The following is a 60948-nucleotide window of genomic DNA, read 5'->3' on the forward strand; positions in this document are numbered from 1 at the left end:
AGCGTGTGAGCAGCTTCAAGTTCCTGGGAGTCCACATCTCCGAGGATCTCACCTGGATGACCAACTGCTCCAAGCTGGTCAAGAAGGCTCACCAGCGCCTCTTCTTCTTGAGGACTCTGAGGAAGAACCACCTGTCCTCAGACATCCTGGTGAACTTCTATCGTTGCACCATCGAGAGCATCCTGACCAACTGTATAACAGTCTGGTACGGGAACTGCTCTGCCTCGGACCGGAAGGCGTTGCAGAGGGTCGTGAAAACTGCCCAGCGCATCGCCGGAGCACCACTTCCTGCCATAAAAGACATCTACAGGAAGCGGTGTCTGAAAAGGGCTGGGAAAATCATCAAAGACCCCAGTCACCCATCACATGGACTCTTCACCCTCCTGCCCTCTGGGAGGCGCCACAGGAGCCTCCGGACTAAGACCACCAGGTACCGGAACAGCTTCTTCCCCACAGCTGTCAGACTCCTGAACTCTGCCTCCTGACATCTGACCCACGTTAAACTCATGGACTGAACATACACACACACAATGGACAACTGTACCCTCAAACACACAATAATAACATGGAGTGAACCACCACTCACAACCACTAGCACTTTATATAGCCTCTGTAGAAACTATCTACACCCTCACTTATCTTAACTGCACTACTGTATAGCTCTGTGTAAATAATCATTCTGTACATTCAATAATCTTTAATCCTACAACTGTTTACAACTTGCATAGTTCCCATTTCTGTATAGCTGTATATCTCAGATTTCTGTAAAGTTATTTATTTCATATTCTGTATAGTTTTTCATATTTATATCCTGTTCATAGCTTGTACTCACTACAGCCTGTACATACTTAGTTATAGAATATTCACAACATACTTCATACCGTGTACATTATAACATACCATAATAGACCCATTTCTGTAATATACTTACATATCTATACTATTGCTAATATATATTGTAATATACCTATATCACTAAAGCACTTCTGGATGGATGCAAACTGCATTTCGTTGCCCTGTACCTGTGCATGTGCAATGACAATAAAGTTGAATTCTATTCTATTCTATTCTATTCCCAATCTGACCCACTTAGACTTTTATCTTTGGGGTCATCTGAAGGGAATTGTCTATGGTCTGAAGATACGAGATGTGCAGCACCTGAAACTACGGATACTGGATGCCTGTGCTGGCATTTCTCCTGCGTTGTTGCTATCAGTGTGTGAAGAGTGAGAGAAGAGGGTTGCATTGACAATCCAATACAGTGGGCAGCACATTGAACACATTTTATAAGTGGTCAGAAACTTGTAAATAACTCATGAAAGAATAAAGTTACATTGGAACCAAGCACACCATTGTTTTTCTTGTGACATTACCAATAAGTTTGATGTGTCACATGGCCCTCTTCCTATTGAAAAAACAAAAGTTGTATCCAAGATGGCCGACTTCTAAATGGCCACCATGGTCACCACCCATCTTGAGGAGTTTGCCCCCTCACATATACTAATGTGCCACAAACAGGACTTTGATATCACCAACCATTCCCATTTTATTATGGTGTATCCATATAAATGGCCCACCCTGTACATCCAGTGTTCACAGAAAACAATCATAACATTTTGAAATAGATTAATGTGAATTCCCCAGAAAAATTATACCCAAAAAAGGTAAGAATGACCAGGTTAGCAAGTTGGGTAGTGTCCTAATGAAACGTTTTGACTAGATGGGAAATTCACTTTACTGAAAAATTGTTGGAGTTGATTTAGTTTCTTGGTGGGTGGCCATGAACTGCTCTTTTATATTGATAGATTTTTAGAGTCAGAACCTCCTAATTAGTGGAGGTGTTGGTCAAGTTACTTAAAAATAGTAATTAGTTACAAATGATTTTATTACTTCTCCAAGAATGTAATCCCGTTACTTTACTAAAGACATATTTTCAAAAGTAATTAGTGCCTTCATTACTAGTTACTTTTAAAAAATATGAAACACAACCTGAATACGTTAGGAAGCAATAGACCTTTCAGCCCAATTCTATTTTTTCTGCATAATCCATCATATAAAATTGAATCACGTGAAAAAGTCTCTTTTTAAAAATTGTTTAATCTTTTAATTTTATGCTCATTGCATCAAACAAAAATGTAATTATACGCAACACTCTCTGACTGGAAGAAATTTGTTTAACATTTAAACCCATTTTCTGCATATTCCAGCATATAAAATAAAATATTTTTTGTGTTGACACTCAGTCTTTCAAATAGATACAAGTAAAACTCGGCAATAAATACAATCAAAGATTCAGCGGTACTAAGTCCTGTCGCTTTTAAATCTATTTTCACCTTTTTAGCAGGAGTGGGACAGGTAGAGGATTGTCTCATGTCAGTGGGGGGATCCGGGGGTTTCTCTGTGAATATCATATTCCTGTGCCGGCTTGCTAGGCACTTGCTCACATTTGAAGTTTAATTTTTCGCTGCAGAAAGAAGTTGTTTTACCAGGTAGAGTGTACAGTGGACGCTGATGTTTTTGTCACTTTTTACAGACTCAAACTCAAAGTAATGTCAGTACTTCCACGCTCTAAACCCTGCATACTCTGCGTACTCTCTCCCGTGCTCCATATCATCCAATAGTGATCTACACATGAGGGCACGGTGGTTAGCACTGTTGCCGCACAGCAAGAAGGTCCTGAGTTCAATTCCACCATAAGGCTGGGGTCTTTCTGTCTGGAGTTTGCATGTTCTCCCCGTGTTTGCGTGGGTTCTCCCCGGGTACTCCGGCTTCTTCCCACAGTCCAAAAACATGCAGTAGTGGGGATAGGTTAATTGGTCAATCTAAATTGCCCATAGGTGTGAATATGTGAGTGCGAATGGTTGTCTGTGTCTCTGTGTGTTAGCCCTGTGACAGACTGGCGACCTGTCCAGGGTGTACCCCGCCTCTTGCCCTATGACAGCTGGGATAGGCTCCAGCACCCCCTGCGACCCTGGAAAGGATAAGCGGAAGCGAATGGATGGATGATCTACACACGTCTTTTGCTGCCACGAACGTCATGTGTTCGTACGTCATTGTCATGAGACACTCCCACAAACAGTAGTAATGCAGTGTGCTTACGGGCAAGTAACAGTAATCTAATTACTTTTTTGCAATAGTAATCCCTCGTTACTTGAAAAAAAAGTAATCGGATTACAGCAAAGCGTTACTTTTAACCAGTACTGCCCATCTCTGGTGGAGAGCGACCTTTGCTTTGGGGAAAACTGAACCCTGACATCAAGTTTTCTGGTGAGGCTAAAATGGAGTTAGATGGACAAGCAGATCATTACACCGCTGTATCAGACTGAGACAACCTGAGAGAGAACTGGAAGGCAAGACTTCCAGTTCTCTGCTAAAGGAGGATCTAATTAGAATGAGTCTTGGGCACCTTCCTTTGCAGGTTTTCAGAGTTTTGAAAAAAAAAAAACCCCGAAAAAACAACAACAACTGGAAAAACCTTCTTAGTCTGCTACTACTGTAGTCTAACATTGTCTAATTGGATGGATGGATTTTTGGATATGGGCCACTCAAGGAAGTCAACTTCCTACTGTTAAGCCAGTGTTTGCCTTTTTCTCTTTCCCCATACAGTTTTGATTCTAGATTTGATTTGTCAGCTATTATTGTCAGGCTAAAATACCCAAAAAGTTCAGCCTTGTAAGAGTTTTACATATAATGGACAAGAGAACCAGTTTGGATCTGTCATTCCAGGCTTTTGTTGTCAAGGCAATAGTGGTCTAATGTGAGTATCCAAGGTTATTCATTTTTGTTATCTCTAATACAACAAAACAAACAAACATGGTACTACTTAACAGATTGCTTAAGAAGGTTTCACTTAATAGGCGAACGTTTCCGCATGCTCCTTATAGTAATGAAAAACTACAGATAGCAGTCCAAACAGAGATAAACGAGCCATTGAAAGAGTTGTTGAGAATGTGCTACTACATGTCTTATAACTTTTACCTGTGGGACTTAAAGGATCTGCTGCTAAAATCTGGGTGCCAGATTCTGCAGGCAGCTTCAGAGATCTGAACACACTGTTTTGGTTCTCCAGTGCAATCTAACTGTAGGAAAATTACTGCCAGAATGTTTGGGTTACACAAATGTAAGATGGAAAACTCATCTTCAGTTTTTCTCATACCTAAACCAAATATTCAGAAATCACAAAAATCCATATTCTGTGTCAGCATTCTTCACTCGTCAGCATCTCAGGCAATATTAGCCTCATTCAGGCATCGGGGGGAAAACAAGTAAACTTGTCCATCACCCTTCTGTCGATCATTTGAGGTTACGACTGATGTATTTCCATCTGATGAACTGTGTGTTAAATGGGATCCAGCTGTGATGTCTTGAGTTTATGATATTGAATGTCAATGCTTTATAAATTAGCACATGTTGCGCATGGTGTTAATACCAGGATTTTTTTTTTTTTTTTAGCTGTGTGTAGATGTTCTTCTCAAGAAGTTAAACAAATCTGAGAATGTGAAAATGAGGGAATCATTTACGGCTGTATTTTCAGACATGGTACAACAGTGGGATTTAGCTTTAGTTAATTAACTTAAAAAATTATGCCATTATAACACTTTACATTTCTATAGTTGCACTGGGGAAATTGGCTTCATTGAGTGATAACGGCAGACTTGCACTTGGGCAGGTTGCAGCCAAGTGTAAAGGAGCTGGGATGAGAATTAACACCTCCAAGACTGACGTCATAGTTTTCAGCCGAAAAAGGGTGCAGAGTCTAAGTGCCCACGCTGAGTTTGGTGATCAGTTTCTGACTTCATCAAGGGGCTAAACAACACACAGGTGCATACACTTTTTGATCGTGTATATAAAAATAGATGGGAAAATATATAATATAAAAAAATAATAATAGTTATAATAAAATTATGATAATTTTTGAAATTGCCACAGACGAATTGATATATTTGGCAAAACATTTGTTTCCAGACACTGTTGCGATGGCCAGTTTTACCACTAATCTTGACACAATCATACATTTTTTAGAAATTATTTTCTGTTCAACAAATTGTCATTGAAGAGGAAAAGGAAGTGTTGCAAACCACTGGTGAGCAGTTCTTTTGGTTGCTTGCTTTGTCGCTAACAATCCAACAAATTCACATGGTTTATTCAAAACATATACAGTATGTGAGCTGCTGAGTCCAGTAAATAATTCCTTCTTTGCTGAATAAGGCTAGAGGAAGTTAGATGAATGTAAATGCAGCTATTGAGCCGACACTATTTCTTTAGATTCTCCTTGCTCTCATAGTGATTTCAGTTCATTATTTTGGATTTCAGTTCCTCCCAGTGAAGCATAATGTTATGGTTTCTGTTTATGATTCTCTTTGTTTATTGCAGACATTGCTTACACTGAGTTGTATTATGCATGTTTATTTTTTTTCTTACATTTTTCAAAAATTTGCACATATATTTAAATCAGGATCAGCGTAAATTGTACAAATGCTTTACCACTTCATTCTCTCTCAAAGCCATTTTAGCTCATCTTAATTTGCTGCCCCTCACAAATAAAAGGTTTGAAAGTAAGTGGGTGGGGCTTCCTTGCTCAGTCAGAGCTGTGTGCCTGAGATGACTATGATCATGATTATTAATACATCCACTCTCACTGACATCAGGAAGGGCAAAAACTCTGCCAAATCAGCCAGGCGGCGCTACCTGCTGTAGTGATGTTTTGAATAAGGGAGCTGCTTCTTCTTCTTACTGACATCATATAGAACCGAGAGTAAACAAAATGCATTAAGTGGTGAACTATGTGTACGTGGTTTATTGCTCACAGGGATCACTTCCTTAAAGTATACTGACGTTCCATCCATCCATCCATTCGCTTCCGCTTATCCTTTTCAGGGTCGCGGGGGGCGCTGGAGCCTATCCCAGCTGTCATAGGGCGAGAGGCGGGGTACACCCTGGACAGGTCGCCAGTCTGTCGCAGGGCCAACACACAGAGATGGACAACCAGTCGCACTCACTTTCACTCACACATTCACACCTAGTGGCAATTTGGATTATCCAATTAACTTATCCCCACAAGTTGCATGTCTTTGGACGGTGGGAGGAAGCCGGAGTACCCGGAGGGAACCCACGCTCATGACGTTCATACTTGAAAAATTGTCCGTGTTTGATCTCCATTGCATTGGCATATATTTGACAGAAAATAAGCAAAAAACACAACAAAAAGCTTGTTTGTTTTTTTCCAGACCACAACAACAAAGTTGGTGAAGAAACTCAAAATGAAAGAATGCCCATTTCTTAGTTTATGGGTCAAGCACACTCTGATTGTAGCTACAAGGTAAAATACTGGAAAAAAAAAAAGCAATCCATATTTTGGCAATGTGGCGAGGTGTTGTAAACCTGCCAATCCAGCCTGCAAGCATCCGTTTTTAAGCGCTGATAGCCTTTGTAATTTCCAGCCCAGTAAAACTACCCAGACACACATTTCACAGAAACCTTTAAAATTAATCAGAGCGTGTATTGATTCTTCTATTTATCACGCCACAAAAATACTGACTTTTACAGTAAGTTGTGGGTGGTCTATTAACCAGTAAAGAATCACAGAAGCATGGTGAAAAACATCATGTTGCCCCAGATAGGAACATACCTGTGGTCCTCTGGTACACCCCTCTGCTCATCTGAAATAAGGATCCCATGCAGTGTTCAGAGATATGATAAGAAGGGCAGTGATGTAACTCTCAACTCCACTACTGACTTTCATTTTCCTCTGGGACAGCTCATCTATGACCTCTGATTGGTGTAGCCTGTTGGTTGAAACATACACAGAATTTGTTTCTCATGTGACATATATGTTGCTTTGGCCTGATTAGGGGGCAGCATGGTGGCGTGGTGATTGGCACTGTTCCCTGACAGCAAGGGCCTGAGTTCGATTCCATCACCTGGCCACATGATAACTGTGTGGAGCTTGCATGATCTTCCCGCGTTCCGGCTTCCTCTCAAAGAAATGTAATTAGTGGGGTTAGGTTAATTGGCGAAGCTAAATTGCCCATAGGTGTGAATGTGAGTGTGCCACTGGTGCCTCCACATGTCCACCACATTAGAAACACCTCTGATTTGTTGTCAAAATATAATATTGTTTGTTGTTGTTTAAGTTTTTAAAAAATATATTTTAATATAACTTTACAGTTAATGGGATCATTTGAAAGAACTAACAAACCTTATTTCACAACTGTCAAATTAATTACAACTTTATTTTTTTACAACTGTCAAAGTTATGCTGTATGCAGTTTGGTTAAACATGCAGAAAGTGTTTGTACCAATGACTTTGTGTGAATTGCACGTTTTAGCACAGATCAGTTAGATTACTCTAAAAAGCTTAAAATGTTTAGGATATCTGCCTGAGAGCACATGATAACATGCCTCTTTAGCAGTGCTGTTGCTCATGAATCTGTTCACATCTCACAAAAAGCTCTACAAGGCAAGACTGTTCCACTCCACTGCACAGCAAAAATCAGTCTCTCTCATAATAGCTCTGGGCAATTTCAGACCACACAGAATGACAAGGGAATCAATTTCCCTGGTTAGGTTATAGATGGATTTTCTCTCTCTCTCTCTCTCTCTCTTGCTCTTTTTTCATAAGAAATAACTGCAATACGTTATATGAATTATTAAGAAGTCTTTTGCAGTGTTACATAAAGAAGGCTACACCACCACCACTACCCTCTGAAATATAATGAATATTGTTATGGGTTCAGAAATAATTTTTAGAAATTTGCATTCGCTGATCTTGCTTCACAATTTTGACCAAAGATTGGGTACTTTGAATATTCTTGCAACATGTTCATGGGCTTTGAATATTAAATAGTCACTATACGTCCTGTAATATATCACAAGAATTCAGCTAACTTTGTTCCATTACATAATGAAAAGCTAGTTGATTTGTGGAACTAGCCTGACATCATGTGGAGGATACTGCACAAAGCAGTTTCTAACACACTCTCTTGAAGAGAGTAATGACTACTTTTTGGATTATGTGAAGTTGCTAGGACCTTACTTACTCTTTCATCTACACTCTTTGATTATATGTAATTAAAAATGCACTTAACTCTATCATGCTTAAAGAATTGCTGTATTACATCCATTACACTTTGACTGGACACAAAGACACGCTAAGGCAAAGATGATCAGTCTGATCTGATCCATCTGATGGAATAAACATAAGTAGCTAAAGGCACTAATTAGATTAATGAGCGCACTGCTTATCAAATATGTCAACAGGCATGATGTAATAGAAAACATGAATGGGGCAAAAGCATGTACCTTAAATGATTAATCACAGATTATTCCACAGGCATAAGCAGTTGATGAATGCTCAGAGCTACAAGGTAGCTTCCAAATTGCTTTTTTCAAAACACTTTTTCCCTGCTTTTTTTTTTTTTCCAATTGAAAGCCTGTTATTGACAGGCCGCATAACTTTGTTAGACTGGACTCAGGGTTTCCCTCAAGCAAGTACTTGCGCAATAGTAACTACTAGGAGCTAAGGCAGAGCTGAGACCAGTAATCTGGATGAATAAATACCAATGTGCACTATTGAACAAAGTTTAAATAAAGCTAAACTTGTGTAATATGTTTGATGCCTTTGTGAAATATGAATTAGGGCTGTAAATCTTTATCGGTAACTAATCTAATAATCACAGTGACTATTAATGTAAATGAAATATCACATAATGAATTACAAAAGTAAAGAAGTAAAGCTTTAAAGAAAATGCTAAGCCCCTGGGCTCAAATGGATGACTTTCAATTGCCAAAATTTGAGTCTTAGGAATTTTTAAAAAATCTTTAACATATACTTTTATAAATGTCAAAAAACATTAAAAACAATGATCAAGATCCACAATCCAACTTTAATTAAAAGGCACTATAATATCTATCTATCTATCTATCTATCTATCTATCTATAAATAAAACTTTCTCCACTCACCCTGTGGGCGGTTTTTGGTTGTGGTTCAAGCTTGAGATCTAGGTAGATCTCATGCCTTGCCGGTCATCAGATACCCTGCTAGGATAATAAGCTGGCCAAAGGAGGAGAGAGAAGTCACTGACTTCAAGACAACAAACCTTCTTATCATGCATGGAGTGTTTCACCCCAAATACAGCATCATGAGACTGTACGCTATGCAGAAGGCCAAATTCTAGTGTGTCAAAACCAATATTAAAGATGAAACAACAAACATCCATGAGTATATCAGGAAGATAACCACAACTGATCATGTGCTTAGTGGATAACTCAGGCTGCAGAAACCTAAGAAAGAAGAGCCGCAACAACAGGAACCATCATGAAGGGACAGGAGCCTGTACAGCATGTACCACACCAGGTAAGACCCCAGGTGCAGGCTGTGCAAAGATGCCCCTGAGACAATGCAGCACATAACAGCAGGGTGCACGATGCTAGTATGCAGGGAATGTCACAGAAAACATGAAAAAATTAAAATTAAAGCAACTGATTGCCTTAAGTACTTGCTTTAAGTACATTTTTTCAGTTCAATGGTATTTTCTTGGCCTCCAAAAGTCATTGCAGATTTGGATGAAAGGAAAGAGGGAAGAAAAGAGAAAAGCAAACAAAAGAAAAAAAGAAAAAGAAAACAAAGTGTGGTAATGCTAGAATTCAAAATCTCATTTTGAGGCTCCTGTCCTTTATAATTGCTAATATAGAACCAACAACCTACTAAATATGTATGCAAAAAACAAAGTAGTTAAAAAAAAACACAGGCTTGCAAAAATAATAGTTTTGCTGATGCCTAAATAATCCAATTATTCAAACTGGCTTTTTTGCTATGACTCTGCTTTTGGTAGTTTAAACATATTTGTGAATGTTTACTTAACAGTTTAAACAGATTTTAGTTATATTCGTCTTTCTGTTATTTTATCATTACTTTTTCTCACGAACAAACCGGAATTAAGCTTCCTTTGCGCCTGTTCAACTCTTTAGAAACAAAAAACACTACATTCACAGTGAGATGCTAATTACGGCTATATTTCAAGCGTAAAACGTAAAAGTAACTACCGTATGTCTGTCCGGGCTCGCGGTAGGAGGGACTGTGTTGCCATGACAATGACGTCAATGTTGGTGTCGAGTAACCAAAGGTCAAAATAAAGACAAGTGAATGAAAACGGAAGGAAACTAAACAGGCTTCCTAGAATAGCACAGAACATTACCAGGTTGACTCAAAATACAAAATAATTTCCTGCACTGGATGCTGTCGTGTCGTTCGTCCGGGGATAATCGTTTTATATACCGGTAAGGGAACGTCACACGGCACAAGGTTAGGGTCACAGACGAGCTAACAGCAGCTAGCGAGCTAGCTGTAGCCTAGGTCGTTGGTTAGCTAGTGCTAACACTTACCACATTATATTGTTTAGTCTGGTAGGACGCCTGGCAGCACAAAGTTACTTTAAGCAGTTCTCTAGAGATGCCGGTTACCTCACAAGCAGTTGACGTTTGTTACTAACAGTCATCTTGCTGTTTAAGTTAGCTTTTTCTATGTTCAGTTAGGTAGGACACAGTAGCTGGCCTTGCAACAGTCTTTACCAGCAGTGCAAGTTTACTTCAGTGACATTACAGTAGCGTTAAACCGCAATATGCTTCTAAATAACAAGGCACCAAACAGCTGTTTCGTAGCTAATGTAATTTAACCTGTGGCGCAAGTCAGCGTGAAACAGCAGGCTGGCATGTTAATCTTTTGAGGCAGTACAGTGAGGGACAAAGTTGTTTTGTTTTGTTGTCGTTTTTCTAATTCACGAGGCTCTATGGATGCTTGGCACTAAAGTATTTCGGAAAAGATTAAATGTTAACTTTACTCCTCATTTTTCCTCTTTTTTTCCTTTCTTTAAGGAGCCACGAAACTGTACACGGGTATACATCTGGTCAGCGTTCGCTTCATACAGCATCTACAGTTTCATAGTATGTCTTCCTGGTCCAGTGCGTGAACTGTGTTCCAAATATTATTATTATTATGCTGCTGCTGCTTCTTCTTCTTCTTCTTTTGTGTCTAATGGCTGAAATGATTATGCAGTCACATGTCAGTAGGATTTAAACAGATACAGCTGAGTTTGTTTGTTTTTTATTCTCTTTTAAATTGGACATGGTTGCTAATTGGTTTGCCAGGTGTTTGTTATTAAATAACCTCTAGTTAAATTAAACAAGTTGCATTTCTCATGCAAAATGGGAGTGCAATTTCTCAGAAGATAAAGTGTGGCAGAAGTGCAGTGTCTGGCATGAAAAACATGGATATAATTTTGGAAAAATGGAGAGGGTTCATAAAAATCTTGGGGAAAGTGTGAGTCAAATAGAGAAATGGTGGTAAGGTGGGTGTATTGTGTAGTTTTGTTGCTTTTTCACCTTACTGTGTGGAGTTACACATGTGCTCCCTGTGTCTGTCCAGAAGACATGCATGGTAGGTGCCTATTCTGTATTCCACACAAACATGGATGTATACTAAAGTGCTTAAGGGCTTGGAGTAAATGAACCATATTTTTAAAGCAGACTTCTAATAAACAAAATAAAAACATGTTTCCAAGAGACCAGATATCTGTAATTTTAAAACTGTTTGATCCACCAGTGAAAGCCTTGCTACTATGGTCCAGGTGGATTAGGTTCTAGATGATTGGTAAACACCAACCTAACTCACCAAGCATAAGGCAGAGGGATCTAAACTGGAATACTGTGTAGCGAGATGATTAGACCCACTTCATTGTGTCAAAATGTCCTCATAGGTGTATTGTGATCCCAACTTGGCAATGTCCTAACATGCTATGGAAAGGTTTTTCTTTTATAGGCTCCCTGGTTGCTCAAAAGGAAAACCACAGTGTGGCCATTATAACCTTCTGACCTTAACTCTATTAAGGACCTGGGCTGGCATCTTCAGATCAAATGTAGGTGGAAAGTGTTTGTATAATCTGCATTTAAGGCTCCACATGCACTTGGTCGTCTGGGGCTGTAAACATCCCCGACTGGAAGCTGTCTGCACCACAGAGCTTTCAGTCTGATGTTTGCGGCTGCTGGCTACCCCCTACTGCCAAGTTAACCTTTTTATTCAATATTCATTGAAATCCATACCTGATTTAGACACTGTGCTCCTTTAAAGTGTAGTTTTGTGTTCAGTTGTTCAGACTCAGTTCATGTAAACATCCTACACTCAGCTGTTATTGATTGCCACAGAGGCTGAGAGGAGGTTGTTTACTTGAACTGGTTGGGAATGATACTTGGACTTAAGATGGAGTGCCTTCATTCAGATCGTCTGTTACACATCATTCATGAGCTAGCCTGGAATCGACGGCTCAAGGAGAAGAAATTTGAAGTCTTATTTGTCAATTGTTCTGGTTTTTAACAAATAAAGCTACTTGAATACATCTTTGACTCTGTGCTTATTTGCTTAATTTTTTAAAATAAGTTTTAAAAAAGAGATTAACTTATTTAAAATGATTCAAATAACACTCATTACCTTTTTTGCTTATTGTGGCACAGTGGTATGTTATGATTTGCCCTTCTTTCAGGTAAAGGGGAAACTGGATGCTGGCTACAATAATACTAACCGCTCAGTATTTCACTTAAGAACACATTTTGATCATTGTTTTAGTTTTCTATCTCCAGTTCTATTTGATTACCTCTGTATTTTGAAAGCATGCTGTTAGAAGTCAAAATGGATCTGTCCACCTACTATTCTCCAATCTTAAAAAGAGAACTTTGGAGGGCAGTGACCATCTCTACTGAAAAAACAGAAACCAACTAAACAAAAAGGATATATAGATATCTATATCTCAGTAAAATCAGCTGATGCATTGGGTACAGTGATTTGTAAAACATGAGTTTCTCATACAGCTTAGTGTTGCTCTGTCACACCATCCTTGTGTTGGACAATATTTTAGTACTGTATATGTGCTTTTCTGGCAAAACTTCATTATCTGTCATGTTAAAGAGCAGTAAAACATTTAAGACTTTAGCATGCATCAAGATATTTAAGACTCCCCTTTTTCCCCTCACATAAAAGTTTACATTGCTTTAAAAAAAAAAATCAAAATGAAGAATTACTTTGGAGACCACTGCTGCAGCATTTCATACATGTACAAGAGAATAAAAACGATCAGCGTGTTTGTAAGAAAAACAACATGAGGAATCTAATGACGATTGACCTTTTAGTACATGGCGTCATGCACTGTAACTGTGTTCACCACTAGATGTCAGGTTTGTGCTTCTATTCAATCAGCAGTCTAATTCTACAACTCACTGGTGACGATAATGATAACTTGGCTGTTTCCTTTTCCTGGTTACCACAGTATATTAAATATGTTACTATATGAGTAGTTTTATTAAACACATGTTGAAATAGTGCAAGCTATAATGAAAATATTGGCAGATTTCAAACATAGTGACAACAGATCAACAGATATTGACATCCAAAGGCTGAGGATAGAAAGTGAGTCGAAATCTTAATTTTAGACCTGTTACAGCTAGACTTAAAGTCTAGCTAAAGAGCAAACTTAATGGGTGTGATACTGTATTGTTGATCACTCATACTCACTCTCTTATATGGTTCAACCCCCCCCCCCCCCCCCCCCCCCCCCCCCCAGGTATCCCATTTGCCTCTCTTCTGTCCAGTCCACAAAGGCTTTTGCATTACTGCAGTTCTAAGTTACGTTCTTTGACGTAAATACATTTACATTGCTCCAAATGCACATGCAATGCTCATAAAAAACTGTAGGTGGCAGAAGTTAACCATAAGTAAAGCACAGTTGCTGTTGTGCTGTTCAGCTATATTTGAAGGACCAAGAATGTATCATGCTTGGTTTGCAGCTCTTTTACACCACTGTTGTACTTTGACAACCTGTAGGTATAGTGAAGGCCTGGTGAGGTAGTATTTCTTTTTTCCCTGTAAAAACCTGACTTGTCAACCACTTTTTCTAGTGAATATACTTTTAAATACAATCACAATGTAAATTCGATATAAATGACATTGAAAATACACTTAGTTACAGCTGTGTTATAATGTATTACCTAATATTCTCATCACACTACAGGACACCAACAGAATCCCCCAAGTAACCTAGAAGATAATATAATAGGGTCAATATCCATGGGTACATTTACAACTGTACAATCTCCTTAAAAATGCACTGCCAAGTTAGCTCTGTAGCTGGCATGGAGTTTAGCTGCAAACAAATGTCCTTGCATGATTCACCTGCGTGCTCCATCCCCCACAAAGTAGTAGCACACCTTTTTTGGCTGTGTGTTGACAGCCATCATCTCCGAATTCCTCGGTTTAAACAAGTACACGTATTGATTCAAGATCACACACCGAAAGAGGATTTTTAAGGTTGTAGTTAAGCGCAGGGTTCAGCAGTCTTTGTGAGAACATGCACATTGAAAAGAAAGAGAGAGAGAGAACAACAACAAATAAACAAAACAGGAAAGACCAGAAAATGCACGGATGGGTATTTGTACTATAGTCACTCGTGTTATTACATTTGGCAAACTAGAACACTGTGTTCAATAATGACTTTATATTCTACTCGCAGGAATAGACATTAATGGTTTGAAATCAGTCAGCTTGATGAGGGAGTTTCTACTATCAAAGGAACACATCTAAAAATGTCTGAGAGGCAGACATGCAGCAGTACATTTTGGGAGTGAAAACTACTGTAAAAAACAAAAAAAACCTAAAACTGATCAGGACTGTGTTAGGGCTTGTTGAGCATGCAGGTTTCATCCAGAGAAGAACTGGTTTATATATTTTTTTAAAACTACAGTTACATTATTTCCTGTGCTGCTTTGTTGAAAGACCTTAAATGGATTCACACCTTTTTACCTCTTACTTCTGTGCTTACTTCTTCTACAAGAATGACATATTTTTGATCTGTTGAATGGTATGTTTAATGACGTCAAAAGGTTCAAAGTAATGAGAAGCACTGACTCAGAATAATAACACATTGAATGAAACAGCATTTCATGCTGCAGCTGAAATGCGGAAATGAGTAGGTGTAACAAAGCAAGACAAAAACAAAAGAAAACATGTCCAAACTGGAAAGACTGGGAAAATTACACAGTAGGTATTTGCAATTATCACATTTGGACATGGACATGACTATGCTCTCAAAACAACTATGACTATGCTCTCAAAACACTTCATTACAGTTGGAGTGAGTGTGATGGGGTAATAGTCATTCAAACCGGTTATGTTGTTTTTCTTTGGGAGGTGCACTATGGCGGTGGACCTGAAGCATGTTGGTACAGCTGACTGGGTGAGGGACAAATTAAAAATGTCTGTAAACACCTCAACCTGCTCTGTAGCACATAACCTCAAAGCATGGAGGTGTTTTCAGCGCCACCTGCTTTTCAGGGGTTAGTCCTCCTCAGTACCTTGACAACCTGTAGGCATAGTGAAAGCCTGGTGAGGTAGTATTTCTACCTCACCAGAGAGAGAACAACAACAAAAAAAACACAAACAGCAAAGACCAGAAAAATGCACGGATGGGCATTTGTACTATAGTTACTCATCTTATTACATTTGACAAACTAGAACACTGTGTTCTAGCTGTGTTTCTGAGACCAACACTAGCACTGTCAGCAGATGAAGATCAGGGTGGAACATCACAGCAACAGGCTTTGCATTTTAATTTTTTTAAGAGTTGCTAATACACTGAAAAGAAGAACCTAAACTTTTAAATGATCTCTTACTGCAGTCAAAATATGACACCAAAATGATCACTAGTGATACAAGTTAAGTTGCAAGTCAGTTAACTAATTTAAAAAGTTCTCTCCTCTGAGGTGTTGCTGTAAGCACGCACACTCAAACGCAACAGAAAACCATGCTAAGCCCTTGGGCATCTTGCTTTCATACAGAACTTTCTACATAACATTCTACTACACCACTAGCATGTCACTGTGACTGTGATGTGATACTACACTATCATGCTTTATGCTATCAAGCTAGAACAGTGTAGGTATAAAACAATATCTTTAGTGATGGGGATTTTTAAAGTCTAAAAGTCAAATTATAGTACAAATATATGTGTATCTATTGGTGTCACATTTTTCATATTTTGCATGCAAGGAGCCAGACTTTCTTGCAATTCTTAATCTGGAATCTGGTCTTGTGTGACAATAGCTTTATTGGTGGCGCGCAATTTAACTTGAACCACGTTTTTTTTTTTTTTTTTTTTTTTTTTTTACCTTTGTGCTTAGTTCTCCTACAACAAAGTATGAGAAATCTTTTCATTTCAGCTGCTCTAAATGCCCTTTTTTATGGTGTGGCCAGAGTTACCCACATTGTCTTTCACTCGACCCCTTAGTTCCAGTGAATTAACTCTTAATGCTTTGGCATACCAAGAGATTTTGGACCATTTCATGCTTTTTGTGGAAACAATTTGGGAATGGCCCCTTCCTGTTCCAACATGGCAGTGCACTAATGCACAAAACAAGGTCTATAAAAACATTGATGAGGCAGTTTAGTGTGGAAAAACCTGACCTCTACCTGACAGAATGACATGACATATGAAAACCTCACCTCTCCACATGCACCTGCTTTTTTTTCTTGATCTTAGTTCTACTCCTCCCTCTATACATGTGCAATGATTTTGTTTTTGTTTTTTTACAAAGGAGTGAAAGCATTGCAGACACAATGCAGAGGCATGTCAAGATGTGTGGTGAATAGCACAGAAAGAAATATTCTTCCAGTAAACACATACCCTGTCATCAAATGTATTATGAGACTAGAAATCTTTTGGTGTCCCGATGCGTCATACTGATGTTATTTTTGACACAATCATTCTTTGCAACAGTTCACAGGATGGTCTTCATTGTCTGCAAGGAAAAGCAGCACCTGTGCTAAAGTTAGGTTTAAAATCCGCTCCAGTTACGCAACAATGGTTCGAAGTAATTTTTAGTGAGTGAGAATGTGTTCAAAGGTTTGAAAAAAAAGTTTACTTCCCGTCCCTTACTTTATTGTTCCCTGTCAAAATTGACTGGTCGTCTTAAATTAGCACAAAAACCATTTTTCACGACCAAATTTTTATATTATTTAATATTCAGCATTCTTTAACTGTGAACAATGTCTCAAAGTAGTGTTTAACATAAATTTATAGAATTAGAAATGAAATAACTGCAATGAAAAAACACGAATATGCACTGAAAATAAATGGAAAACCAAAGACCAAACTCAGCATGAAGTGCTATGATTCACATAAATAAAAATAAAATAAAATGGATGCAACTTTGCATTACCTTATCAAGGCAGTCAATGCCTCCTTTGTTCTTGCTGTAGTCCTGGATCATAAGGGGCTTCCTGTCCTCTGTGGTCCTGATAGGGACAACTTTGTATAGCGTGCTCAGCAGGATGACATTTCTATTCTTCTTTGGAACATTTGACACAAGAGTTTGTGTGTCAGTGAAACCAAATTTTGATGAGAGTGCCTCTCTTCCTCTGGCTGATACCAGTGCAGGGGGAAGTTCAGGCTTGTTCTTTCTCACTGTCCCTACCATGGTGAGCTTTCTTTTTAGCAGCTTCTGACCAAGAGCATATGATGTGAAGAAGTTGTCACATGTGATATTACGCCCCTGGAGACCGGTTGTCACGTCCAGCACAACACACATGCCCTGGTTTCCTTCTGCCCTTCCAGTACTGGGTTTCCCTGTGTAGACCTGCATATTCCAGGCATAGCTGCTTCTGGCGTCACACGCTCACCAGATCTTTATACCACATTTCCCTGGTTCTCTTGGAAAGTACACCTTGAAGGAACAGCGACCGCTGAAAGGAACCAGGCAATCATCAACTGTCACCTCAGGGCCTGGATTGTACATAAGTGGTGGGGGCGCCACCCACCTGTCCTAAATGTTTATGACTGAAGGGAAAACTGTGTCTAATTAGGTGTCTAATTAGACACTAATTAGACACCAAATGAGACACAAAGTCTAATTAGGTGTCTAATTAGACACTGTCTAATTAGATGAAAATTGTTTAAGGTTTTACCAAAATAGTACCTGTTTGTCATTTCACCAGAGGACGGGTCATGCATCTCCGTAAAAAAGAGTTGGGAGCTAGACTTGAAGTCATCCACACGAGATATCGCATGCTGTGTTGGTCCTGGCGTCATCTTTATGATGTTTTCCACTCCCGCTCTACTTCCTTTGTCCTGGGAGGATGAAGACCAGAGCAAGTGTCGACTCTTGGACTGGAATGTCTCCTCAGGTGCCTGTTCTTCAGGTGCCTCTCCCTCTCCATCTGTTGATTGGTCAGAGTCCTCAAAGTCTGGATCAAAATCTGTGTTTTCTTCCATTCTGCTCTATCTCTGTTTCAATTTCAGTACCCTCTTGTCCAAAACCCGGACCAGAACCTCTTCGACAGTCAGTCGCCTACTCATTGTGCTCAGAGTAAAAGGAGTGCAAGGCAAACACCAAGCTATATATATGGTCTGTGTGAAGATGATACATTGATTAGTCTGGATGGTGTGATTCACGTGGGGGGATAGGCATAAAAGCATGGGAAAGAGATGGGTTCACATAACAGACACCTGTCTAGTCTGTGTGAAGATATGATACATTGTCTCATCAGGAACTTGATGTCATGTACAGGCAGGCAGGATTTGACCCAAACGCAGGACTCATAGAGGCAAAACATGAAGTTGAAGCTAACCAAACAGAAACCTAGATTGGAAAGCTAGAACCCAAATGCACAAGAAACGACGCAACAAGAAGAACTAACTGACAGGGGCTGTGTGCCAATTCAGGGTCTGCACGCTTGAAGTACGCGCACTACGCGTACTACGTACGGTGCATACTATAAGTACGAGAAGTGCGAAAGTGAGAGGCTTGTGAAATGGGATGGTATACGCTTCGTCGCGCTGTTCAGGTTGCCTAGCAACCATGATACTAACCGCAAGAAATGTTTCATACAGCATTGTGTGACAGAAATAAAGGAGAAAAATGTTTTGTTGGTCATTCATTTTTGTCATGACATCACTTTGATTAGTTGAGTATCTGAGACTGAGACCACGGGACTGTAAAACATGATTGTTGGGCTATATATATACAGTGGGGCAAAAAAGTATTTAGTCAGCCACCGATTGTGCAAGTTCCCCCACCTAAAATGATGACAGAGGTCAGTAATTTGCACCAGAGGTACACTTCAACTGTGAGAGACAGAATGTGAAAAAAAAATCCATGAATTCACATGGTAGGATTTGTAAAGAATTTATTTGTAAATCAGGGTGGAAAATAAGTATTTGGTCACCTCAAACAAGGAAAATCTCTGGCTCTCACAGACCTGTAACGTCTTCTGTAAGAAGCTTTTCTGTCCCCCACTTGTTACCTGTATGAATGGCACCTGTTTGAACTCATCATCTGTATAAAAGACACCTGTCCACAGCCTCAAACAGTCAGACTCCAAACTCCGCCATGGCCAAGACCAAAGAGCTTTCGAAGGACACCAGGAAAAGTATTGTAGACCTGCACCAGACTGGGAAGAGTGAATCTACAATAGGCAAGCAGCTTGGTGTGAAAAAATCAACTGTGGGAGCAATCATCAGAAAATGGAAGACATACAAGACCACTGATAATCTCCCTCCATCTGGGGCTCCACGCAAGATCTCATCACGTGGGGTCAAAATGATCATGAGAACGGTGAGCAAAGATCCCAGAACCACACGGGGGGACCTGGTGAATGACCTGCAGAGAGCTGGGACCAAAGTAACAAAGGTCACCATCAGTAACACACTACAACGGCAGGGAATCAAATCCCGCAGTGCCAGACGTGTTCCGCTGCTGAAGCCAGTGCATGTCCAGGCCCGTCTGAAGTTTGCCAGAGAGCACATGGATGATACAGCAGAGGATTGGGAGAATGTCATGTGGTCAGATGAAACCAAAGTAGAACTTTTTGGTATAAACTCAACTCGTCGTGTTTGGAGGAAGAAGAATACTGAGTTGCATCCCAAGAACACCATACCTACTGTGAAGCATGGGGGTGGAAACACCATGCTATGGGGCTGTTTTTCTGCCAAGGGGACAGGACGACTGATCCGTGTTAAGGACAGAATGAATGGGGCCATGTATCGTGAGATTTTGAGCCAAAACCTCCTTCCATCAGTGAGAACTTTGAAGATGAAACGAGGCTGGGTCTTCCAACATGACAATGATCCAAAACACACCGCCTGGGCAACAAAGGAGTGGCTCCGTAAGAAGCATTTGAAAGTCCTGGAGTGGCCTAGCCAGTCTCCAGACCTCAACCCCATAGAAAATCTGTGGCGGGAGTTGAAAGTCTGTGTTGCTCGGCGACAGCCCCAAAACATCACTGCTCTCGAGAAGATCTGCATGGAGGAATGGGCCAAAATACCAGCTACTGTGTGTGCAAACCTGGTAAAGACCTATAGTAAACGTTTGACCTCTGTTATTGCCAACAAAGGTTATGTTACAAAGTATTGAGTTGTATTTTTGTTATTGACCAAATACTTATTTTCCACCCTGATTTACGAATAAATTCTTTACAAATCCTACCATGTGGATTCATGGATTTTTTTTTCACATTCTGTCTCTCACAGTTGAAGTGTACCTCTGGTGCAAATTACTGACCTCTGTCATCATTTTAGGTGGGGGAACTTGCACAATCGGTGGCTGACTAAATACTTTTTTGCCCCACTGTATATTACAGGATATACTGTATTACAGCAGTGAGCTTGAACTCTGGGTCAAAAATTCAAGTTGCATTTATTTAAATTGCCTATCACCTTAAATCTTCACTCAAAGACAAATATCTTTGACTGTTTATAGATAGATGTATTATATATATGAGACAAATATTGTTCGTTTAATATGTTGGCATTACTAAATTTGGGTCAATGTTTACATATATGTGTAAAAACAAAATGTACGAGTTGTGAAAACTGTTTCTGATAGAATGAAGAGTAGACTGATATATTAAATATTCCTTTATTAGGTGAGAAAATCAGACCATGTCATAACTGCTTTAAGTCATAAAGAATAGATATCAGAGCCTTACACAGGCTGGCTTCTGCTAAATGGGTCAAACTGGGTTGAAAGTCTACAAACACATAACATCCTTATAGAATATGATGTAACACTATAGATCAACTTAGCTCAGAATATATAAAGCATATAAACAATTACAGCAATATGATGCAACAAACACAGCAGTACTACTAATCCAAAATACTCAAAGCTTCACAGAACTCAAACAAACATTTATTTTTAGGTCCATTCTGCTGCTGATACATACTTTAGGTTTCTGAATATTAAACTTGTTTCTCCCTTTCATAGTGTGTAACTTGAAGGCCCTGAGTACTTTCTCCCACACTGAAAACACTGGGATGATAACATTATTTGAACATTACCTAATAAGACTGATTCAGGACAGACAGTTAGTTATGTTAAACTTTTCTAGCAGTCCTTCACAAACAGGGAACAGTCTGTCTATTCTCTCCATCTGTCAGCTGCTGCTGGCTCTTCCTCCTCCTCTTCCTCACACACTGCTGAGTTTTTCCTGGTGGATCATCAGGGGTGCAAAGCCTCACAGGTGATGTGCAGCAGTGGGTCCCTCAGTCTGTCCTCACTCTGGACACTTGCAGTTGTCACACATGGAAATCAAATGTGTGATAAGCTGCAGGATTCAAACACAAGTGTAACTTATAAATACATGTTATACTTTTATTACACAATCAGAGAGAGAGTGCAGGACAGACAGACAGGTGACAGTCTCAGGTGTAGACACTGCTACAAAACAGCACAAGAGAAGGAGGATTTAGTGTTTGTGTTATTACGAGTGCTAAACAAGAACAGTTCCCAGATGGTACAGTCAACACATGTGTGACTCCTGTGATTAAAGCATCTTTCTTTCAGCTTAATGAGTGAACCGTCAGCTCGTTCAAACACACGTTAAATCCCGTTTGGCTCGACACCACCGAACAGAGGCAGCAATATAACATAGCTAACATTAACAGTGCAGTGAATCCTGCTTGTGCCGTGATATTTGGCAGCATTCACTGACTTTCAGCTTGTTGTGTTTGTGGATATATGACTGACTTTAATTATTAAACATTTGCACATAAATAAGTTACGTTATATTCAGTACTTTTGACAGTTCACTCTTCGGCCGCTCCATCTTATTAGGGAAATTCCACATACATAAATGTAAATTTCAAAACTCAATCCCATCATTTAATTTGTTTTTGATTGAAATTGAATATTACTTAAACTCTCTTAAATTAACTTCCAATAAAAAAGGTTTATCATTGATTGAAATTCATTCAGAAATGTTTAACGAATGAGCTGTCACAACTTTCAAATACAAAGTTGTTATGAAGTTTGTCACATCCCCCCCTTTTTTTTTCTTTTTTCCGCTTTATTTATTTATCCTTCTTATTTCTTTGTACTGTATATTGTTACTCTTATTTGCCTTGTATGTCTACTGTACAAACTGAACTGGAATGACTGACTGTTCGCTTTATAATTTCAATAAAGTTTGGAAAAAAAACCCAAACTCTTCGGCTGCTCCCTTCTGCCGTATTTTGCAGCAAAATTATCCACACCCACCGCCGCGCTATGAATTGTGGGATATATGGGAACACGAAGCGTACACCGGACCACGCTTGATATTTGGGGAAATCGACGGCGCATTTGGAGTATGCAGACAGCCGTCGTCGCGTGGCGGTGACGTAATCACACTTAAAATGTGTACTTCAAGCGTGCGGTCTCTTAATTGGGACACAGCCAGGGACTAAAATACACTGGGAGGCACATGAGGAAACGAGGAACAGGTTGACACACACCTGGGACTCATTGGGCTAGACAAGACAAGGATGTAAAGCAGAATACACTAACATGAGACAAGACCTTCAAAGTAAAACAGGAAATCCACAGACTGAACTCAGAGACAATACTAACACAGTACAGGGACCGGAGGGTCACGAGACATGACTGACTAGGGAATAAGAGAATAACACGAGGGCAGAATTAAACCTAAGAGCTACAAATCACAACCCAGAAGAACAAGAAATCAGAAACCAAAACCCTAGTACTCATGAACAATAGAAGTAGGAGGATCAGCACATAAGCGTGGGAAAAAAGATGTGTACTCGCAAAAGACATTGTTCAGTCTGAAATGTGTGTGTGAGTGAGTGAGTGAGTTGGGGAGGTGTATGGGGATGTTTTCTGTCTGATGGATGAATATAGTCTGGATACCCATGGGTGTCATTATGGTGGTCACATTTGACTGGGAACACCACAGGTGTAAAAAGGTTGATTAAAACACTTAAGTTTCAATGAAAGAGGTGATCATAAATCTGTGGAGGATATCATAAGGCCTTGAGGCAATCAGATGTAAAACCTCTCTTGCAATGCACCAAGGGAAAAATCGACTTGCATGTCATATCCAGTCATATCCATTTACATTTCTTCTGCCAGTTATTGTTTTAGCAGATATAAACAGTAAACAAAAAACAAGAGAAACACCCCAATGAAAAGCAACAGTTTCAGCTGTTTCCATGAATTCTGGTGATGAAGCGTCTGTGATGATGGCTTTCTTCTCCTGCTCACGCATGTTCTTATGAAAGGTGAACATCCTCACAATCATTCTTTATAGGACCAGACCAAATGCAGACTTTATTCAGTAGGATCTCAGTAATCACACTTGTGTACGGGAATCGGAGCTCACTAAAAAGAATAGTGAATCGATGTGTAACTTTGCCAAAACAATGTCCGACTATGTAGTTTTCTCAAGTGCCCTACCCACATACCCCAATTAGTGTGTATCAGGAATGTCTTAAAGAGCTAAACTCATGCCTGAATCCTAAATTCAGATAAAACCGAGGTTATTGTACTCAGCCTTAAAAATCTTACAAATCTGCTGCCTAAACAGATGCTTACTCTGGATCGCAACACTGTCGTTCAATCTGCATATTAAACAAGTAAAATGCTGCAGTGAAAGTACTGACAGGGACTAGAAAGAGAGAGCATATTTCTCCAAAACTGTCTTCCCTTCATTGGCTCCCTGTTAAATCCACATTCAAATTGAAATTTCATCTCCTTACATACAAGGTCTTGAATAATCAGGCCCCATCTTATCTACACTCAAAAAAGTGAAATTTGGTGGTTATTGCATTTACAAGACTCTAACATGTAATTTGAACACAATGAATTTATGTTTCTAAGGTGAACGTAATAAAATCATATAAGATCTACAAGAAATTTACCAACTTAGCGCCTCTTAAATTTATTCTTGTTGATATGACATGATAAAATCTAACAAGAGTGGTTAGCTGCCTTAAAGACTCGCGATATCACAAGATCACGTGAGATTCTAAACAACAAGAGGCAGGAAAGCACATGGTTTGCTTCACGGTCATCTTGGAAAGGTAAGAGTGAATCTATCTTCATCCATCTTGATGAAAATACTTTTTGCACAAAGGCATCATTAGTTTGTCGATTCTTTTCAGTTCTATTTATTCACATTTGTTTTTTTGTTTTAAAAAAAAAAAATCTGTTTGTTTATGCCATTCTAGCTAGCTAACACGTTAGTGCAAGAATATAGCACAATGTCATGCTAGCATGATAGCCTAATATGAAAGACTTAGCTACTCCAAATATAGATATTGTTTATAACTTAACCTCTGCACATAAGCTAGTTTGGCTCTACCACAGAGACTGTTGTGATAAATTTACATTTTACGTGTGGGTTGTTGAAATTTGTAAGTTTGTAAGTTGCTGATGGACAGTGGTTTATTTAACAATTTATGTGTTTTTAGTACACTGAGGAGGAAAGACAAAACATGAACAGATATGTTTTGCTGTTTTTTAATTTTTTTGAAATTAAATATTTTTCTACTTAATAAACTTGGAGACTTGCAGTTCCCTCCTGTAAAGATAATAAATGTTTAATCTTATCAGGTGGTGAAAGGTCTGGAGAGCTGGCAGGCCAGTTCATCAAATTCATGGTGAGCTAATATTTTTCTTAAAAATTATCACATTCCCATGTTAAAAATGTAATATATTCATTTGTAAGTGACATATAGTTTTGAGACCAAGAAACCATTGCATTCTGATTTTATGTACACATCATCTAAACTTTCTTGAATTGGGGGTATGGCATGATTAAATTAATACACAAATTACAAAACAATATTAAAATGACAGACTTGTCTAAAATGCATAAATACTATTTGAAAAGATTAAGACCGTAAAACAATAGCCTCTGTATTTCTCATAAATTCCTGGTAATTCAACTAAAAGTTCTTTAATCCCACTGCTAGGTCGTTGAGATGGATTTCCGTATATATTTGTTTTTTTCCCCCTCTGTGTATAAAGACTGATGCTGTTGAAATCAGAAGAGAATCCTGAGAAGCTGGTGAAGAATTACCTGGTATGTTAACTTGCCTGTATCCTTAACTAAGGAGATGATCAAAGATAAGCTTGAACTACATACAAAAAGTTTCAGGGGATGGGGTTTTCCTATAAATTACCGGTGGCTGTAAAAAATACCTTTTAAAATAGGAAAAGTAAGAGCTTTAAGTTTCTCACTGGATACTACACACACCATTTTTGAGTGTTTTATACTATCATTATTATAATATCATTATAATAACCTCATTCATACACACATTCATACAAGATTTTTATGTAACATTTACACTTCAATGGATGTATCAGGAGCAACTTGGGGTTCAGTATGTTACCCATTGATAGTTTTAGTATCAGATTAGAGAAGCCAGGGATTAAACCAGTAGACAACTTGCTCTACCTCCTGTGCCACAGTCACCCCTATCACAAGATTTTGAAAGACAGGACATTGTTGAGGTATTGAATGAACTTCTCATGAGTCAGGAAAAATATCGGGCAGTCAATTTTGATTACATTTACATTATTATAAGGCTTGAATGAATAAAGCTTTTAGGTATTTTACATTAATGTAAAACAGATATTTACTTTTAAAACTGTTTGCAATGGACATTAGTGAGAAATCATTATCTCTTTTTTGTTTGTTTTATTGTCACAGGAAGTTGATAAAAAGCATCGCCACTGCCATAGCAGAGACAGTCTTTGGAATCTGTGTCATTCGGTCAGAGGGTGCGGAGCCTGGCGATGACCCTCAGGATGTTGTGATTGTTCTAGAGGGGGTGGAAGTGATGGGTGAGTTGGGCAATGTAGTTTTTGCAGTGACAATGTTGCTTGGTCTGGTCTATTCACTGAACCTGAGCTACCCTCTGGAACTCAGGTACACCTTTGAGGTCCTGCAGAAGATTCTTATGGAATTAGATGCACACAAACTATCCAACAGCACACAAAGTACAGGTTCTCAAAACACTATTTTCTCGTTGAGAAATGTTCCCATTACAACAGCTACACCATGTATCTGGACCATGAACCTAAAATAATTGCAGATATTTTCTTTTTTGAAAGTGCATCTGTTGACCTTCAAAGTAGTTGTATTGGTCATCGGAAAATCACCTGCTTCAGCCATTCATTGTTGTTAAAAAATTGTTTTAACAGGTTAACTTTCCACTTTGTCCACTACTTTTTTTCTGTTATGTAACTTGTACTTGCATTTCATGTATTCTTTATACATTATGTGAAATTTGCTATAAATTCAATAAATTGGAGAAAACAAAAAGATGTGTATGACAAATTTTTATTTACCTTTTAGATGTAATAGTGAAATGTATGTTAACCAGACTCTAGACTTTGTTAAATGCTCCAAAAAAATTACTCTTTAAATTAACTTAAAATAATCATGGAAAGAATTTCCACGTGATTAAATTGCTTTCTATTAGCATTAAAGACTTGTGTTGGAATAACTTAATTTGTATGAGTTGGTTCAACTCAATTAACTTAAGCTGGGACCAAATTTAGTAAATTAGTTGGAGAAAACCTACTGAATTGAGTTGGAACAAAACTCTTTAAGTTGGATCAACACTATTAAAATATATTGGATCAAAATGCAGCAAATACGTTGATTCATCAATCTTTAATTAAGTTGGTCCAACTTGAGTGCATTAAGTTGGAGTAACAGAATTGCATAATGCTAAAATAAAGCAATTTAATCACGTGGAAATTCTTTCCATGATTTTTTTATGTTCATTTAAAGAGTTATTTTTTTGAGTGTAATTGACCCCAATACTGGTGATGTGGTAGTATAGGTGTCTTTGCTCTCAGACTGCAGGCTTACTGATGGTTCCTAGAGTATTTAACCTCCTAGGACCTGGCGTCCACATATGTGGACATGACATTTTTGGTTATTTAGACCCAAATGCTCAATTTTGCTGTGGTCGGCATGAAGTTGGACACTCTGGTGACAGTGGCAGAGAAAAGGACATTAAAGAAACTGCTGGACAATTATGGACAATGCTGGGCATCCTCTGCACACGGATCAGAGGAGCCTACAGGTTGCTTCTCCCAAAGTCAAAAACCAACAGACTTAAAAAGTCCTTTGTCCCACACACCATCAGACTGTTTAACTCCTCACTGGAGGGGAGAGGGAGGGCAAACAGGGGGACTAGGGAGAGCGGGAACAACTCAGCTGTAGAGCTTTTTTTCACTGTGCAATATTCGCAATATTTTTTCTTATATTCGAATGTACAATAATCACTATTCAATATACTCACTCAAATGTGCAATCCTATTTATCCATATTATATATTCTGTATTTATATATGTGTACATGTGTCTATATGGTATATTTATGCTTATATTCTTACTCTCATTCCCCTTATTGTATCTGTAAGATGCAACTTCTGTTGGTGCTGTGCTACTGGAAACTGAGTTTCCCGGAGGAACCCACCCGAGGGATTAATAAAGTTTCATCGAATCTAATCCAATCTCTCATTTTTCTTAGAAACAAACATTGGGTAAAAAAAAAAAAAAAGGTAATTCTTTGGTTTTCACATTCATCGGGCCCCAATATGCCCAAATATCAAAGAGAAATTAAAAATGCATGCTGTGGAAGAGTTCAGGTCTGAGGAGGTTAAACGTAGAATGGGAGGCAGAGCCTTTAGGGCCATGTTTATTTTGCAGTCAGTTCAGTTTTACATTCAGTTTAATTTTGTCTATACAGTGCCAAGTCACATAAACAGTCACTTCAAAGTGCTTCATATTGTAAGGTAGACCCTACTACTTCTACTACTACTACTAATATGATTCCTTTGCTGCATTTTCTAAGATGTTTAACCCATATGGAAAATAAATAATAAAAACTTATATGTGATTACTCATGAAAGTGGGTATATGATTTACCCACTTTCATGAGTAAATCATATAAGGCTTACATGATTTACTCATGAAAGTGGCCACTTTCTCATTACTTTCATATATTGTTTTAGTAAGTATCCAAAACATACAAGTTTCATTATATCATTTTTCAAGGGATCTTATATCTGTTTTCACTCTTATATGCTTTTCATACAAGTTTCACACAAGACAGATACAAACTTTATAAGATTTATATATATCTTTTCCATATGGGAAGTTCAGGTTTTACTGTTTAGTCTTGAGTTTAGTTCTTTTTGCCTTTAAGTTTATTTCTAGTTCGTGTTTTCTTGTCTCTGTCTCATCACTGTCTCCTGTGTCGTTCCTCTCTTTACGTTTTATTCCATGTCTGCTCTGTCTGCGTCATGTGTCTTTCCGTGAGCTATCTAAAGTCTAAATGAATCACTTTACAATACCACATCTGACACCTCTGCATTTGCAAGTCTCAAGTCACCATTTCTGCTTTACTGGAACAGGAGGAAAGTTAAGAACATAATGACACAAAGACATGTTGTCAGGTGTGGTGCAGAAACTTCTTGAACTGGAAACTTTTGTCTCATCCTCATGCGTCATGCTGATGTCACCGTGAGACATTTCATTGACAAAATCTTTCTTGGATATCAAACAAAGCAGAGATATGATCAGTTTAGACACAATTCAGAGGATGTTCTGTGTAATCAATTTGAGGAGCAGTAGAAGGCCAGCTTTTGGTCCAGATAATCCCCCCCTTCCTTACCGGAGTCTTTGTCGTGGTTCTGGCAGACAAGTTCAAATTACGCCGACGTTGATCTCAAAGCAAAAATATTCAGCTTCACCTCAAGGTCAAGATCACAGTTATTGTTTTTCTGAGAATCTTGTCAATGTTATAACTCAGAAGGAATTGGATTACCTTGGATTAGGGACAAGGTGCAGAGTGGGACTGGGACCAGGGACACTGCATTTCTGCCTTATTGCCTATTCACACCATGAACTAAACTGGCACTCTTAGCCTGGATTTATTTCCAATTTATGCTCATTGCAACAACATGTTCACACACCCATAATAAGACTTGACATACTGTTCTGGGACTTTCTAAAAACGTTCCTCCTATAGGAAGGCCGTAGTACGATGAGAGTTCTAAGAACTTGGGTGGAGGTTTAAGGGAAAAAAAGTAGAGGCATGTCGAGAGGTGTGATTACAGGTGTGGATATAGCACACAAAAACATGATTAAAAAGAATCACCTTGAACCCACAACATGAATAACAAAACAACAGGAAAGTGCAGTGATCACATGTCCTGCCTTGCAACGTTGATTTAGTTATTGTTTGTTACTCATGTTGTGTTTATAGTGAAATGTTATAATTACCTTTGTTGTTAATATACAAAAAGGTACAAATATTGACAAAATTGTACGTTTTAAAATTTCTTTTTGTTGGAAACCTTTATACCATGCCATTATTGCTAATATCTATCTGCAGCAGTTCTGTTGTAGATGTGATTAACTTTAATTGTGGTTACTATTTTGCATCATTACACACCAGTGACATGTGGGAACATTTCCAGAAAGCCCTGGAGATATGAAATATACTGACAGCCTTATGCAGCTTTCTGGACTCTTCATGGTGTGAGATTATTATGCTATCATATGTTATCCTATGCCTATAATGTGAATGAGTGAATCATGATACTGCTGTAAGCCACACCATACTTCTTGTTATAGAGCAGACCTTCCCAAAGTGTGGGGCCCGCACTTCTGAAGCATATCTTCCCTTTGGCTTCAATTGCACAAGTGCAAAGGTAGGTCTCCCCTGCAGAATTGGTTTTCCCTGCGTCGAGAGCAGGCGCTGGGCTCTTCAAATCACGGACAAACAGTATCCTACATTCTTGATTTTTAGTTCTATGACTAACTACTCCTGACATTTTGGAGATGTTAGCTCTTTATACAGTAAAGTTACAGTGGGATATGAATAATATCAGGTTGATCCTGCCAGGATTTGTTCCCTTGGTTCAAATCACAGACAAACAGTATCCCACAGCTGTTCATGTTTTTAAACCCATTTTGCACAGAGAGGCATTATTTGAAAAATGTATTGATAGCAATGTTGAATGTTATTACACAGGACAGAAAACAACAACATGTAAAATAATCACACCGTGACGCCTCTGCCTTTCTAAATAGAGGGACAGTAACTGCGTGTGTAAATGTAAGCATGTAAAACCTGAAGATAGAGACAAAATACCGTTAATCTGACTATCTGCCATTCTGCAATTCATCTCCTGTAAACGTGGTGCACAGCGTGATGTGGAAATAGGCACATGCCTTTAACTTTGCATGACGAACTCTGAACAAACATTTCATACTGCCGAGTTAAGGAGAGAATATTGTGTGCAGAGAGCACAGAGCACATTCCACAGGAGCTTCACCCCCACCTTTGTTGGAAGCAGAAAAACAGGGAGCCAAGGTCATAACTCAGGCTCACTGGGAGATAGAAAGTATGTATGTTTAGGTTTTTACGACTAGGTGGGGGCCATCAGAGGCTATAAGAGTTTGAGTAACCCTCCACCATTTTGAGATTTTGCTGTGACCCTCTTCATGCATGTCTCCTCATCCGGATGGTTTATGCTCATAAAGTGTTGAATTGTATGGAATAAAAGACTGTTGATTGAGCATTTATACACCGAATATTGTCCTTCCTTCAGTCCAAAGATTCAATCAATTGGGAGGATTTAACAATGGACATCTTCAACTTTCTGAAATTCAAAAAAAATAAAAAAGCAAAACATTATTACTGTCACAGTCTACAGGGTCAAGTTTGAGTTTCTTTTCCTATTTGACTTTTTCTGGGTTTTTTTCTCTTGTACTTTGGTTCAAGTTTTATATCCTCTCATTATCCATTATTTATATTTAAGTTTTCAGTTTCCCTCTGCCTTTTGTCATGTCCTCCTTCACATTTTCCCTCTTTGAAGGTTTGTTGATTTTGTTTCTTTGTTTTTATACCTTCCTTAATCCCCAGAGCGGCAGTCAGGTCATTTTAGATGGTTTTAATTCAGACAGAGATTTTGCAAATGCTTTAAACATGTTTTATGCTCGTTTTAGTTCTTCTGATTTTAGCGAGGATATTTTGGAACTGAAACAGAAACTGAGAGATACTCAGCACTTTATCATTGAACTCAGCGATGTTAAAAAGGCCTTTCATACAGTCAATGTGAATAAGAGCCAGGGTCCTGATAATATTAGTGGCCGCCTAATTAAATCTTGTGCTGATGAACTCAGTCCTATATTTCAGGTTATTTTTAATAAATCCTTGCAAACACAACATGTGCCCTCTCTTTGGAAAGAAGCAGTCGTGGTTCCTGTCCCTAAATCTAGTCGTCCAAAAATTCTAAACGACTTCAGGCCTGTTGCCCTCACTTCAGTTGTCATGAAAGTCTTTGAAAAAATCATCAGAAATGTGATTATGAAAGAGACTGAAGGTCAGCTGGATCCAATGCAGTTTGCATACAGGCCCAACAGAGGAGTGGAGGACGCACTTTTGACTTTACTAAATCTAATTCTTAAACATGTAGAGAGTAAAGGGACTTTTGCAAGACTTCTTTTCATTGATTTTTCTTCGGCTTTTAATACAATACAGCCCCATATTTTAATTAAAAGACTTTTAGAACAGTTTGAAATCAGGAAAAACCTGGTGGGCTGGATTTTAGATTTTCTAACTGACAGGTCACAAAGAGTGAGAATAAATGGGGTTCTGTCTGACCCAGTGTTCTCCTCCACAGGTTCTCCTCAAGGCTGCGTCCTATCGCCCTTATTATTCACTCTCTATACAAACATGTGTCAGGGCAGACATGAAAACAGGGTCATTATTAAATATGCAGATGACTCTGTTATTGTCAGCTTACTGAAAGAGGGTGAAATTAACCACGGCCCAGTCATTGATGACTTTGTTCAGTGGTGTGAGGAGTCTTATCTCCAGCTGAACATATCTAAAACAAAAGACATGGTTGTTGATTTTAGGAAACAACAAAATGGGCACGGAGTCACTTTAATTAAAGGTCAGAAAATAGAGCAAGTACAATCATATAAATATCTTGGGACCATAATCAATGAAAAACTGAACTTTGATCAAAATTGCAAATCAGTTTGTAAAAAGGGTCACCAGCACCTTTATTGCCTTAGGAAACTTGTTCATTTCCACATTGACCAAAAAATTTTAACTTTGTTTTATCGTTCTTTTATTGAGTCTGTTTTATCCTTTTGTTTGGTGGCATGGTTTGGTCAGACCTCTGTCACAGAGAAAAACTCTCTAAATCAGATAGTGAGATGGTCCAGTCGTCTGATAGGTGAGCCACAGTCTTGTTTAGCCTCCCTGTACTCTAAGCAGGTACAGAGGATGGCTTTATCAATCCTTAAAAATGGTTCCCATCCTCTAAGGGGTGAATTTCAGCTTCTTCCCTCAGGACGGAGGTTTCTATTTCCAAGATGCAGGACAAAGCGTTATAAAAATAGCTTTGTCCCCGTTGCTGTCACTGAATTAAATAAGAACTGTTTTTGATTCGAAATATTAAAGTATGTGTCACAGTGAGTTTTATATATTTACTAGGTATGTGTGTTTTTAAAGGGATGTCAAATGCTGTCATTTTTCTGTAAAGCAAATTTACCTTGCCTTTAGGTATAAATAAAGTTACCTTACCTTACCTTAAATTCTGCAGTAATTTTGTTTTATAGTTTAACCTTTGTTTATGAGTCCTGCATTTGGGTCAGACTCCTGCCTTCCACACAGGCAGCTGTGAGAATTAAATGCATCGTTAATAAGTATCTACTGAGTAATCAAAAATTATTGGTTCATGACTTCATCACGGATGAAGTCTTTTAACTTACATGCAGTACCATGATCAACTACAGACCGTATAAAAGCTTGTTGTGGCTACCCTAATGCTTCTCCCTTGTAAAAAAGGCAGCCACCTCTGTGACACAGAACTTTTTTTATGAATCTTGCTTCACAGTGAAACCTTTAATAGCCATGCTCTGCTTGCTTGTTTTGCTTTGAATAGGATTTGCACTGTTACTTTACTGTGGCAAGCATAAGCTTGTCTTTACTGGAACTTGTCCAGACTTGTGTAGAACTGGTTTGTATTTGCATGTGGTGTATTTTAGCAGTTTGTCAAGGCATTAATGTTTTATTTGCTTTTTTCTACAGCTGTTTATTTTGTCTTCATTTATTTTGTTTTACTTTAGTTTTATATTATTTTCAAGTGGACCTTTTGCTATATTGGTCCACTTGATTGTCATAGTTTATTTGCTCTTTATAATTTATTTTTATTTGAAGTTATTACAATCAGAAAGGACAGAACTCGAGGACAGAAAAGAGAAACAATATGACTAAAGAGAAGTTGGGAAGAGAGTTAACAGAAGGAGAGGGAAAGAAAAATCGAGGAAAAGAGGGATAGAGAGAAAAGACACTGAAAATCTGCTTCTCTATTTGCTTTGCAAAACAGGAAAACAGCACAGAAGGGAAACTACAGCAACAACCAACATAAGCATAGGTAGCAGTAAATAATAAATATTGAATCTTATTGAGTGGCACACAAAGCCAACAACACATGAGATGCTTAAAGGCAGCAGCCAACCAAGATAGTGTGTGTCTGTGAGTACCTGTTTGTACACCTGTGTGTGTGTGAAGGAGCAGGTAGTCACATTTGACCATTGTGACTGTATTTATTCATAATGTCTATTCTGTGTTATTTTCATGAGATTCGTAAGCATGAGATTGTTGTTTTTCCACAGGAAAATGCAAAAAAGGATATTACGTGCTATTAAGGACATGACAAAGGAATCACACCGTATGGAACTTTTAGCCAAGCAAAATCCTTAAAAAAATCATTTTTCTTTCATGCATTTGGGTCAAGTTATAATTTCGTCACTGCCCGCCTCCAAACATCAAACCAATTTGACCCTAAACAAGAAAGGTGTTCCTGCTCGTCTCTAAGCTTTGCTCCACATCCACACATACAGGTAGAATACAGTAGGTAGAGTAGTTTTTGAGTGAAAAACTTTGCATGGTCACAAGAATTTTGAGGTTATCAAGATTTCTGTGGTGTTTCTGCACCACGTTGCATTTAAAAATTATTATTCCTAATCTTCCTCAGTTTGTAATGTGTCTAGTTCAATGCAGAGGGTTTCTTATAAGATTTTTTCCTTCCCACTGTTACCAAGTGCTTGCTCATATGAGGCTGTCTGAATCTGGAGGTTTTCTCTCCATTAATGTAGCATACCATCTTTGGTACCTTCTTAATAATATAGTATCATCTTGTACTATGAAAAATTAAAAAACAAACAAATCCTCCCCTCTGGTTTGTGTATAGAGGTTGAATGGCATTCTAAAACATTTCAAAAAGCATCAATTTTTATACAAGAGATGACTGGTATGAATGACTCCAATTAGAATTGGTAAAGGAGTAGATCACATCAGCTTCAGCACAGGTGAACTACTGCAAACAATAATAAAATAATAAATATAATTATAATAACAGTCATTCATCATTTTCAAAAATGAAACTGAATGAAACTCATTTTCCCATCTAGCATTAAATTATATATAATATTAAGAAATATAATAATAATAATGAATACAAATAAAATCATGTGATATTCTGCTTCTTCTTCTTCTCATTATTTATGGTACTACATTCATAAGCTCATATCAAAAATAATCTGACATGGATACATGGTTTCCTTCCATGTATGGTTTTCATGGGTTAAACAGATCATAAATAAACCTTCCCAGGTAATACTACACTGGCTGTTGCACAGTTAACAGACAGGTTTTTCCTCTTTTCTCAATTCTGAGAACAACCCAAACAATTCAGCTTTCCTAGAACCAAAAATAAACCCCACTATTTAAATAGTAGCTCACCAATTCAAATCTTTCACAGGCTCTCTGCCTGCTTTCTACCTCCTTTACTTTTGAAGGTAAGAGAAAATATAATTACATTTAACACTATTAATTACTCATGACAAGCTTTATAGAACCTCTTAAAAAAACTTATTCAGATGTTGTTAAATATATAAATTTAAAAAACATGTTAGCATTATAGTGTGACTGAATTGTGTCTTTCTGTTTGATTCTTTAGCAGGTTAATAGGATCATTTAGTTTTTAGGAGGTAGAGCAGGTCATCTGCTAAGTGGAATGTTGGTGGTTTGATAGATCAGAAGAGAACACTATAAGAACCAATCTAATTATCAAATATTTTCAAAGCTGTCATGGTCCTGGGTCGGTGACCCAGCGCCTTGAGTTTGTGATTATTATTTTCTAGTTATTCTGATTTGTATTGGTTGTTGGGGTTTGGTTGTCGTGTTTATTTTCCCTACCTGTGTCTCCCTCTGTGCTCTGTACGGGTCCCCGAGTTTTGTGTTGTAAAACAGTCTGGGTGTTTCCTGTTTTACTTTATAGGTCTGTCTCGTTATGCCCATTAGTTCCAGCTGTGTCCCCTCCTGTGTACCATTTCCTGATTACCTGGTGTGTGTATTTATAGTTGGTGTCTGACTGTGCTTCTCGTCGCGTCATCTGTGTTTCTCTGTGAACTTCCCGCGTAGTCTGCATTATTCCATGTTTCTTCGTGTCTCTCTGCTCCTCGCTTCATGTCCTCCATTTTGTATTAGTTTTCCCAGTTTAGGTTTATGTTCGGTTCTGCCCACACCTTGGTTTTGTGCACTGTAAATAAAACCCACTTGCACCTCCGCCATTGTCTGCTATTGGATCCTCCTTTCTCACCCTCCACACGACTGCCGCCCCAGCCGTGACAAAAGCGTCTTTCTATGTTATATTAAATAAACATTGTCCAAGATGTTTTCCTTTCTACTGGGTGTCATGTTATGCTATTTAAGTAGAAAGGCAATGTCTTTTAAATGAGTTAACACATATAAACCCCTCACATATAGCACTGATTATGCAATGCCGTCCCCAGATTATGTCACCAAGGTTGCTTTTGAAACGGTTTATAGTGTTTTGTTGTAGGCTTCTTTGTAACATTGTCTACATTCTTAGATTTACTCACCTGAATGTTTCTCCACTCACTAAATCCACAGATTGTTCTTCATTAAAGATGAATTACAGACAGAAAAAATCCGGGGTTCTTATTTCCCTACTCCTGTGCATCGCAGTGATGCCTAGGTTTTTCAGTCCTTCATGGAATTTATCTGTTTACTCCTTTGGGCCCTGGAAGTCGAGCTTTTGTTCCTGTCTCAAATGTATAAGAGATGGTGATCCTTGGTTTAGGGAACAGATTGATGCATCTCCTGAACCCTTTTTGCCAAGAAAACACAGCATCTCAGAGAATGATTTCCTCTGGTGGAAGGTAAATTAAATGATCACTAAACAAAACAAATGTTGATTAACTTTGCATTTCATTATATTTTTCCAACTGTTGGAGCCACTGAAACATATACTTGGAACGTGTGAGATATCCATCTATATATATATATATATATATATATATATATATATATATATATATATATATATATATATTCAATGTTGACAAAAAAAGTGTAAAACTTGCTGGTTACCAGTTCCATTAACTTTATTAACTTTCCTCTCTTATGTCTGTCAGAAAATAAAGCAGGAAAAATACGACTTCGCTTTCTTCAATGCAACAGTAGACAAGGTGTTTGAGATGCTACCGATCATTTCAGAAGATGTAGAACCCAGGCCTGATCGCTGCAGGATTTGTGCTGTAGTGGGGAATTCTGGTAATTTGAATGGATCACGTTATGGACCTCTGATTGATTTGCATGATTTCGTAATAAGGTAAAATAGAATACAATCAAACATTCACTTTTACTTAGAGTTGACTATTATGTTGTTTAGGGGTGCAACGATACACAAAATTCACGGTTCGGTTCGATACTTTGGTGACACGGTTCGATATTTTTTCGATACAAAAAAATGTTCATGCTTTTTTAATTTGTCATTTATTAAAATTATAAATATATATTTTAACTCAAAAGTACAGTTTTTAAATTTAATGTTGCTGAAACAACAAAGTAATAAAAAAATAAATCTATCTGATCGAGAAATCACTCATCTTTGGAAAAGAGAGTTTATTACAGAGAAATGGCTCTTTCCAAAATAAAAGCTATACTATACGCTTCTTCTGGGGTATATTATCAGCAGCATAAGGAGAATCATGTGCTCATAAGGAGAATCATGTGCTAACGGCTGTCTAAATGACTCGGGTAAAGTTTGTAGCATGCGTGCTTGTTGTTTTTGTCTGATTCCACTTGTCTTTGCACTAGGATGATGTTGGCGTAAATGTGCAGTCATATTCATTGTGTTCCCACTAGTGCTGTCAGCGTTAATCTGAAATCACGTTAACGCCACAACAAGGCAAATCTCCGTTAACGAGCTATCGCGGATCACCCCGTGCGTGGGGCTGGACGGCGTCAACACGTTAACGAGCATGGTTCCCACCCATGTAATTGAGCATTGCGTGGCACATCCGACATACCGTTTTACTTTTGTCCATGACGCGCTTACCTTCAGGGTCATACTTCACATGAAGACCAAAATAGTTCCAAAGGCCAGATCTGAATGAGGGTGGGGGAGGTTTAATTTGCCATGTTGCAATGAGCTTAGCTTCTGTCTTGCTAGCTTGCGCTGCGCTAAGTGGATCTGCGCTCGACAGTGCAGCCTAGGCGGAGTAGTCAAACGCAGATCCACTTCTTTGGCTCTCGGAGGAGGCGGACGCACTTTTTCTCCTCTCCCCTATCTTCCCTGCTAGTTCTTATGTCCTTGTCTAGTCTCGTGTCTTTTTGCATTACTTTCCCTGGAACACTCTCTCACAGTCTGTGTCTAAAACCTAAAAGATAATTATGGATTTGATCAACTGGTGTCTGAATGCTATTGACACCCTTTAACGAGAAGTCTGGGCTCGGGAGAACCTGAGTTCCCGGGAGGGACTTTCCCTGCCGGATACACGATGGACGGGTGGCAGAGGATTGTGTGCCTGGCGGGACTGTCGATCGAGGACGCTGAAGATATCTACCTGTTCGGAACCATGATAACAGGGTTCTTGCTGATCGGAGCTGGCTTGGCCCTGGCTTATCGGAGAATTAAGAGAGCGGAACCGGCTGTTCAAACCCCCACAAGGCTGCCCGCTGGGATTGGAACGACAGGTGCAACTTCTCAGAAAGGACTCACTGAAGGCAGCATGGTTAAGAGCTTGGAGGCGCTTACGACTGCAGTGAATGCTCAGAATAACACCTCTGAGCGTATGTATGTTGGATTACATCAGGAAAGAATCAACTCAGAACAACATCTCTGGGCGGAAGCTGGATTACATCTCGGATCAGTTGGCTGCGGTCGTGAGGTCTCAGAATCTGCTATGTGAGCAAAAGAGCGAACAGAATCGATGGCTAATAACATCATGGAGAAACTCGCAGCTATTAACTCATTCACTGCCATTGACGTCTATAGCCGTCAATTGCAGTGAATGAGTCAATGGGTTTAACTCATTCACTGCCAATGGCTGGCAGTGAATGAGTTAACGGGAGATTGAGAGACCAGTGTCGGAGTGTTAAAAACAGCTTGAAATTCTCATGAGTTGTTTGCAAAAGAAAAATCACCATCATAATGCGGCTACCCCTTCGGCGCCAGCTGTGGGCTCAAGGCTGGAGCTGAACAAAAACTCCCTGATAACGACTGTGTTGAGTCTTTTCCTTCCCATTCCCTACAAGGCCACCTGGGTTGGCTGGAAGACTGTTTACTTAGCCTGGCGGGGCGAAGGACACTGTCTCAGCTGAACTATGGACACACACACACATACATATACTGATACTGGTAAGCACTCACTGACGCATTACTCTCCCTATCCAACGCCACCTCCAACCCTTACCTCCCCCATGATGTGGACATCGGGTCAGCTGGAGGCGCAGTCGAAGATTGCAGCGGTCCCAGATCAGATGTACACACTGGAACACTTTACCATGTTGCTTGTCTGTGTTTATTGTGTTATGGTGTGTTGATACCTGTGCATTCCTGTATTATCCTTTTGTGTTACACATTTCGATGTTTTTTTCCTCGCTACCTGGCCTGACCTGTCTCCCCAATGTGATGTTTGTATTGTATGTACGGTCGGCAAGGTCTGTCATCTTGGTTGTAGGCAAAAGGCCTGCAACTGACAAATAAAGGCTATCTCATTTCATCTCATCCCCTGAGCTCTCAACACAGACTGCATCGTCAGAATAAAAGTTGATAAAATAAATTAAAAATTTTGTATTGTTCGATACATATGCGTACCAAACCGAAAGAACTGTATCGAACGGTTCAATATCGATACGAGTATCGTTGCACCCCTAATGTTGTTGTATTGACTCTATTCACAAAATATGATTTAACTGCATGATGTTAAATATGTATAATTTAGAATGAACTATGGGCCGACCAGAGGCTTTGAAGTGGATGTTGGTACCAAAACAACTCATCGTGTCATGTATCCAGAGACTGCTAGCTTATTGGACCACACCACTCACCTTGTGTTTTTTCCATTCAAGATGGAGGATTTTTTGTGGCTCCTTGAGAACGTTGGGTAGTTCAAACATTGCTGTTACCTTTTTATGTTTTTGTATTTAGAATATATATTTAGTACACTTGAATATTTAGGGTTGTGAAAAGCTTAACAAATTCATTATTGTGTGCATTTATCATTTCAATCGGAATCTAGCGTTAAATGATTCTAATCACATAATTGCTAATTAATTCCTTTTCTAGCATATATGCCATTAATGTAAAAGCATATTTCCAACAGAGAAAATGGTGATTTAAACAAACAGAGCCTAGCCAACAAGAATTTGGTGAGTACATTATTCTATATTTTAACAAAAATGACAAACTGTATATTCATATATCAAATATAATTTAGTTAAAAGATTATATTGTGCATTATTCGCAGAATAAATGACCATGTTTAATTACCAGGTGATGATCCTCAATCCGGCTTTCATGAAACACGTTCATCAAGTTTGGTTACTAAAGAAGGGTGCTTATCCATCTACTGGCTTCATGGCTTTGGCTTTGAGCTTGATGATTTGTGATGAGGTAGGATAACATTCCAAAAGTCAAAGAAATACCAGTGAAGCAATAAGGACTGCTGTGCAATAAGTACATATGCCATAACTGCCAACTATGCTAAAACCCCCCCCCAGAGAATTGTAATTTTATTTTTGTCCATTACATCTTTGATTGCATTATTTTGGATCTACACTAACAAAAAAGGCCATGTTGGATTTACTTAATTCAATAGTGGACATTGGTTGCACGCAATTGTTTTGCTTTCGCAGAAACTTAAACAACTGAGTTAAATCAACACAACTTTTTCATATTCAATAAACCTGTGCATTTTGTGTTCATAAAATGCGATTGAAACATGTTTAGATGAAGTAAGTTGAGTTCTTAGAATATTTGAATCCTTCACAATTTTGTCATTTTATTTCAACACTATTCAAAACCTTTTACCCCAATACAACTTGGTCACTTAAATACTACATGTTGTCTTCATATTACATAATGTCTAGAGTCTGGTTACCATAAAAAGTGAATGGCTCTACAACAACTACGATCCTCCTATCTTTATCCTGGTTGCAGGGGGGCTGGAAAATAACCCTGAAGTGATAGGTTACAAGACAGGGTACACCCTGGACTGCTCATCTGTCTATCACATAGAGACAAACAACCATTTGCATTTACATTCACGGGTAATTTAGAATCACCAATTAACCTAACTCTAATAACTGCATGACTTCTAACTGTGGGAGGAAACCAGAATACCCAAAGAGAAACAACTGCAAACTAGCCAGATTGTGGATTTGAACCCAGGACCTTCTTACTGTGAAGCAACAGCACTAACTATCATGCCACCAATCCAGGAAATCTATGATTTCAAGCTTTGATGCAGAATTCTTTTGTTTTTGTCCTTGACAGGTTAAACCACTATAAATAGCAATAGCATGTACGGGATGTGTGCTATTGTTGTTTAATCAAAATTTACAAAGACCAAAGAGTAAGAATGATAATGTGCTGTTTACCTCTTTCTCCTGTTTGAAATTAAACAAAGTATACTGTGATGCTGACTTTCCCAACACATGTATAGTAAATCCCAAAATTTTTTGCTAGGCCCCCCTTTGTTTTAGAAGATCATCACAGTGTTGCCAACTTAGTAGTGATGTGTCGGTGGCGAACGAAACGGCTCTTAGAGAATATTTGAAGTGAATGACGCAAGCTGGCTCCTCATTGGGAGCCGTGGTTTTTTCTTTTCTTTCTCTCACCCTCTCTCTCGCACTTTTTTTCCACTTCACTCCACACGCAAGCCTTGTGCTTTGCGCTGGGAAGAGGGGGGCGGTAGTTACACTCGCAGTAGCACAGGAACAGAGCGGGAGGGGGAGAGAGAGAAAGAGAGCCAGGGACAACAACGTCACATTAGAAAGGTATAGTGATTATCCACAACTATTTTCAGTTGTGGACGATAAAGGATTCAGAAAGTTTATTCATGTAGGTCCATATGACGGAGAATGTGCATTTTCTTTTTGTTTTCATATTTTTTCATATTTATATTTAATTGTGTTGTGGTTTTTTTCAGTGTTTTGTCTTGTTCCACTTTAAATTTGTTTAAAAGGAAAAGCTGAAAATTTAAATGGTTAAAAGTTGAAATGTAGTTTTTTTTGTATTATATGATTTATTTATTACATTTTATGTGGATTGAATAAATAAAAGTATATTTACGGTGGCTCGTAGAGACAAAGCACATACAAACTCCAAAATACGTACAAACTCCAAAACACATACAAACTCCAAAACACGTACAAAGCACAATAGAAGTGCTCCAGGATGCTAGGGGCAGTGTTGAGCTTTTGTTACCTAGTGGCAAGTCAGGAAGTACCAATGACTGGATTTGGTGTGTGGTAATAACAGGTAAATGAACATTTTTTAAAATTATTTGAATATATATGAGTGCTTGTGTATAAATACACAAACAATACACATATGCTTTCAATTGTGTAATTTAAGTGATCTAGGTAGCTCTGTTTTGGAAGTTCAGTTAACGCTAGAAATGTGTTTTGGAGTTTGTACGTGTCTTGGAGTTTGTACGTGCTTTTTGGAGTTTGTACGTGTTTTGGAGTTTGTACGTGCTTTTTGGAGTTTGTATGTGATTTGTCTCTAGGAGCCACCATATAAATTTATATACAAGCATATATAAATAAAACCACAGTTTTGTTTTTACATTAGTAATTCCTTTTGTGCATAATTTTATATTGCTGTTAATAATTAATTAAAGCAACAAAACAACCTGAAGATCCGGTTGCGAGCCGAAAGAGCCAGCTCTTTTTAGTGAGTCAAGCCGAAAGAGCCGGTTCTCTAAAAAGAGACGGAAATCCCATCACTACAACTTAGTGACTTGGTCGCTAAATTTAGCTACTTTTCAAATCCCCTTAGTGACTTTTTCCCCCTAAAAAAGCGACTAGCGACAAATCTGGCAACTTTTTCTGGTGTCACTGGAGTCTTGTGACGATGTAATTTAGCAACTTCTAGCGACTTTTAGGACAGCCAAAAGCGATTTTCCTTACTTGTTGGCAACACTGCAAATACACCCTCCAACCACACACACGCCCACTGCGGTTTATTCTACACCACACATTCCTATAAATACATTGTCTCTCTGTGCAAAATGCGGTTAAGGAGGATCTCGGCGCTTCCCCAGCTGAGCTAGTGTTTGGTCAGCCCCTCCGCGTGCCTGGAGAATTCTTGCCTGAAAATCCTCCTCCCTGCTTCGATCCATCGGTGCTATCTCTCAACCCGCTTTTGTACTCGCTTCGGGTTCCTGGTCCGGTGCACCATTGCGTGCCTGACACTTTTGTTCCAAAGACTTTAGAGACTGCTAAGTTTGTTTTTGTCAGGCACGATGCCCACAGGACACCGCTGCGGCCGCTGTATGACGGCCCATTCAGGGTTATCGAACCGGGCCAGAAACATTTTGTTTTGGATTTTGGGGGTCGAAGGGAGACTGTGTGTGTTGACAGACTTAAACCTGCACATGTTCTTCCGGACAGTAATGTAGTGCCAGCCCAGGCCCCTCGCTGTGGCTGCCCTCCTTCGATGGGGTTGACAGACTCTGATTTTCCCCCCAGAACTACCCCCGGACCACCGGCGTTTGAGCCTCCTCCTGCCTTTCCTGCTCGTCTTCACCAGCCTCGTTCATGGGATGGACCTTCCTCTGCCTGTTCTCTCCCTCCCAGGTTCAGTCGTTCGGGTTTGCTTAGGCCCAGGGTCCTGGACTGAATAGAGACCTGACTGTGTGTTCAGGGTGGGGTATGTGTAGCGGACCACCAGGTGGCTCCACTCACACCCAAGTTGAAGGGAAGTGCTGAGGTGGAGATTTTGGCGCTTACTATATGTGAAGTTCTGAGAGTCAGTTAATAAAGTTGGAGTGAGACACTGAGACCTCCCCTGTTGTTATTACATACCTCCACAGCATTACCATTCAGTTTGAGGGTTACAACAGAAAATGTTATATTTATTATTCTCACGTGGTATCGGACGGGATTATTTTAACAAGCGAAGGACATTTTACCTGATTTTTTTTTTTTATCCTCCTGTAACTTCACTGCATAAAAAGCTAAAACCTTCAAAGTTTCAGGAGTGGTTATGAGAAGTCTTTGTGAACTAAAAATCAAGAATGTGGCTCAGATTGGTGAGGTGTGGGTAGGGGGTTATTGCCTTTGGAACGGGAGTCGCTAGTTTTATTCCCAGTAATGGTCCTGGCTAGACCCCACATGCTAAAAAAACAAAACAAAAACCAAGCTGTAAAATGGCGCAGCTACGTCTGCAGCTTGTCCGCACCTCGGACACAAACATTTCACTACATGTTGTACTCTGTACTCTGTATGTGACAAATAAAGGTTGTTGTTATTGGCATCCTGGTGTGCCAGAAGGCAGCCAATGATTCTTTTTTGACAGTGTTAATCACTCTGTGCAACCTTCCTGTTCTCAATTGTAGCCCTCAATGGAGAGCATGCTCTCCTACTGTTAGGCCTTCTTTACCAGGGTATTGGTGTATTGGGTCCAGGTGAGATCAGCAGAGATGTGGGTGCCCAGAAACCTGAGGTTGGGGACAGATTCCAGCCGTTCTGTGTTTTTAATCAGAGGGGTGAGGACCTCTCTGTGCCTTGTGAGTTCTTTTCCTTTAACCCTTTAAAACCCGTTGGAGTGGGCGCGCTCCATTTTGCATAACTATTTCTAAATCGCTGTAGAACTGGAACCACGTAAGCTAGCGCAATAACTTTTTTTGCATATGAAACCGGAGGAGTTGTACTTACATCTTATGCCATCAGCTTGCCCTAGGTCACGGTTTCCTTCCACATATAGCTTTGCAAAAATTGCATAAAAAGCATTTGCAGCAACAAAAACGTAATATTCCAGAAACACACTTTGCCGATCCGATTAGCTGTTCAAAACACTTCCTACGTTGGAATAGACCTCAGCGCGAACTATCGCAGGAAAAAGATTTTCAATTCTTTTGTAGTTTATTTCATTTTTTGGCAATTTATGTAGTTACTATGGACTTAATGCATACATATTATTAATATTTGGGCTATAACGGTTGTACTGATGTATAGGAACTTGAAATGGCACTACAGAATGTAAAACTATAAAGATAAGCTCTGGTGGACTTGGTTCTATGGTAGGTCTTAAAGGATTAAGGACGTTCATCTTCAGATGATTTGCTGAACACCAGTGGGACAAGTTCTCTATCTCCTCCCTGTATGCGGTCTCATCTCCAACACACATGAGCCCAACCAAAGTGGTGTCATCGGCATGCTTGATGATGACGTTGTTTGGATGGGTTGGTGTACAATCATAACTGTACAGCAGGGGCTGAAAATGCAGCCCTGGGGGGAATGGTCAAGTCGGACTGACTGAGGCTGGTTTGTGAGGATGTCAGACATTCTCACCACCAAACTGCAGGTGATCCAGTTTGTTGGTGAGATTCCAACTGAGCAAAAAGGTATTGAGCTCTGCGAGTCTGAGGCTGCCGTCGGGGGTTGGGGGCCTCTGTTCTTTGTAGTTAGTTCAGTTAGCTCTTGTGACAAAGCTGAAATTATATGACATATTGAAATTTAACTTTCATTATTTATTTCTTATGTATTAACTTTTTTTTTTGTCCAGGTCAGCGTCTTTGGGTTTGGAGCAGACAGCAATGGAAACTGGGGCCATTACTTTGAAAAAATCAAAGAGCAAAATTTTGGAACTGGATATCATCCAGGAACATATGAATATAATCTTATTCAGCAGCTACACAAAATGCAGAAAATCACATTGTATAAAGGACATTAATTTTTTTCCTTTGTTTCCCCTTCCTCTTTTTTAAATCCAATGTTTACAGTACAGCTTAATTCATTGTTAACATAATTTATTTTGTGCTTCAGTGTTTTTATCTTTAGAGGAGTCATCAGATTTCTTTTTATAAAATTGATTCTCATGGTGTGTTTTTATATATTCAAAGACAAGGTCTTCAGGTTTACTAGTGCTTCTAAATCATAGATGTTAATGTGAGTGTGAAAAGTTGTCTGTCCTAAGACTAGGGTGTACCTTCTTCCAGTGACAGTGGAAATAGCATTGAGCTTCCTCTCCTCTACACCCAACTACATAAGAGCTGAAGACGATGGATAGATGGATAAGTGTTTCTTTTGAGTAGGCATCAAGATTATGATAGTTAGCTAAAAGTAAACTGAAAACTACTAGTTGTAATAAGAAAATATTCTTAAATTCTCTATTGCCCTTCCACACTTTTTAAGCAGCCTAGTGTTGATCCACTAATTATTCTTTAAGTCAGACTTAATCCGCTTTTAATTACAAAGAATGTATTTCATTTTTGCACATACAAACTGTGTGGTAATCATTATTAGGATGTTGAAAAGGTGGTGCAGAAAGCTGGTCAGAAGAAAAAAACAAAAATAAACAGCTGATGATGGACAGATGCAACAATATCGATTGTTACTACCTTGTGCAATAAAGAGTATGTAAGTTGTATCACAAGACACAATAAGACAGCTGATTATTTTGTTTCACTAACTCTTCCCGGAAATACATTTTGTATAGGGTATAGGAGCTGTGGCTGTTTGTCTGTGCCCACCTTTAAATTTTAAATACATATAGACATTGAGGGTTCTTGGGAGGGGCTATGCTGACACCGGCTGTTGTCTGGGAGTTGGTCGTTGGCACCCACTGCTCTGCTGTTTTCGTTCTGCATCAGTGATATACTGGCTGCCTTTGTTTGTGATTGCCAGATGCAGTGGCTGCATTTTTAGGGAAATTGTTGTGTATAACTTTATTGTTTACAAAATTTGTGCATAGGTTTTTATTTCTTTATATTTGCATTTCAAGTTGTGAAAATAATTCAGTAACCATGTCTGTGGTTTTTACATAAAAATATATCACTTTTTCCCTATTCGGTTTTTAGGTTTTTTGAGTGATTTCAGATCAGTTGTATTAATACAGTAGTCAGTGAAAAAATAACTGTAAATCGACATATGTGAGACTGTATTCTGAAAATAAGAATACCAAACAAGACAAGACAAAAAACATTTCTAAACGTGAAATATCAAGGTAAAATCAAAAATAGTCAAGAATGATATTACATAATTAGTATCACATACAGTGTTCCCTCATTCATCGTGGGAGTTATGTTCTAAAAATTGATCTACGTCCCTACCCCCTACGGTCACGAGCTGTGGGTAGTGATCAAAAGAAAAAGATTGCGCATACAAGCGAAATGGGCTGCCTTCGAAGGGTGGCTGGCCTCTCCCTAAGAGATGGGGTGAGAAGTTTAGCCATCTGGGAAGGGCTCAGAGAAGCGCTGCTGCTCCTCCACATCGTAAGGAGCCAGTTGAGGTGGTTCGGGCATTAATCTGGGAATGCCTTGGTGTTCCCCCGGACAAGACCCCGGATAAGCAGAAAAAGATGGATAGATGGACATCTGCAATACTGGCCCTGTATTTTCTTGGTATTGGATCGACACCAAAATTTGTAGTGTAGCACAGCACTACTATGAATGAGGGAAAGTGTGAATGTTGAATGTTTTTGATGAAATGTCCAGGCAAACATATACATATTAAATGACACGATATATGTGTTCTAATAGCTAACTGATAACTTCAGGTTTTTTATTTCTATATGACAATTCTTCATAATTAAACAATAAGAACAAGTAGTCTGATGTCCTCTAATCATTATGAAGATATAATTTGAAATACAATAACACATTAAGATTTTTTACAAAGTATCAGCACTGGATCAGTAAATCGGAAAGGAAATCAGTGGTATCGCACATCACTTCCACAAAGCTGCAGAAGAAACCTAGGCCTGAGAAGAAGCCTTATTTCAAATACAAAAGAGTGTGAAATTGTAGTTAGACTTGTATTTGTAAATGAACCTCATGATGTGTAGATCTCTTGATTTTATACATATTGGGCTACATACTTATTTATTATAATTATTATAAGGCTATATAGTACATAAAAATTCACGTTTTATGTTAGTGAAATGTTTAATTATCTGGGCTAAAGAAAATAAAGTTATAGACTATACTTATATGAAGCTTGTATACTTACTGCATTTGATGTATTTTAACCATATGTAATGCACATTACAGGATGTAACACCTGCTTATATGTAAAAAAAAAAGGCTTTGATTTTGCCACCTCTTTTGATTTCCATGCCAAAATTTCTCTAGATCCGCACCTGATACGCATTTAATAACTTGTGATGTTGTAAACTGTTTAGTTGTGTTTGGAAGAAAAGCTAGTATATCACAGCTAACAGCTGGATTTTTCAGTTTGAGTGCAGCCATTGAACAGCAACTTATGAGACCAGAGTGAACGGGAGTGAACGTGAACAGTATAACCTTTGTTTCTTAACATAAAACTAATTGTTGCAGCTAGGGACAGCCCAAATTTTATCTCCTTAAATTGACTTTAGTTTTAGTTTTCTTTAGTTAACTAGCATAAATTAATGTACTATTACCCCCCTCCAACCACATGATGATGCCTTTCTGAGCTGACAGAATGTCACCTAAATATGTTTGTAAAACTTTGACTTTAAGCACTTATTTCTTAAATCCAGCTTCACAGACAGTGTTAAATCTATGTCAGTTTTTGAGAGCTGGGCTCAATGGTGTAATTTAGGCTCTAAATGTGTAGCATTTTATGTGCCCTTTAAATTTTTATTTTATGCTGTTTGTTATTAGCAGCCAATCATGAAACAGTATCATTTGTTCCAATTTCTTAAATTTTATTTCACAAAAATGAATATTTCATAAAAATATTGTTTGAGATACATTATATAGTATTTTTGCACAAAAAAGTGATTCTTTATTTGTGAAAGTGGAACAATAAACAACTGTGTTACTGCTTCACCACTATTTAAGTTTGGACATGTTTCAATAATTCGATGCACCCGTTTCCCAGTTTCTTCGCAACATTTAAAGCAGTCGGGGGGGACTCAAGACTAAGTATTGTAGGTTATCAAGTTACCCTTAGCTTAGTGTTTGTGTTACAGGCCTTCAATGGGGTCTGTTTTTATACAGAAAAGTAGAGGCAGGAGACATGAGTAGCGTTTGGTCTGCAGGCTCTTCTTCGTCTTTTTATTAACAGAATTTCACACCATTCTTCTCCGTTCGTATAAACATTCCTCTTCTAGCAAAAAACATAACTTTGAATCTGGTTTACATGTTAAACCCATTTGATCACCTTGTTTTCCTCACAAGTATAAATCTACAATATAATTGTTGTATATCAGTGTCCTTATTTACAAAAAATCTGTAACTAAATTCTACTGCTGTCCAGCATCAACAATATCTCTGTGCAGTAATCTCAACACTGCGATTAACCTGCTCATTATTACTGTTGTAAGTTCTTTATATCTTAACAGATTCAACAATATATTACATTTGTAAACAATAAACAAACATTCCACAATTGCCCAAAAAACAGTTACATCAGATTATATACATATAACAACATAAAGAATAAAAACTAGATTATGTTGAAACCACCTTTATCAGCTGTCAACATACCAGTAATGTCAGGATAGAAGAGGTGTATCTAGGAGCTACATTTGCCACAAAATAAAATGTGTAATAAGACCGGCTACCTCTTTAGACTACAAGTGGAATTGCGGCTTCCATCGCGAATGGCAGGAGAGTTCGGTTTCTTTCAATGAAAACAAACTTTCTCATGACATTTGTGGCCTTTAAACTAAGACAGAAAAAAGTTTCTTGCCTTGTGCATCACAGTTAGCCAACTCAAACTACTAACCTGTTCTTATACATAAAAGTAGAGACAGGAAACATGAGTTGTGTTTGGTCTGCAGGCTCTGCCTCATCTGAGGTACAGAGCTACTTCCTCCTTGTGGCGATGCCATCCAATTGCATCCTTATAACTTTAACTGAAAAGTGCAATACCACAACGCCTTTTACATCACTAAATATTTAAAACCAATTACAACTGTGACCATAGACTTGTAGGTGTCACACTTGCACATGCTTAGAGTGGCCAAGTGAGTGTTTTCTACACACAATGCTATACCATCTTCTGTCACCAGAGACCAATATTGAGTTAACACCCCTTAGCATGCCTAATCATAAACTGTTGGTTTTGGTGTATTGTAAGCACATGTTTATGTTTATAGGTTAGCAGGACTGTTTCGGAATGAACGGAATGTCATGCTGTCATCTTATCTTGTTTGCACATCATCATTGTACATGGGCTGACTGTTTTCCAAGCTGACTACCAAATTCACCAGATCTTAATTCCACTATCCACTGGTGGATTTGTATGTAAATAAGATTGTGAATAACCTTAAGTCTTCAGAGGACGGTTTAACTTTCTCTGTGTCTATTAAATATCTGTACCTAAAGTACTGATATATGCCAGGATACATTTTCTCTTCCCCCAATATTTTGATGGATTTGAACATTTACGTGTTATAAATTGCATACAAATTGTGACGGAGATACATCGCCCTGGGCCCCAGACAGCTGACCTGGGTGCATACACACACACAACAACCATTAGATTCTACACTCGTCGCACTGGGTTAATGTGGCTGCGGCCAACATATTTTGCCACTTACCTTTAATAAAAAGCCGGTTGTGTAGACTCCCCGTGATCGTCAGTTACACGAGTAGTTGGGCAAGACGATGGTACGTCTGGGGGTCTGTTCTGGGGTTTAAATCGTGGGTTCGCGCACACTTGTAGAGTTACATGAACTGCATTATTTTTTGTTTGGGTTTTCTTTTATTATGAAATGCTGTAGGCTGCCTGAAAGTGGCTATAAATGTATTTGTGAATTATTGTAGAAATACAGCTGGAAATAAGCCGAGGAAAAAAGATTGTTTTGTGAAAGAAATGATGGAGGGATGACTGTTATGCCCAGTGGGAGGGGCAATGGGATATAAAGGCAGGCCACTAGGGCCTACCGAGGCAGTCAGTGAGATGTTACAGTGAGGTTAACATGTAAGCTGGCTCAGCCTCTTGCGTTCTGCACACAGATTTTTGTTTAGTGATGAATAAGTTAGTTGTTTATTTTCTTTGTAAATAATGCATCTGGGAGGCCAGCAGAATAAAGTACACACACTGAACGTTTCCTGACGATGCCTGCATTTTTTCAGGAGAAGTTTAGGAGAGGACCCCACGAAACAAATAATTACAACTTTTAATTTTAATAATAGGGTACGGTCACTTATTTAGAGTCCTCTTTATATTTATGAGACTTATGTTTCTGGAGTCACTGTTGACTGTCTACTAAACCGCTGAATCACTCACACACTGAAATATGCATATTGTACGCTTTAGTCAGTAGTTAATAGCTATTATTATGCAAGAAAAATAGTCTTAAACTGAAAAACTTTGTAACTAGCTGTTGGGTCTGCACCTCAGCAAGCCCTCTAGTTCAGACTTTATTCCCGTGAAGAAAGCAAGTGTTACGAAATCAGTTTCTATTTATTCCTCGGGCATCCAGAGACGGCACCAGACTCAGTAGTCATTTTAACAAAACCTTTATTCATCTTTATTCATCTTCATTTAAACATGCATCTTCTAGAAGGGGAGACAAGCAAGGCCGGTGTCCCTCTGCAAATCTTCCACTCCTTTGTTTGTTATAGTCAGCTTTATAGAAGCGACCCCATCATAAAACCCCCATGGTGTGCTGCAAACTCTGTGTTTGTGTGTGTATGCGCGAGAACGTGAGTGACTGTATGCGCGTACCTGTGTGTATGTGTGAGTGCACATGAGTGAGTGTGCATGTGGGTGTGTCGTAACAGTCAAAGCACTGTGTACAGTGGGGCAAAAAAGTATTTAGTCAGCCACCGATTGTGCAAGTTCCCCCACCTAAAATGATGACAGAGGTCAGTAATTTGCACCAGAGGTACATTTCAACTGTGAGAGACAGAATGTGAAAAAAAAATCCATGAATTCACATGGTAGGATTTGTAAAGAATTTATTCGTAAATTAGGGTGGAAAATAAGCATTTGGTCACCTCAAACATGGAAAATCTCTGGCTCTCACAGACCTGTAACGTCTTCTGTAAGAAGCTTTTCTGTCCCCCACCCGTTACCTGTATGAATGGCACCTGTTTGAACCCATCATCTGTATAAAAGACACCTGTCCACAGCCTCAAACAGTCAGACTCCAAACTCCGCCATGGCCAAGACCAAAGAGCTTTCGAAGGACACCAGGAAAAGTATTGTAGACCTGCACCAGACTGGGAAGAGTGAATCTACAATAGGCAAGCAGCTTGGTGTGAAAAAATCAACTGTGGGAGCAATCATCAGAAAATGGAAGACATACAAGACCACTGATAATCTCCCTCCATCTGGGGCTCCACGCAAGATCTCATCCCGTGGGGTCAAAATGATCATGAGAACGGTGAGCAAAGATCCCAGAACCACACGGGGGGACCTGGTGAATGACCTGCAGAGAGCTGGGACCAAAGTAACAAAGGTCACCATCAGTAACACACTTCAACGGCAGGGAATCAAATCCCGCAGTGCCAGACGTGTTCCGCTGCTGAAGCCAGTGCATGTCCAGGCCCGTCTGAAGTTTGCCAGAGAGCACATGGATGATACAGCAGAGGATTGGGAGAATGTCATGTGGTCAGATGAAACCAAAGTAGAACTTTTTGGTATAAACTCAACTCGTCGTGTTTGGAGGAAGAAGAATACTGAGTTGCATCCCAAGAACACCATACCTACTGTGAAGCATGGGGGTGGAAACATCATGCTATGGGGCTGTTTTTCGGCCAAGGGGACAGGACGACTGATCCGTGTTAAGGACAGAATGAATGGGGCCATGTATCGTGAGATTTTGAGCCAAAACCTCCTTCCATCAGTGAGAACTTTGAAGATGAAACGAGGCTGGGTCTTCCGCCCGGGCAACAAAGGAGTGGCTCCGTAAGAAGCATTTGGAAGTCCTGGAGTGGCCTAGCCAGTCTCCAGACCTCAACCCCATAGAAAATCTGTGGCGGGAGTTGAAAGTCCATGTTGCTCGGCGACAGCCCCAAAACATCACTGCTCTCGAGAAGATCTGCATGGAGGAATGGGCCAAAATACCAGCTACTGTGTGTGCAAACCTGGTAAAGACCTATAGTAAACGTTTGACCTCTGTTATTGCCAACAAAGGTTATGTTACAAAGTATTGAGTTGTATTTTTGTTATTGACCAAATACTTATTTTCCACCCTGATTTACGAATAAATTCTTTACAAATCCTACCATGTGGATTCATGGATTTTTTTTTTCACATTCTGTCTCTCACAGTTGAAGTGTACCTCTGGTGCAAATTACTGACCTCTGTCATCATTTTAGGTGAGGGAACTTGCACAATCGGTGGCTGACTAAATACTTTTTTGCCCCACTGTATGTGTCTCTGTGTATGTGACTTCCTGCCGGTCATAAAAGTAATCTCCTCACTCAATCTACACCAAATCCTTTAGACAACATACAAAACACAGTTAACATATTACAGACACTGAGACCCCCACTCTGCATCCACTGGGCCACTGGCCTCTTGTTGTCTTACATTTACAGATAGGGTGGAGAGTCTCCTGCAAACCTACTTCTAAGTTTATAACAATTATGACCGTTTATTAGATTCAGGTTAAAGCATCAGCATCCACATCCCCCACTGTAGCTTCCTGTCTCCTTTTATGACAGGCAAACCCCCAGTGTCAATAAATTTCTTTCTCTCTACACAATTACACACACTCTCAAGCCTACAGCTAAGCCAAACTAAAACACACAGAAATCCTTCCCTATTCCTCTGATATACTGCTGGACCCTCTCATCTAAGCAAGTTTAGCACATTGTATTCTAATAATTGTTTTCTTGTACTCACACAAGACAGAACAGCGATCAGTTTTCACATGCTAGCATGGACCGCTCGACAGCATTTCTGCCCTCCATGCCAAACAAGTCCAAAGAACCAGCACCCCCTGCAGCCTTTTATTGTGTGACACACAGTTTACACAAACACCCATTGTAAAACCCCCTGTGGTGTGTCAGGCACTTTATATGTGTGTGTATGTATGTGTGTGTGTGTGTATGTGAGTGAGTGAGTGTGTGTGGATGGGGGTGCATTTGTGTGACTTCCTGCTGATCACAAAGGGTCATTTCCCCTCACCCCTGCCTTTTTAACCGTCTCACCATACACATAAAGGCCAGGAAGTCACACTTCTTACATAGAATGTGCCTGCAGTTACACTATAGCCCCCCTCACCATTCAACAAGCTAGGGAGGACAATAGAAACAAAAGAATGTCTCTGAGCATACAGTTTAAGGCAAGGCTTACAAATTTAAGTACAATAATGACAACATTTAATAATTTCAACCTAACACTAGTATGAGTCATACTGGTCACAAGTGTTGGTCAAGTTACTTGAAAATCAGTAACTAATTACTGATTACTTCCCCAAAAAAGTAATCCCGTTACTTTACTGATTACTTATTTTCAAAAGTAATTAATTACTTAGTTACTTAGTTACTTTTTAAAAACACGATTTACAACCTGAAGAGGTGATAAAGTGATAGATCTTTCAGCCCAATTCTACTTTTTTTACATAATCCATCATACAAAATGTAATCAAATGGAAAAGTCTCTTTTCTAACTTGTTTTATCAGTTTTAATCTTTTAACTTTATGCATCCGGCAAAAAGTTAATTATATGCAACATTCTCTGACTTGAATAAGTTAGTTTAACATTTAAACCTATTTTCTGCACATTCCAGCACATAAAAAAAAATAAATTGTGTTTACACTCACTCTTTCAAATAGATGCAAGTAAAACACAGCAGAAAATAAATAAAGTCAAAGACTCAGCGGTCCTGTTGCTCTATTTTCACCTGTAAAGCAGGACTAGGGTAGGCGGAGGTTTACCCTGGTGCAGGTGTGCCGCGGTCAGTTGAAGAATCCGCGAGTTTCTCTGTGAATTTCCCATTACGTCGTTGTACACTCGGTGCTTGCTTGGAAGTTTAGGGGTTTTTTTCGCTGTAAAAAGAAGTTTTCTTCCCACGCACGATGGACGCTAATGTTTTTGTCACTTTTTATGGAATCAAACTCAAAGTAAGGTCAGTACTTCCACGCTTTCAACGCTGCACGCTCATACTCTCTCCCACAATTGATACGTGATCCATTGTTGATCTGCACACAGCTGTTGTCACTAACGGCGCACTCGCTTCCGTCACTGTCATGAGACATTCTCGCAAAAAATCACGGTTTTAGTAACGCAGTAACGCAGTGTTCCTACGGGAAAGTAACGGTAATCTAATTACCGTTTTTGCAATAGTAATCCCTTACTTTACTCGTTACTTGAAAAAGTAATCAGATTACAGTAACGCGTTACTGCCCATCTCTGCTGGTCACAAAATAAAGTACAAATCTAGAACTAATTTAACACATTATTACGAGTCCTTTCCTCTGTAGCTTTGACAGTTAATGCGTTGGCAACTTTAAAATGCATCCACACCTTCTCTGTCAATATTCCTTTCAACTAAGCTGATGCCTCAGCAGCTGGTGATTGCAAAAACATTGACTTATCTAAGTGATTTATATCTAAGTAACATAGTAGAAATAGCACAAATAATACCCCAAAATTCCTTGAAACGTAAAAATATGAATTTTACAAGAGAGAACTAACATGCCAATTAGGCCTATTCAAGAATCAACTTTCATTGCCATCATGGAAAGAGGCAAGGCAAGGCAAGGCAAGTTTATTTGTATAGCACAATTCAACAACAAGGTGATTCAAAGTGCTTTACAGAGACATTAGAAACAAGAACAAATAAAAAGCATGGTTTAAAATTGATTAAAACAAGCAAATAAACTAACTAACTAATTAACAAACAAACAAACAAACAACAGTATATAAAATCAAAACAGATAAAATCAGAACAGTAGATAAAATCAGTAGTTAAATGTAAGTTTTGAAATTTAAGCATAAAGTGTGGATTTGGTGCTTTATTCAAATGCAGCTGAGAACAGGTGAGTCTTCAACCTGGATTTAAATAAACTGAGTGTTTCAGCTGATCTGAGGCTTTCTGGGAGTTTGTTCCAGATATATGGAGCATAAAAGCTGAATGCAGCTTCTCCGTGTCTGGTTCTGACTCTGAGAACTGATAAAAGACCGGATCCAGATGACCTGAGGGATCTGGAAGGTTCATACTGGGTCAGGAGGTCATTGATGTATTTTGGTCCTAAACCATTCAGAGCTTTATAGGCCAGCATCAGAACTTTAAAGTCTATCCTCTGACGGACAGGCAGCCAGTGTAAGGACCTGAGAGCTGGACTGATGTGGTCCACTTTTTTGGTCTTAGTGAGGACTCGAGCAGCAGAGTTCTGAATGAGCTGTAGTTGTCTGACTGATTTTTTAGGTAGACCTGTAAAGATGCTGTTACAGTAATCAAGCCTACTAAAGATGAATGCATGGACTAGTTTTTCCAGGTCCTGTTGAGACATCAGATCTTTTATCCTTGATATATTCTTGAGGTGATAGTAAGCTGACTTTGTTATTGTCTTAATGTGTTTTTCTAAGTTTAGGTCTGCATCCATCACTACACCCAAATTTCTCGCCTGGTTTGTGGTTTTTAGATGTATAGATTGAAGTTCTCTGGTGACCTGTAATCGTTTTTCTTTGGCGCCAAAGACTATTACCTCAGTTTTGTTTTTGTTTAGCTGGAGAAAATTGTGGCACAACCAGTCATTGATTTCCTCAATGCATTTACCAAGAGCCTGTACAGGGCCTCGGTCTCCTGGTGACATTGTGATATATATTTGTGTGTCATCTGCATAGCTGTGATAGTTTATTTTGTTGTTGTTTATAATCTGTGCCAGTGGGAGCATGTAGATGTTAAACAGAAGGGGTCCCAAGATGGAACCTTGGGGAACTCCACATGTGATACTTGTCTGCTCAGATGTGAAGTTACCTATTGATACAAAGTATTTCCTGTTTTCTACGTATGTTTTGAACCAGTTTAGTACAGTTCCTGAAAGACCTGTCCAGTTCTCCAGTCGTTTGAGTAATATGTTGTGGTCAACTGTATCAAATGCTGCACTGAGATCCAGTAAAACTAGGACTGACATTTTTCCACTGTCTGTATTCAGACATATGTCATTAAACACTTTGGTCAGAGCGGTTTCAGTGCTGTGGTTCTGTCTAAAACCTGACTGGAAGGCATCGTAGCAATTATTCTGTTTTAAGAAGTAACTGAGCTGTTGAGAAACTGCTTTTTCAATGATCTTACTTAAAAACGGGAGATTTGAGATCGGCCTGTAGTTGTTCATTTGTGTCTTGTCAAGATTGTCCTTTTTCAGTATAGGTTTGATTACAGCAGTTTTTAGTGATTCTGGAAACACACCTGATAATAAAGAAAAGTTGACGATCTGTAACAGGTCTGACTCTAAAGTCTTTGAGACCTTTTTGAAAAAACTTGTTGGCAGGACATCTAAACAGCAGGAGGAGGAGTTCAGTTGACCTAAGATGTCCTCCAGGTCTTTGCTGTTAATAGGTTGAAACTGTTTCATGGTGTTTAAACAGTTTTTTGGTGGACACAGTACATATCCTGGATCTGCTGTTGATGTACCAATTGCTTGTTTAATTTTTTGGATTTTTTCAGTGAAGAATTTGGCAAAGTCATTGCAGGCCATGGTCGAATGAAGTTCAGCTGCCACTGACACAGGGGGGTTTGTTAGCCTGTCAACTGTAGAAAATAAGACCCGAGCATTATGGCTGTTTTTAGTGATGATGTCAGAGAAGTAGGACCTCCTTGCATTCCTCAGTTGTAAATTATAATTGTGAAGTTAGAGAACAGGCATCAGCTAACATATTATCAGCAAAGATCATAATGTGTGTTTTAATGCAAAAGTTTTACATAACACTTCTGTTTTGTAAATATTAAATAACTACTTCCCAATGTTTCATTCTCCATCCACCCGTCCATTTTCTTCCGCTTATCCGGAGCCGGGTCGCGGGGGCAGCAGCCCAAGCAGAGAAGCCCAGACCTCCCTCTCCCCAGACACCTCCTCCAGCTTATCCGGGGGAATACCATGGCATTCCCAGGGCAGCCAAGCGATATAATCCCTCCATTATGTCCTGCCCCGGGGGCCTCCTCCTGGTGGGACATGCCCGGAAAAACTTGCCTAGGAGGCATCCTTGTCAGATGCCCGAACCCCTCTTAACTGGCTCGTTTTGATGTGGAGGAGCAGCGGCTCTACTCTGAGCCCCTCCCGAATGGCCGAACTTCTCACCCTATCTCTAAGGGTGAGAAGTCCCCTATGAAGAGACCATCGAGGGAACAGTTCAGCCTGCCCGGGATAGGGTGCCCGAGGGCAAGCGTCTGGTGGCCGGGCGTTAGTCCATGGGGCCCGGCCAGGCACAGCCCGAAAAAGGGACATAGGCCCACCACCCACAGGAGGCACCAAAGGGGTCAGGTGCAATGTGAGTCGGGCGGCGGCCAGGAGCAATGGTCCTGGCGGACCGATTCCCAGCTATCAAGACTGTTTCATTCTATTTAGTAATTATAACAATGGTTCTTTCACTTGCAAAAAACAAATAAGAAAAATATAAAAAATATAATACTATTTTATTTTTGGGTCTTGTTCACAAGTGAAGGTAGATCGACCGACAAATTGGTGCTGCGGCTGCAGTGATGCAGACGCTGTACTGGTCCGTCATGGTAAAGAGAGAGCTGAGTGTAAAAGCAAAGCTTTGAAGGCTAATCTAAAGAAGGGTATCAAAAAAGCCAAACACCACTACAAAAAGAAGGTAGAAGAACACTTCTCCAACTCCAACCCCCGACGCATGTGGCAAGGACTCCAGACCATTACAGACTACAGGACCACCAAACCCTCCTCCGCATCCTCTGATGTCTCCTTCCTCAACGAGCTCAACAACTTTTATGCTCGTTTTGAGCGAGGGAACCCCACAACCACAACCAAAGCAGACGTGATGCCAGACCACCAACCTCTGACTCTCTCCCCCACCGATGTAGGAGCGGTGCTGAGCAGGATCAATGTCCACAAGGCTGCAGGCCCTGATGGCATCCCTGGGCGTGTTCTCAGAGCGTGGTCTGGGGAGCTTGCAGGAGTGCTCACAGACATATTCAATCTGTCTTTGGCCCATGCTGTGGTACCGGCCTGCTGTGGTTCCGGCCCAATGGTCCCGATACCCAAAAACTCCAACCCATCTAGCCTCAATGACTACCGCTCAGTAGCACTCACCCCCATCATCACTAAGTGCTTAGAGCAGCTGGTCCTAGCACACTTCAAATCCTGTCTCCCCCCCCCACCCTGGACCCCCACCAATTTGCATACCGCCAGAACAGGAGCACAGAGGATGCAGACTCCATCGCACTGCACTCTGTCCTCTCACACCTGGACAACAACAACACCTACGCCAGAATGCTGTTTATAGACTTCAGTTCAGCATTCAATCCAATCCTCCCCTCACAACTCATCAGGAAACTGACAGACCTGGGCATCAGTTCCCTCATGTGCAAATGGTTACTGGACTTCCTGACCAACCGCCCCCAACATGTCCGGCTGGATAACCACTGCTCATCTACAATCACGATGAACAAGGCTGTGTGATGAGCCCTTTCCTCTACTCCCTCTTCACCCACGACTGCAGACCTGCCGATGGTTCTAACACCATCATTAAGTTTGCAGACGACACCGCAGTGATTGGCCTCATCAGTGACAACGATGAGGCCGCCTACGGGGAGGAGGTGGATCGTCTGGCTGAGTGGTGCAACACAAACAACCTGCTGCTTAACACCGAGAAGACCAAGGAGCTCATCGTGGACTACAGGAGTACATCCACCCATCCACATTAAGGGGACGGCTGTGGAGCATGTGAGCAGCTTCAAGTTCCTGGGTGTCCACATCTCCGAGGATCTCATCTGGACGACCAACTTCTCCAAGCTGGTCAAGAAGGCTCACCAGCGCCTCTTCTTCTTGAGGACTCTGAGGAAGAACCACCTGTCCTCAGACATTCTGGTGAACTTCTATCGCTGCACCATCGAGAGCATCCTGACCAACTGCATAACAGTCTGGTACGGGAACTGCTCTGCCTCGGACCGGAAGGCGTTGCAGAGGGTCGTGAAAACTTCCCAGCGCATCGCCGGAGCACCACTTCCTGCCATAAAGGACATCAACAGGAAGCGGTGTCTGAAAAGGGCTGGGAAAATCACCCATCACATGGACTCGTCACCCTCCTGCCCTCTGGGAGGCGCTACAGGAGCCTCCGGACTAAGACCACCAGGTACCGAAACAGCGGCTGTATCCCAATTCAGGGTCTGCAGCCTTAAAGGCTGCATTTTAAGGCCGATTACGTCACAGTGGCGCGCCGTAGGCTGTCCCAATTCAAAGGGTGCTCGAAATGCGGCCCTCAAATGCGTCCTTCATTTCCCTGAATTTTAAGGCTGTGGCAGTGTAGACTTCGTGGCCCAACATATCCCACAATTCATAGCGCGGCAGTCGGTGTGGATAATTTTGCCGCAGACGGCAGAAGCGGAGCGGCCGAAGAGTAAACTGTTAAAAGTAAGTACTGAATATTATGTCACTTATTTCTGTGCAAATGTTTAATAATGAGGAGCATTAAAACATTGCTGTTGGCCACATGTCGACAAACTTATTTGCCATTAGCGATGTTTGTACGTTCAGGTTTTACTTACTTTTAAAGCCTTTAAAATATAATAATACAATAGTTGACTTTAATCTTACAGAGAATGAGATGATTTTGTGGATAATTAAAGTCAGGCATATATCCACAAACACAACAAGCTGAAAGTCAGTGATGCTGCTCGGTTTGCAGTCCTGAATATCACGGCACAAGCAGGAGTCACTGCACTGTTAATGTTAGCTATGTTATATTGCTGCCTCTGTTCGGTGGTGTCGAGCCAAACGGACTTCAACATGTGTTTGAACGAGCTGACAATCACAGGAGTCACACATGTGTCCACTGTACCAGCTGGGAACTCTTCTTGTTGAGCACTCGTAATAACACAAACACTAAATCCTCCTTCTCTTGTGCTGTCTTGTAGCAGTGTATACACCTGAGACTGTCACCTGTCTGTCTGTCCTGCACTCTCTCTCTC

The 60948-nt window shown here is 39.6% G+C and overlaps 2 protein-coding genes and 2 long non-coding RNA genes across 7 annotated transcripts in view; 3 read left to right on the plus strand and 1 right to left on the minus strand.

Moving 5' to 3' along the window:
- khdrbs3 (KH domain containing, RNA binding, signal transduction associated 3) overlaps nt 1-10583 on the minus strand; it is a 204896-nt gene extending 194313 nt beyond the window's left edge. Inside the window, exons 1-3 of one of the 3 annotated variants that reach the window (XM_085445805.1) lie at nt 10046-10076; nt 8963-9053; nt 6629-6785 (exon numbers count right to left, since the gene is read on the minus strand). In XM_085445805.1, the coding sequence (XP_085301931.1) occupies nt 6629-6677 (49 nt within the window). In that variant the 5' untranslated portion in view covers nt 6678-6785; nt 8963-9053; nt 10046-10076. Of the gene's footprint in view, nt 1-6628; nt 6786-8962; nt 9054-10045; nt 10102-10384 lie in introns of those variants that run through there. The other 2 variants (XM_085445807.1, XM_085445806.1) reach the window with 2 other exon arrangements.
- On the plus strand, nt 10111-12390 carry LOC146683610 (uncharacterized). The gene is made up of 2 exons (XR_014917458.1): nt 10111-10279; nt 10874-12390. It is a non-coding gene; the product is annotated as an uncharacterized LOC146683610 (long non-coding RNA).
- Nucleotides 12391-24287: 11897 nt separating this feature from the next.
- LOC146683611 (uncharacterized) lies at nt 24288-25370 on the plus strand. Its single transcript, XR_014917507.1, has 3 exons — nt 24288-24393; nt 24926-24972; nt 25343-25370. It is a non-coding gene; the product is annotated as an uncharacterized LOC146683611 (long non-coding RNA).
- A 9683-nt stretch (nt 25371-35053) lies between these two features.
- Nucleotides 35054-47515, plus strand: LOC146683612 (CMP-N-acetylneuraminate-beta-galactosamide-alpha-2,3-sialyltransferase 1-like). 2 transcript variants are annotated; one of them, XM_085445404.1, is made up of 7 exons: nt 35054-35224; nt 36342-36610; nt 36866-37062; nt 39680-39841; nt 40061-40106; nt 40231-40350; nt 43434-45644. In XM_085445404.1, the coding sequence occupies exons 2-7, from the start codon at nt 36359-36361 to the stop codon at nt 43458-43460; spliced, it is 804 nt and encodes a 267-aa protein (XP_085301530.1). In that variant the 5' UTR covers nt 35054-35224; nt 36342-36358; the 3' UTR covers nt 43461-45644. The 2 variants fall into 2 exon arrangements, with proteins under 2 accessions (XP_085301530.1, XP_085301529.1); XM_085445403.1 differs by having other exon boundaries at nt 35057-35224; nt 45472-47515.
- Nucleotides 47516-60948: the final 13433 nt, after the last annotated feature.

This window comes from Copadichromis virginalis, linkage group LG22 (assembly GCF_057382275.1).
Source record: "Copadichromis virginalis isolate Kocher_CV1m ecotype Utaka linkage group LG22, C_Virginalis_male_GT1.1, whole genome shotgun sequence".
Classification (NCBI taxonomy): Eukaryota; Metazoa; Chordata; class Actinopteri; order Cichliformes; family Cichlidae; genus Copadichromis; species Copadichromis virginalis.

Excerpts from the sequence above, each read along its gene's own strand:
- LOC146683612 (XM_085445403.1), top strand. The coding sequence starts at position 36,359 with ATGAATTACAGACAGAAAAAATCCGGGGTTCTTATTTCCCTACTCCTG. Across the intron at positions 36,611-36,865 it reads ATGATTTCCTCTGGTGGAAG|AAAATAAAGCAGGAAAAATA; the intron begins GTAAATTAAATG and ends TATGTCTGTCAG. Across the intron at positions 37,063-39,679 it reads TTGCATGATTTCGTAATAAG|AATGAACTATGGGCCGACCA; the intron begins GTAAAATAGAAT and ends TGTATAATTTAG.